General features: G+C 45.0%; 1 protein-coding gene across 4 annotated transcripts; it reads right to left on the bottom strand.

Annotated features, from left to right (window-relative positions):
- Window positions 1-12,109: 12,109 nt before the first annotated feature.
- Window positions 12,110-53,757, bottom strand: LOC148453789 (interferon alpha/beta receptor 2-like). Of its 4 annotated transcripts, XM_088461713.1 has the most exons (10): window positions 53,605-53,757; window positions 42,347-42,513; window positions 38,509-38,593; window positions 34,095-34,221; window positions 32,382-32,551; window positions 32,081-32,256; window positions 28,698-28,866; window positions 27,283-27,309; window positions 19,512-19,645; window positions 12,110-15,774 (listed from the first exon to the last, which is right to left on the bottom strand). In XM_088461713.1, exons 2-10 carry the CDS (start codon window positions 42,350-42,352, stop codon window positions 15,082-15,084), a joined length of 1,587 nt encoding a protein of 528 aa, XP_088317839.1. In that variant the 5' UTR covers window positions 42,353-42,513; window positions 53,605-53,757; the 3' UTR covers window positions 12,110-15,081. The 4 variants fall into 4 exon arrangements, with proteins under 4 accessions (XP_088317839.1, XP_088317842.1, XP_088317840.1 ...); XM_088461716.1 differs by lacking the exon at window positions 42,347-42,513 and having other exon boundaries at window positions 53,559-53,757; XM_088461714.1 differs by lacking the exon at window positions 27,283-27,309.
- Window positions 53,758-72,089: the final 18,332 nt, after the last annotated feature.

The raw sequence follows: 72,089 nt of genomic DNA, 5'->3' as shown, positions 1-72,089 counted from the left end.
CTGTCAGTCAGGCAGGGGCATCCAAGGCACACTCGCAGAATGGGTTCTGTGCACGTACAGATTCCCGTTAATCGGGAATCTGCGATCAGCAGTGCATTTGCGTGTACTCCTGAATCAGGCACAAAATACCAATAGAATAATCAAAATAGTATATTTACATTTATTTTAAAAAGCACATATAAATGTGTATTAAACAGCACAATACAATCATGAAATAACAAACGCACTCCTGGGCAGTGGTCGAAGTGGGAATTTTGAAGTAGGGGTATGGAAAATATAAGATTGTACCTATGCGCACGTCTTCGGCGTGCGGCGGGGAAAGGGGGTGGCCATTTAAAAGGGTTGTGTCCTTAAGGTGGGCACCTTAATGTAGTGCACCATGCCATAGTACCCCTTATAAAACATTATGCCACACAGTAGTAGTGCCCCTTAAACAATGCCTACAGTAGTAGTGCCCTCTATACAATACCCACAGTAGCAGTACCCCTATGCAATGCCCACAGTAGTAGTGTCCTCTATACAATGCCCACAGCAGTAGTGCCCTCTATACATTTCCCATAGTAGTGTCCTCTATACATTGCCCAAAGTAGTTGTGCACCCTTTGCAATGCCCATAGTAGTGCCCTCTATACATTGCCCACAGTAGTAGTGCCCTCTATACATTTCCCACAGTAGTAGTGCTCTCTATACATTGCCCATAGTAGTTGTGCCGACTATAGTAGTAGTGCTCCACATGAAGAATCAAGCCAGATTTGCCACCCTCCCACACACACTCCCCTTATTAAAAATAATGCAGTACACACACGTTACAAAATGAAAAATAATGCCACAAATATCCCCTAATGAAACATCTGCCTTCCCTTTTTATTAGAATGTATGGTTCATATCTATTCTCCCTCTTTCCCTCCTTGCAAATAGTGTAATAGACCTCAGATCTATGAGGCGACCCAACCATGGAACCTGCTGTACTTACCCTGCCTGCAATCTCTTGGTTTCTAGTCCTGCAGCCTTCTGAATTCTGATTGGTGGATAGCTTCAACCATCCACCAATCAGTGTGGAGAGACATCCCACCACTTTGATTGGTGGATGGGACTAGAGCCATCCACCAATCGGCATTCTGTCAGACATCGTCGGACGCTGCGGCTGCAGGACAGTTATGTGACAGGCAGCAGGGAGACAGAGAGAAGAAGCTCCCCGGCCGCTCTGACTGAACGGAACGGTAGGGGAGCGTTTTCTCTCTGTCTTCCGGCTGCAGCCCGCAGAGTATGTAATGCACTGCAGCGCGCGGCTACAGTTGCCCTTATTTTTAAAATGGGAGCGGCCAGGGGGAAGATGTCATCCTGCCCCGCCCCGCCCCGCCCACTGCCCAGCCCGGTCTTAGCAGAGGGGGGATCTGCTCATGGGGACGAGCACACTGGCGAGTGGGCGACGTCAGCGGCACTAGGGGTTTGGGTGGTCCTAGGAGCTGTCCTCCACTGACACTGAGCGGTGTCATGCAGTGTAGTGGGCGGAGTCATGTACTGTAGCTTTCTCTCTCAGCGCCTCCACCCTTCATCTGTTCCTTCCAAGCTAGTTAAAAAAAAAGTAGTGCTTGCTTGAAGTGCCGGTATGCTATACCGTTGCATACCGGCACACTTCGAGCACTGCTCCTGGGAATATATATATATATATATCTATATATATATATATAGATATATATATAATATAGTCATCACCACAATCTCGAGATAAGCCTCCTATAAACATATCAGTATGTGATACATCCTGGATAACAACCTTAATACATACCCCCCAACTTTTCTACTCCTCGAAGAGGGACAATTCGCGCGCCAGAGACGCGCGTGCCTGAAAAGGGGTTGTAGTTTTGCTAGAAGGGGTGTGGCTTATCGGAAAAGGGGTGGAGCCTTGCGGAAATCCCAGTTTGTGTCATTATAGGGGGCGTGCCCAGCACTCTCCAAAATGCTGGGCAGCCCCCAGACTCTCCCTACACAGGTGAATAGATGCCGTGCGCATGCTGAATGCGGGACAGTTGGGAGGTATGTTAATAGGTGATAATGAATGGCTAACAATAACGTGGAAAGGGAGTCTCACCTATATATCACATAAAATTAGGCCCATCAACACGACAGCATGATTACCAGCTGCCCACACATCGGCCATAAATCATAAGTATTAAAATTAGATTGAAATTTTCCTCACAAAATTATTTTTTGACTTTTACTCATTTAGATAGACATTGGGGATGATAGTGTAGGGCATGCACACACCTACATAGCACTGGCCACACCCACATAGCACTGGTCACACCTCCTCCACTTACCTTGATGATTTTCAGCCCAGGCCCATGAGACCCTTAATCCTGCCCTGGTCCCTGCCCTTTAAAATGCTGTCTCATTATACATAGGTGCCAGGAAGAGGTCATGTCCCCCTGCAGTCCTAAAGATGACATAAGAGACCCACAAGGAACTAAACTGCAGGAGCCTGGCTCAGGAATATATTTACGAACCACAATGTTTCTTAGCTGTGGAGGAGCCAATCGGAGAAAGAAGGCGGAGTTAGGGAGCTGTGCGCACTTGGCTGGACTTCAGTGGTGACTTAACAAAAACAGAACATTGCTGCATTACCATCATGCCTCTACCATCAATGGCTGAGAAACACTGCACCGTCGCCCGTCAGTGGCAAACCATCAATGGTGGCTAAGCACCAATGGTCCATGACCATCCCAAGTGTAGCTTATCCTGCTCTGTAACCTCCTGTCTTTATTCTCTCACACCAGGATAACAATTGGCAACATTGGAAATATAATTTCAGGGAGGATGTGACACCTAGGTAACGCATGAAGAGTGGTGCAGTGCAGGCCCAAAAGGTCATGTCCTGCCCCATCATCCAAGAGGGATGTCCAGCACTGCCAAAAAGCATATCCAGCAACACCAGGTGGAACATCATCTCTTACTGCCTAACACACACACACACACACACACACACATATCTCTCTCTCTCTCTCCTCCCCCCCCCCTAAAAAATGAATGTAGTCATCATTAATTGTTGATGGCTCCACCCTTCTCTTCTCCAGCCCAGCTGCAGGGAGTTTGCCAGCCTTTGTCCTGAGTCCGGGGCATTATCCGCTATTTTTGTAGTCGCTTGGGCATTGCAGGAGTACTAGTAAGCGGTGGATTGATCGCCTCACCCTCCCTCCATTCTTTTAAGTTACAGTTCTTGCAGTGCAAATATTTAAGTGAATTCTAATGCATCATTTATGCATATATGACTCCACCACTAACACCTGCTGTCTGCATATGCTGGACATACCTTACTGAACTCCCTGCTTGGGGTAACCGCATTGCTTGCTGGTATTTATGATTACTTTTATGTCCGGGATGCTGGGGCACATACCCGGTAAAGCCAGGACACAAAGCATCCCTACCATAATCCTGACCCTAACAACCCTAAGCCTCACCCTAACTATAACCCCCTAACCCAAACCGCTAAACCAACCTTAATACCCTATCTCTAATGTCCTAACCCAAACCCTTAAACTAACATTAATACCCTAACCGCAGACTGGATGGGCCATGTGGTTTTTATCTGCTGTCAAATCCTATATTTCTATGTTTAGGTGTATGATAACATACAGTATGTATGTGGTGTGTAATGAAAACTGTATCGACAGTGCAAACACATATTTCATGGGATTGTTCTAATTTTCTGCAGACTTATTATATCATGGTGGTCCTGCCCCCTGCCGTACAGTGGCAAGATTGTAAGGCGGGGGGTGGGGCCACCATGACACGATTCAAAGCACGTCATTAAGCCACCCAGAATGAAATGGGTGGCTGCAGGGGTTTTCCGGTAGATTTTACCTCTTTTCCGGGCATCCTAGATTTGGGAGTCTACCGGACATTCTGGGAGACTAAGCAAGAATGGGCCCTGAGACTTTGAGACAACTATATACACCGATCAACCATAACATTAAAATCACTGAGCCAGGGGCATCTTAAGAGAGGAGGGGGCCCGTGTGCACTTCCCGTGCGGTTCCCCATCCTCTCTCCGACTGACGCAGCTGGCCAGCCACCGGAGCATTAATAGACTCCGAGCACTAGAGTGTGCCCGGAGTCTACTGCGCATGCATAGAACACCGGAAAAATGGCTGCGGCGGCCATTTTTCGGTGGTCTGAGCAGCGCTGACACCCGCCGCGGAAACAATGACAGATAAGTTTAAAATAATGTGGGTGCAGGATGTGCGGTGCGGGGCCCCCCTGGACCCAGGGGCCCGTGTGCCCTGCACACACTGCACCCATTATAGATACGCCACTGCACCAAGCGTGAATAGCATTGAGTAACTCACTACAGTGGCACCTGTGAAGGGATGGGATAAGGCAGCTTGTGAACAGTCAGTTCAAGTTGATGTGTTGGAGGCAGGAAAATGTAGCAAGTGTAAGGATCTGTGCGACTTTGACGAGGACAAATTGTGATGGCTACACGACTGGGTCAGAGCAGCTGCAAAGCGGCCGGTCTTTTTGGGTGTTCACAAATTGCTGAAAAAGTTAATGCGGGCTATGATAGAAAGGTGAGGTAGGGTTGGGACCCGCACTAGAGAAAACAAACCTGCCTGGCCAACCAAAAGAGAGCTGGCTGTGTATACTAAACGAAAGGAGTATGGCAACAAATAATACAAAGAAGTATATGTACTGTATGTGTAAGACCAACAAAACTACATTGCGAGCAATAAAAGGGATTGCTTCTTATTTTATGGTTGGTGGGGCTCCCCTGAGTCTGAAACAAAAGATTTTCTCTCTTTTTCCTGAATCTATGATAGAAAGGTGTCAGAACATAGAGGGCCTGATTCAGAGCCGGACGCTCTGACCAGAGCGCTCGCTCTGAATCAGGGCCCTCCTCCCTAAAAATGAAGCGGCCTCCTGGCCGCTCGTATAGCTGTGGGTGACCACCCACAGCTATAGCGAGCGGCCATGATGATGGTCGCGATGGTCTTTGACCATCGGGCTTGCGACGAGACCCTGCGGTAGGGTCTCGCTGCCGCAAGCCCAGGAGTGATTTTGGCTCTATCAGAGCCAAAATCACTCCCATGGGAACACCTCCGTCTGGCAGCCATGCCCTGGCACGCCCATTAAAGGGGGCGTGCTGTCAGTCACCATCGACAGCACGCCCCCTTTGGTGCGAGACCCCGAGCGACGTATTCCTCATCGCTCGCCGGGTCTCGCGCATGCGCACGATGGAATCCCTCAGTCATGCGCATTCGGCCAACATCGACCCGCTTGCGAGCGTCCTTCGCTCGCGACCGGGTCTGAATCTGGCCCTCAGTGCATCGCAGCTTGCTGCGTATTGGGCTGCAGACTGGTCAGAGTGCCCATGCTGATCCCCGTCCAACACCAGAGAACGCCTACAATAGGCATGAGCGCGCCAGAACTGGCCCATGGAGCAATGGAAGGTGGTCTGGTCTGATTAATCACATTTTCTCTTAAATAATTTACCTGGGGAAAGATGATACCTGGATGCACCATGGGAAGAATGCAAGCCGGAGGAGGCAGGGTGGTACTCTGGGCAGTGTTCTGCTGGGAACCCCTGGGTCCAGCAATTCTTGTGGATGTTACTGTGACACGTGCCACCTACCTAAACATTGTTGCATATCGAGTACAGCCCTTCCTGGCAATGGTGTTCCCTGAAGGCTGTGGTCTCTTTCAGCAGGCTAATGCGCCCTGTCACACTGCAAATATTGTTCAGGAATGGTTTGAGGAACATGATAAAGAGTTCAAGGTGTTGACTTGGCCTCCAAATTCCCCAGATCCCCATCCCATCGAGCATCTGTGGGATGTGCTGGAAACATAAGTCCGAGCCATGGAGACCCCACCTTGCAATTTACAGGACTTAAATGATCTGCTAACCTCATGGTGCCAGATACCACAGGACACCTTTAAGAGATCTTGTGGAGTTCATGCCTCAAAGGGATAGAGCAGTTTATGGCAACACGAGGGGGACCGACACAATACTAGGCAGGTGGTTTTAATATTATGGCTGATTGGCGTAAATTGCAGTTACTGCAGTACACCTCGAAGGGCCCGAGACTCTTCAATATATGTGCACGAACTGTACCCAACAAGCTCACCCAGACCCATCCCGGAGGTTTACTTCAGTTTATTTGTTGTAGTTTTTAATCTTCTGTTAGTTAGTACATTACTGGTGTGTAATTGGAAGGAGTGCCTGCAGGGAATGCATACCAGAGAGAGTGAGTAATAGCATTACAGTGAGTTACTTTTTAACCACTTAATTGTGTGAACAAATTGTTAGCCTCGGTAGCCCATACTACCTCCTGATGGCGTCAGCCATTGTAGCTCATGGACTACTTTCTGTAAGAGCTACTGGGAGAGGGATCCGTTACTCAGCAGACCGCGCATGCGCAGTAGTGTGAGCGGCTCCAAAACAAGAAGGGATCGCTAATGCCATCGCTTAACTTCTTACATAGCACTGGGACAAGTTCCTTTTTAAGCCCATGTCCCTGCGGGTGTATTTTAATACATTGGGGCAAGCATTAATCTCTTTTTGACACAAATAGCATTGATAAAAAATAATAATCAGGACCCGATAAGTAGTAAATAGGCCCCTTACCAAGTGCTGTAACTTGTATTTCAGCAAATAATGTTTTCCAAAGAACAAATACTTTTTATCTTGTTATTGTCCTTATGAACCGGGAGAGAAGCCATAATGTCCATGTACTTCCAACTGTGTAACGTTTCCATCCCGTCCCAGCTACACACTAGGACCTGTGAGTGGCACTGACCTATGCCGGCCTTCCTCCCCGAGTCATAACTAATCTTCTGTCTCCAATGGCTTCTGTGTCATTTTCCTTGCTTTGTTACGCCAGTTACCCATTGGAGTTAAAACCATTCACATGCTAGTGTTTATCCTAAAAATACTCGTTAAAAAAACATGTAAACAGGTTTGGGGCGAAACCTGTTGCTCCCTATGACCTCACACCCATTTGCTCAGCAACGTCGATTCCTGTGTACTCGCTGTCACTGCAAGTGACCACGAGGGGGTCCGTGACATGTGCTGCATTGACCCCAGTGACGGCAAAGTGGTTACCACCCCATCAAGCGTGATCCCAGCTGACACGTGGTGTGATTGGCGCTTTCTTAATGCCTATGTATAACCAGCCTTATTTGATCTTTACTAGCTACCTCTTCTCCCACATAATTCCCTACACAGGTAAGGACAGCTCCAACTGCGAATGCAGCCCTGCGAGCGACTTATGTAGAACAAAGACTATGATTGTTTTATCTTCCAGGAAGAGCTAAAGAAAAGAAAAAACAAGCTGAAAGCAATAATAAAATAAAAATGAATACTTCAGTACAGTTCCTTGTGGTTTTCCTTCTACGACAGCGCAATCTATGGCAGCTATGTTTGTAATTGGGCTGTGGTCATAAAGGACCTCATTCACAGTTGGACGTAAACACTGAGGGACCTACTCATCAGCACTAAAATAATGGTCTTAAAGGCCATTTTCCTTAATTACCGTTATTTTAGTATTCATGAACACAATGAGCGCAGGAGATATCACTGATATCTCCTGGTTAAGTCCGCCTGCGTTAATTTCCACACTCCCCATACATTAGTACATTAGTATGGGGATGTAGAAATTAGGCTATTCATCAAATTCAGAAAATTATGTATTTTCGGAATTTGATGGTGTTACTATAAGCCACTCTCAGATGGCGTGTAGCGGGTTATACTTACCTGCTGTCAGCTGGGCAGGTCCTCCTCCGGCTCGCTCCGTTGCTCCCTCGTCCCTCCTCTGGCTCTGGCTGCTGCCTCCGACTCCCGGCAGAACACAGTAAAGTTTAAAAAAAAAATATATATATATTTTTTTTTTGTGTAACTTTACTGTTTTCTCTTCAGATGGGAGGTCGGGGTCTGCGGCTGCACCCAGGTAGGTGGGGGACAGGGAGGTGAGCGTAGGCGAGGGGATGGGGGTGCTTGGGGGGACACCGTTACCGCAGCTGTAATCAGTGCTGCGCATGCACCGATTTTGTGAATGTAACAGCGCATGTGCAGCACTGATTACAGCTGCGGTAAGGTAGTGTACAGAGGGAAAATTATCTATTTCTTGAAAAGTCATAGCAAAAATGTGTCCTTTTTGGAATAGATAGTTATGGGGAGGAGGAATGATGAATTCCTCCGGTAATTAGGTAGAACTCCATGCGAGTTCTAAACCTAATTACTTCCATCGAGTTTTTTAGTTCTGATGAATAGGCCCCTGAGGCTGTAGGATTACAGGGTACTGAATACATATATAAAAAAAGCAGATTGGGAAGGCGAAGGCTGCTGCTATGTTTATTAGTTTGGACATTAAAAAAAGATAAAATCTTTTAAGGTGCGTACACACGGTACGATATCTATGAACGATAACGTTAAAGCTTTCGCATCACTCATTTTTATACGACCAACAATGCACGTTCCCCCATGGACGATAACGATATCTATGGTCGCCCGTACACGCAGGCCAACTTGGACGATTTCAACACGATTTGCATGTCAGAGATGTGGCAGGATGACTTCACTGAAAGATATCTGTCATAGATATCGCTCAGTGTGTACATCCAATATCTATCATAGATATCGCTCAGTGTGTACACCCAATGTCTATCATAGATATCGCTCAGTGTGTACACCCAATATCTATCATAGATATCGCTCTGTGTGTACGCCCAATATCCATCATAGATATCGCTCAGTGTGTACATCCAATATCTATCATAGATATCGCTCAGTGTGTACACCCAATATATATCATAGATATCGCTCAGTGTGTACACCCAATATATATCATAGATATCGCTCAGTGTGTACACCCAATATCTATCATAGATATCGCTCAGTGTGTACACCCAATATCGTTTGTCCTGCACTACAGAAAAGCTCAAGGAAAGTCGTTCAGCGATATCGTTAGTTGTGCAGATCGTACCGTGTGTATGCAGCTTTACAGTATTTATTATCTACACTTTACCCTCCCCCCCACTTACTGCACTGTGTAGTCAACCATCTTCTGTATACACAGTGAAGCCACACCTCCTGCCGTACTCCATCCGCATTTGCTGCTGTTATTTGTAGGGGAGGGAGGCGCATTTGCTTTCTATACAAAAATGATCACTTATCACATTTCTGGCCAATTCCATAGCAAAAGGACTGTGTTCCTCTGCGTATTTCTTTTTATTTTTTTTTTAATAATTCTTTATTTTGAATGGTCAATCAAAAACAACATGAATTGATCAATGCATTTAACGGGGGCTGCAAGCTTAAATGCATTGATCAATTCATGAACCAAAACCCCACTGTTTATTATTATTATTATTGTTATTGTTAGTTGTTATGGTGAGTGCAGAGCCCCTGTGATTTCTATTTATACAATGTGGTCACATACAATGTTGCACCCCAAATCTAATACACACACACTATACATTTTCAATCTTCTATATAATGATCCTGTATTGTAAGGGTATTCTTCTTACGTTTCATTGATCCACATCACATCTATTATACAGATGTTTTTTAAAAGTACAATGGGGTCTATTCATGTAGCAGTGAAAATCCCTTTTCTCTTGAGGGGAGGAGAGCAGGGAAAACAGCTGTCTCCCGGCCTTCTCCCTGCTCTACCCGCCCACCTGCAGAAGCCAAATCAGAGGAGCCCAGGGCATGGGCATCATAGGCAAACGCAGGGGGGGGTTCCATCTGCCTGGAAACCCCCTTCCCCATCCCACACCATGGCCACAATAGAAATAATAATATAATAGAATTTTACTAGTGCTGCATTTTATTCTCAGTATCACAAATGAAATAATTAGCACCACCTATGGATCTTTTAACATGCATCAGCAAGTGATAAATAACCTGTGCACCAACTAGGAGATCTGGAAAACATGTACTGTTAGGGATGCACTGTTATAGAGCCCAATATGTACATATATGTCCAGGGCAGTGCTAGGTTCTACTGCTGCTCCCCCAGACTCCAGGACTTGCTCCAATAGTCAGGAATGGTGCTCACATCTAAAATAAAAACATTCAGCTCAGGCAGGATGGCCCTACTGACGCATCTAATGGCTTACTGTGATCGCTAGTCCTGTGTATGCTGGAATTATGACACTTTGTATGACGCATATTAAAGCTGTTTAAGCACTGATTCTGCCCTCTTCATGGACTGGCCACACTCGCTCTAAAATTAAGCATTTGGAAACCCCCCTTTAGAAATCCTGCGTTTGCCACTGGGCATATGCTGGGTCACCTCCTCGTGACTGCCCACTGTTGGCGCCGTCCCCCTTGCTCTGCACTACCCCTGCTGCCCGCGAGACCCCCCCCCATGGCTCTTTTCCTATCCCCTGCCTCCGGTCTCCTCCTCTGTCCTGACAGCCCTCCCTCATCCTTCCCCTGCACAGTCCCACACGCAGCACTGAAGTTAGAAGCTGGAGCTTGCGCAGAAGAGGAGAGCCTTACCTAAGAGGGCCGCAGGAGAAGACGGCATCGCTGGAGTTCTGGATAGCGGTTTGCATCGCAGGACAGGTAAGTGTAGATGAATTGCTACTTAGACAAGCTATATATATCACATCAAAATGATATAGCAATAAGTAATAATTCAATATTGCAGATCTACATGTATAGACTCCAATGTGCTGTTGCTTTAAAACAAATCACCTGTGCACAGTGAAGACATCCACTTTCTGAGCTAAACCAGTATGCAACTGGTGAGCCTCAGCCTAATCTTTAAGCGGCCTTACTTATAATTATGAGGTAACAGTTCCCAGTTATAGCCACTATTCACATGAGCATTAGTTCAGGCCAAAAACACATCTTCCACCAAAGGGTGTAGGCGACAGGCTGTGTCCCAGAGGACCAATGGAGAACCCACGGTCACAGACCAATGAGAATCGGCAATCACAGACACTAAGGCTTCTCATTGGTTCTTGCATTTGCATCCCCCATTCTGCAGCCATTTTTAGGAGTTGAACCAAAATGTCCCCCACTACAGCTTCGAAAAGGACAGGGACTCAGCTGTCCCATCAAACCGGGAGCTGGCTGCTGGTGTAAAGACAGTGGTCATATTCAAATCCAAGCTAATATTTACATAAGAACACAATTCTAGTTATAACTAGGATTAGCACTCACAGGGCGATGTCAGGCACTCACCAGTTATATTTCCAGAGTTTCCAGTTATTTGCATTCACATCAGGTCTTACTGTTACAATAAAGCCATGATCTGTGCACTTTCCGTTACCTTTGTGCATAAATAGCTTAGATGCATATACGGTCATTAGCTGTGGCACAAAGAGCAATACATTTGTGTAGTAACTAATCATTAGAACTTAGCATCCTTCTCTAGTGTAACCTAAATAATAATGGCTGTGAGGCCATTTCCCAACAGCGACTACTAATCCTTACAGCCACCATTGGAGTTGGTGACCTCTAGCCCCCTCTTCTTGTATAGACTGGAGATCTCGCTCAGCAAAGACTTTTATACCAAATCTTTTTCAGCATTGGAAAAAAAGTCAAATACACTTTATGCTGTGACAAAACGAGCTATACTGCATTGTTTCCAAGATTCCTACTGGTGCTCCTACCAACTTCTTTCTAACTAATCATCTGATTACCATTTAAAACTGACCACTATTTTCATACACTACTTTAGCTATATTCCCCCACCCATCGCATTGTCATCTGCTAGCTGACTCTCTCTTCCCCCCCCCCCCCAAAAAAAAGATGGATCGTGGTCTCCTGACGTTTATTTATTACTCTCTTGTGTTATTACAGTTTTCTATTTATTTTATGAATTTGTTAAAAAAAATATATTATTTTGTTACTTTCATATATACATCTCGGCTCTATTCACTATCTGGAACGGAGGCTCTGACATGCTTAGGATATAGTTACATGACAGCTTCATCCTTCTGTACTGTATAGCAATTGGCTTATTGCATTCCATTCTAAAACGTACAATTGCCTACACGGATACCTAGCTTTTAGTTTGAAATTGGAATGCATCTACAATCTCTGTCCTCTTCCTTTATGTACTGTATACTGAAAAACTCAAAAAAAATAATACAACGACTTTAGGAAAAACTGTAAAACATTTATTTACATAGCACCAGCATACTCTGCTGCTTTACAGGTGGGTTCAAACGACATAGTAAAATAAAAAAAAACAATTAAAAAAAAACTAAACAGAGACAGATGTAGGAGGGTAACTTACACTCTATAGGAAAATAGGAGTCTGACAAATACATACATAGGGCCGGATTCAGCTTTGGGAATAGAGTAAAGGTGCGTACACACTAGATGACATTTTGCACGATTTGGCCGATTCCTGCGCTTCGCAATGACAAATCGTGCATTCACCACTAACGATAACGATGCGCAGTCCGGCAGGTAGTTTGTTTTATCCTCAGTTCTTACCTACATGCAGTAAGATCTGGCAATCTCGTTATCGAGATTAAGGTCATTGGTCAGATCGTTTGTCAGATTGCACAGTTTATGCAAAATATCGTTTGTCCGGAAGTTGCTGGGGTAGTTCAAGAGAAATAGTTGGCGACATTGCATCTTTTGCGAGTCTTCTAGTGTGTACGCACCTTAAAAACCGCAAATAACTGTGCATCTTGGTAACACCAGGCTGCACTGCAGGGGGGGCAGATTTAAAATGTGCAGAAATTTAGATTTGGGAGGTGTCCAAACTGACATCTAATTTGCAATGTAACAATAAAGCTGCCCAGCATTTGTGGGCTACATGCAAAAACAGCTAGTATTTACCTTCCTTGCAAATTTTTGCTTTATGTATTTGCACCCCTTGCATTGCAACATGGTTTGTCTAAGTTCAAAGTAACTTTCTATATCGTACTCTGGGCCTGATTCAGACCCACTCGCGAGTGCACAGCGCTCGCAAGCAGGTCGATGGTCCCCCACTGCGCATGCTGGAGCCGGCTCTGCCGTGCGCATGCGCGAGACCTGGCCAGCGACGGGCGATTGTGATTGACAGCTCACCCCATTTTAGAGCCAGGCAGGGGGGGGTGGCTGGCCAAACGGAGGCGTTCCCGAAGGAACGCCTGCCGTTTGGGGGCGGCCTCAGTAGTGAGCTTCCGGCTCTATTAGAGCCGGAAACTCACTGGGGCTTGTGATGGATGATACCCTACCACAATGGTCTCGTCGCAAGCCCGATGGTCGCGACCATCACCAGGCCGCTTGCAAAAGCTGTGGGTGGTCACCCACATCTTAGCGAGCAGCCAGGATGCAGACTCTCGAAAAAAAAAAAATGCCGCTCTGAAAGAGCGCCCGACTCTGAATCAGGCCCTCTATTCCCATAGCTGAATCAGGCCTATAGTGCATATAGGTCCAGCCTGACTGTAATGGAAAAAGTGCTTGGTGAGGCTATATGATCCAGTCACACAGCAATGTTGGTTTGGAGGTTTAAGCCTTGACGTGTAGTGCAGCCCAGCAATTAATGTGGATAAAAGGCATAAATTTTTGGTAGAAAGAAGGGGAAGAGTTAAGAGCTAGTCTTAGACAAGGGAAACGATAAATGCTGGTGCCCAATGTTAGTAGAAGCATCTTATACATTCAGGCAACCAAAATAAGGGCTGGCAGACCGGATCGTAGCCAATGGATTCAGATTGTGTAAGTGATAGTCTGGATGGGGAAGACAAGTAATAAGAACATTTAATAAGACAATGCATACACATACAGTGTGTATGCTGGAAATGTTTCATACTTGTAACGGGAATGGGATACAGGACGGATATGGGGAACAATGGACAGTTCCAAGTCAAGGATGACTCCCAGTGAGATTGAGATGGTCAGGTAGGTAACATCTGTTGAGATAATTAACTTTTCCTTGAGTTGGAGGTGGTGAGAGGACATTCTAGATAAAATATTAGAAAAGATAAATCTGTATCGTGGGCTAAGGCTGGACCCCCGTGTGTTAAAATGGGCACTGCAGCCATGGAGATTGACTTGCACTGCGTAGCCACAAGGGTTAAATCGAAGTGCGATGTGCCAAGGTTGCAAATGTGTGTTTAAAATGTATTTGAATGTGTATACTATGATTGTGTAACATTAATGTGAGAGATACAGCCTGGTGTGCTCACAGAGAATTGTATAAGTATTTAAAAATATATTTAATAAATAAGTGTTCACTTATTCTAGTGCGGACACAGTTGACATGTAGAGAGGGGTTGTAACCCCTTTACCCAGCCGTGGTATTCAGCCACTGCACAGTAAGCGCCTTCTGGCGGGGACTTGTAATAGGCCTCCTGGATTCATTAGACACAATGCCCCCTAGTGGCTCCTGACTGCAAAGCACCACACAGGATTCTTGAGGGCTCAAGTTGTCGCAGCCAGTGGACTGCTGCCCTAGTATATGGTACTCGCACTCCTGGAGCAGTTCTTCCTCGGACATCGATGATCGGCGAATCATGGGAAAAAGCATGTTAACAATGACAGGCTCACTAATTTCCGGGTTAGAATCAGGGAATCAAGATTATCCAACATGTTGGATTTCCTATGTAAAGTGTGTACAGACTTGTGTTTCTCGATAAACTACCAGAAGCACAAAATGTTTTTTAGCAATTCTTCTAAAGCTGCGTACACACTACACCGACCCAGCGGCTGACTGGTGGTCGCACCGACAGAGTGGCCGATTGGGTAAGATATACACACTTACCAATCGGCCGCTCGATATGTCTGGCCAGGTATCACAACGGGACAGGAATTTAAATATGCCCATCAAGTTGTGATATCTGCATCGGCTGTGCTGATGCAGATATCACAACTGTAATAAGCCAGCTTTATGTTTGAAATGGCTCCGATTTAAAAGGACTGGAGAGAGTAACAAGTAAAACAATGTTAATATAATGGTTGTACTATCATAATTTGTGAAGTTGAACAGCAATGGTTCCATGAATAACAATGGTTGTATATAAAAAACAGTGGTTCCTTATTGACCTGATAATATAGGACGCTCCTATATTTTCTCAATTAAAAAAGAAAATAAAAAAAAGGACCAGTGTTCACAAAAACTATACAATGTACAAGTCATCTCCTCATGTAACCAGTAGCACGGTGTTCATCAGAACCCTCATTTTCATCACAGTCCTCTTCTTCTTCCTCAATGCTTCCACCCTCGAAAGTATACACCCTCAGTTCGTCAACACTTATTTCACAGGGGAAATCTTTGCAATTCTCCGAGTCCAATGTAATCCCAGCTCCGTGGGGGCTCATTAAAATCACTGGCTCCGCCTTTGTAGCCCCTTCGTGACTGAAACCTGCCCATGCATCCTCCGGATCCGCTATGGATACGGAGTTCAGATTTATGTCAAAAACCCCACTATTGTTGAACAGGGTACTTGAAGTCTTATTCAATTCATTAACTGGCACAGGTATATTGGAAGAGTCGCTGCCTTGTGATACTGCAGGTAGGTCCACGTCTGTTGGAAGCAGCGAAGAAGAAGTGTCTTCTTCAGAAGAGTCAGTAGATTGCCCACCCGATTCTTCAGATGAAGACGTAGCCGATGGCAGTTGACCACTACTGGCGGTGCCACACGTGTCACTGTGAGAATTGGTCAGGAGTTTATTTCTGCTGGCATAACCTTCTCCGCAGGATTTCACTTTATCCTGGTTGTCCTCCACCTCAATTTTTTTGTCCATGATCTCTACGGGGACAATGCACGTCGGCCAACTAAATTCATTGCTTCCACTAAATATACTTGCTGATGCCGGGATGGATTTCTTGAAGAGAAAGAAAATGGGTACGGTTAGGAAAACACCACACTATAGACATTAACGATCACATACTGCCAGGCTTGCCCACCCTCCAAGATGGTCATGGAGTCAGAAATATTAACATTGAGGGTTTGACTCGGGGTATCCAAATTATAGATCTACATTAAAAAAAGGTTGACAATGTCTAGATAGGCAGCAGACAATCGGTCGACAGGGACAAAATATCGACACAGAAAGAGCAACATTTTTTTGTTGTTCTTTAAAGGGTTAGGCACTAGAAGGGATGGTTAAGAACCAGGAGGGAGGGTTATGGTGCATACACATGGTCAGATGAATGATTGAACGATTTGACCAGTGATTTGAACGATTTCTGACTGCATTAAAATGAATGGAATCGTCCAAATCTGACTGCAAACACATCAGATGTCAGATATCGTTCATCTGACAAACATGTCAGATTTACCTTCACATATGAACGATTTTTTTAAATAGTTATTGTACAGATCTGGAGGAAAATCTGACCGTGTGTATGCACCATTAGAGTGAAGATTAGGGTTAAAAATAAATAAAATTATATATATATATATATATATATATATATATATACATACATATATACACACATATATACACACAGAGACAGGTCCATAAAACGTGAAGGGAATAGTCCACACCTGTCCATGAAATAGCTTTTGAGTTGATAGTCCCATTACTTTTGGCCCCTTAAAAAGTGGGAGGCACATGTAGAAACCGTTGTAATTCCTACACCGTTCACCTGATTTGGATGTAATTTCCCTCAAATTAAAACTGAAAGTCTGCAGTTAAAGCACATCTTGTTTCATTTCAAAGCCATTGTGGTGGTGAAGAGAGGCCAAAATATGAAAATTCTGTCAATGTCCCAATATTTATGGACCCGAGTGTGTGTGTGTGTGTGTATAATTATATATATACACACACATACACGTGTCGACACACACCTGTCAACCTTCCATGTCAACCTTTTGTTCCTATCGACCTATGGTCTGTCTAATACAGCGTTTTTCAACCACTGTGCCACGAGCGGTTGTCAAGTGTGTCGCGGTGGTCAGCTCAGCGCACTAGTACTGTAGTGTGTTTTATTCCTGTGGAGGCCAATGTGCGTGTATATTTTTATGTGGGAGCCAATGTTTGTTTTGTTTTTTTTTTGAATTGGTCACGCGCATAGCCAGATAGTGTGCACACCGCATAGCCAGATAGTGTGCACACCGCATAGCCAGATAGTGTGCACACCGCATAGCCAGTGTGCCTTGGCAATTTTAAAATCTTGTGTAGTGTGCCTCGAGTTGAAAGGGTTGAAAATCACTGGTCTAATATCTGGTGTCTATCTAGACATTGCCGACCATTTAACCATCTATTATATCACACTGCTGATTTGGAATGGGGATGCAATCAGTTGAGCGATTTAATTCTACTGCACATGCGTCTGGAGTCTGTGAGCACAGAGTGACAGTTGCGATTGGGATGCACGGCCTCAGGATTGTCTTGACAATGTATTGGGGCGTTCCTGGGCAGTGACTATTCAGACGCACAGACCTGGCCTGTGTCGCTGAACTGGCTGCGTATAATCACTCACAGTGGAAGCCATACACTGATGGAAAATCTGCACCTAGCACGGAACTTGGGCAAGTGTTGATGGAGCGACCGATGGTTGCGTCTAAAGATGCACTAAACGGTATTTCAGCGTCCAAAGAAGCTCAAAGTGGGTGTCTAGCCCTTGCACAGGCAGACGCACGGCTGTACACCAGGGAAGGGCTTGTAGCCGTTTATGCATAAAGTCGCAGAAGCGTCCGTCTGAGGATCCGGCCCTGCTTTTCCAGGAATATAGATTGTCAAGTGACTAAATCACAATAGTCCATAACGCAGCGCTCTCTGAAGTAAAATTTTAAGGGATAACGTCAGATTAAGATAAAAGTGGATTCTATAGTGTACGGAAGGTCTTACAAAGAAGCGGCTGGTGCCGGTTATTATTTTGGAAGGAAGATGTTCTTCAGTACTTTCTCTGTTACTTCCCATATAACCTATGCTTGTATGGAAAACAAAATGGCGTAAGATGCTAAAAAATGACAATGCATTCAGTGGATTTGTTCTAAAGTTTTTTTCCCCCCATTTTCATATAGGTGATCAGGAATTAAACACAATCCCTCAAACAATGAAAAAAAAACCAAAACAATAAAACCACACCACCCGCCCCCCTACCCCCAATTTTAATATACATCGTCTTGGTCATTAAAGTGGGTTAAAGCATGTCTGGGTCTGAGCACCTTATTTTATCCAGTCTTCAACTCCTGCCCACACGGGATGTCCCCAGGGGGGAGGGGAGCGAGGAGACCACAAGCTGCAGCCAAGCGGATCCTGATGAGCTAGTAGGATTAGTAGTGTAGTTGAGCTAGTGAGGACATGGCTGCATGGGCTAGGGAAGGTGCCATGTTGTAGATGGAGGCAGCTAGGACGTTACAGCGAGATAATGGGGTAATCAGGGTCCCACTGACTGTAGCTTCCACATCACTCTTATTTTTCTTTCATACATGGTGATTAAAAACTAGTAAAAGGGACGTAGCATATGCCGGGTCACCTCAGTCTGCTCCATCATCCCGCCCTCCTCTGCTCCGAGCCTTCCCCCTGCTCTGTCCCACCCCATACTTACTCCACTCATGGCGCCCAGCGGGTTCTCCTGCTCTTCTAGGTCTGTCCCATCTCCCTAGCAGTGGGATCCATTGGGGCACACGCCTCGGCTCTCACTGCGCGTGCATAATTGGAGACGGGGCAGATCTCGGAGGATTATTACATTCTCTAGATACATACAATCATTGCCACCATGTTTCTATGATTTTAACAATAATAAAAAAAAAGGACGTTAAACTTCTTTATCTCCCATAACCATGATTTAATACCTATGCTGAGTAGTTCTAAATACAAAATTTTTTAAAATCTTTTTTAAAAATAAAATATTTTAAATTTGGACATTTTAGCCACAATCTTTATCTACCACCTTTCTGGGAATTTGTAAAACGGTGACCCACGGAGTAATCACCGGTCACCTGCCTTCTATTACACTGCAGTGTTCTGTAAGGATCTGGATGCAGCTTAGTACATAGACCCTGCAGAATGCTACTAACAGATTCATAAAAGGAAGAATCCGTTCCGCACAGTGAGCTAATAGCACTGGGCCTGTCTTAGCAATCATAAATTATGTAGCAGTTCTTTATGGGGTAATATAGACCAGGCCACACTGTGCTCATCACTGTGGACAGCATAGGAGACCCGACACAGGCTCTCATGTCACAAATGTATAAATAAAAATATAATAATAATAAAAACACAAAAAAACAATTAGTGCAGTTCCTCTTTCCTGTCTGGGGTGTCGCCCTCTGCCCATGTGCTTCTAGCACACAGCAGATGCAAAAAACTTCCGAGATACAGACCAGGGTGTGCTAGAAGCACCAGAGCAGAGCGCGACACCCCAGGCAGGAAAGAGGAACTGCATGGGATGTGACAGGTGCAGCGTGCTAGAATGAAGACTACACATAGATCATATAATGAACTCAGATCTGCCATCTGTATGCATGGGAGATCTAGAGGAGTAATTGGAGGGTACATTTCTAGGCTTGGACTAAGAAAACAAAAGGGTGAAGCAAAGGTGTATTGTTGTGTAAGGACACAAAGCAGTGACAACTAAATACATGAGAAAAGCATAGGATACACACCAGGACTTTGGGAAAGTAAGTCGTCCCATAGAAGATATACCCCGCTCTGTCCAGTCCAAATAAGGTAAGCAACAAAACAACCAATAGGACGGCAGCACAGACCACAGAGACTACTATAAGGAGTGTGTTGCTTTCTGTAATGATAAACAAATTATTATTAGGTGCATGTCCTGCAAAAACAACTGCACATTATACACAACACACACACACACAGCACCTTTGGGTTATTTTACATCAGGAGGGATTTTGATCGGACATACATTTGGTCCTGCACAATTGACCTTTGTTGTGAAATGTCAGCCATCATCTTACACCAGGTACATTGTGTTGTACAAATGTTTGGAGCCCTGTGCACTAGAGAAGGAGCTGGGCAAGGATTATTTTAACACTGATGGCAGTGAACTTGGGAATATACTGGAAGCCATATGTGCCAGGGAACAGGGGGTGGCAGCTGATTCAAGCCCTCGGCGGAAATGCGCTGCAGTCTCGCGGCCGAGGGATATAGAATAAGAGCCCGCTGTACAGGTGGTGTGGACTTTGCCTCCATCTCAAACACGCCAGGAGGATAGCAGTAATCTTACATCAGCCGCGCCGGAAATAATACTGAACACTGATCCAGCGGCTTGAGAAGCCGGAGCACAGAGGTGTTTGCCGTAGAGCGGGTGCAGTAGCAGTGTCCAGTCCAGCGGAAGCCACTGAGAAGAGCAGAGGACTGACTGGAATCCCTGCACCAGTTGGAGGAGGAGAGCCGTTGCGCCCCACCAATTGCCCCAGGAACTCACCAATCGGGGCAAGTAGCTGGAGGGAAGCGGTACGTAGAGGCCTGGAACTGTACACTGCACCTCAGACAGAATAACCACCAGGAGCCTTAATATTACACCATGGCTCCTTCTACAAAGGGACACTACTTCAACTAAAACCCTGTACTGCTAAGCTACAGTACAGGAAACTACAGGCTCTAGTGCAATCCACTAAGTGAGGGAACAGCAAATACTGGCAATCAACTATTAACCCCACTTTTCACACTTATCCTTTGGATAAATGACCCCAGGAATGGGAGGACTTAAATACACTCAGCTGGCAGGCAGGAAAAGCATCCATACAGCAAACCAAACACACAGCCCTGCTGCACAGAATATACTATCTGAGATTGTGATAGTCTCAATAGCAGGATATATAAGGAAATTACATCAAATATAATACTATAAGACTGAGATTTATCAATGAGCAATATTCTTCTCACTCATTACTAATCATAAATGGTGCTTCAACCAATCAGCTCCTGTCATTTTTCAAACGCATTACAGTTAGGCACTGATTGGCTGGAGCACTGTTTAAGAGTAACAAGAATATCACTCTTGATAAATCTGGGCCAATATCTCTTAAATAACTCTGGCAGCAGCTGGGGGGGGGGGGGGGTTTCTGGAAACAGTAATTCAATTCACGAATATATATAAGGATAGCTTTTCAGGATATTACACGTGCAATTTACTTTAAAATCAGATGCAGAGCTCAAACAGGAGCATAATTTGTTAGAATTAGCTACCGATTTCAGGATGCACCCTTGACAGTGGGAACCATGAAGCTCCTTTTGGCATCCTTTAAATCGGATATATCCTTGGAATTTAAATCTGCACTCCAGACCTGTCAGCAGTCAGTGGATAGCTTGGGAGAAAGGACGGATCACTTAGAAAATAAATTAGAAGAAGTGGTCAAGTCCCACAACGATTTAATTACGCTACACGAACAACTTCAATCAGAAGTGACTACCCCGAGAGATAAAGTCGGAGACATGGAAGATAGATTCCGGCGTAACAATATCAAAATCAGGGGTATTCCAGAGTCCGTGACCAACTCAGATCTCAAAGAGTATGCCACTGATTTGTTTACGAAGCTTCTTCCTACAGTTACCACAACTGACTTTCTGATAGATAGGATTCATCGACTACCCAAATCCAGAAATGCCCCAGAGGGCTCATCCAGAGATACACTCATGAGACTCCATTACTTTCATATCAAAGAAGCAGTATTACGAGCAGCAAGATCTTCCGACATAGCAGGACCGGTTCTAGGCGACCTTCAAATCTTTGGAGACCTATCGGCTTCCACGTTAGCTAAGCGCAGATCTTTCTACTCAGTTACAAAGGCTCTACGAAAAGCTAATATACCCTATCGGTGGGGTTTCCCCACCAAACTGCTGATTGCTCGAAATGGGTCAACCACAGTAGTGTCATCGCCGGAAGATGGTGTCCAGCTGATGGCCGCTTGGAACCTAGAGAATATTTCGGCATCGTTGGTCAAAAGTCCAAGAGTCGAACGCGAATGCACTTAAGTAATATTACAGTATTTGTAATTTTCTTCATAATCGCAGGGTGTGCCATAAGTCAATCTAAGAGGCTATTGCGTTTAGTGCCTTTAGATATATAATATATCTTCTATCTCCAGTTAGTTGGCTCCAACAGTATCTGGAAAGGTTAGATAAATTGATAAGCATTTCAATGTGTTTGTTTTTTTTGTCTTCGTTGATAATAGCAGATTGATATTTCTATTTTGAGTGTTTATTATGGAGTGGTGGGGGTGGTCGCTACCCCCACTATATACCTAGTATGTGCCACCTCAGGAGGTGGTCTCAAATAGCTCCCATAAGGTGCTATATTTTTCCTCCCCTAATTTGTTTTCCCCTCCTTTTTTTGCTTTATCTATACAGCTGTTTTTCCGCCTGTCTTGGAAGCGCAATTATTTTTTTATTTAATTTTACTTTTTGCTCTAAAGGTACTATGTGTATACACCAGATGTTTTACGTGGTTAGATATGGCATAAGTTATAAATATGGTATTGTGACTCCATGGTTAAGCTATTGTCTTTAAATGTTAAAGGGCTAAACTCGCCCAACAAAAGGCGATTGGCCCTTAACTTTTTCCATAAACATAAAGCCCATATAGTTGCGATCCAAGAGACCCATTTTATTTGCTCAGCTCCCCCGAAATTTACTAATTCTTATTACCCAACAGCGTATTTGTCCAATGGTCCACAAAAAAAAGCTGGGGTGGCTATATTATTTGCAAGCTCCTGTCACTTTATACTAGAGGACCAAATTGTAGACCCTAACGGCCGCTACCTTATCTTGATGGGGAAATTAGAAAACAAGATAGTCACATTAGCCACGGTATATGCCCCAAATGCTAAACAAACTGTATTCTGCAGAAAATTCTGTGCCATTCTCCTACAACATAGCAAGGGCAAGGTTATTTTAGTGGGAGATTTTAACATGGTGCTAGATCCTTCCTTATATAAATCTTCTCCCACTAATAAGCTACAGCCACAGCAGGTTCTAAATCACTCTAAAGTGTTTAATAGAATAATATCGGAGTATGATATCTACGATATCTGGAGGGCAAAAAACCCTACGACCAGAGACTACACATTCTACTCCCATGTGCACCGATCCTATTCAAGGATTGACTTAGCGTTATCAGATAAATGGACATTATGGCAATTTAGGAAAGCTATTATATTGCCTGTTGCATGGTCAGACCACTCAGCCATTGTCTTACAATGGGATGTTGAATCATATAGGATTCCGCCTAGACCATGGCGTATGGGTGCTTACCTTCTGAATAACCCCACAGCTAGACAGACCATTATGGAATCTACTAAATTGTTCTTGGAAACAAATAAACCTGAAGACACCTCTTTGGATAATCATTGGTGCACCCTTAAGGCGGTGGTGAGAGGATCAGCCATTCAAGCAGCGGCGAGACTTAGGAAAACCTCTATTAAGAATAGAATAGATTTAGAGGTAAAGTTGGCTGACCTGGATGCCAGACATAAAATTTCACCTCTTAATGATAAAATTTATCGAGAACTTTTAAAAACTAGAGAGGAGTGGAATGTACTGGCTTTGGAAGTAGTCCATAGAAACATTTTTAAATTAAAACAGAAATACTATATCCATGGCGACAGGGCGGGAAGAATGTTGGCAAGGAAATTAAGGAGCAAAATAGCTAAGGAACGAGTTAAGATGATTTACAATTCCAAAGGAACTAAAGTAACCGACCCTTTTGAAATAGCAAACGCCTTTGCCGACTATTATTCTAAATTATATAATTTAAAAGATGATCCGTTAACTCCCCAACCGACCACGATAGATATTGATAAATTCCTGAATAGCATACGACTCCCTTCCTTAGATGACACAGCTGTCGCTTCCCTGAATGAGTCATGGTCGATCAAAGAGGTAGATGAAGTGATTAAATCGCTACCCTTAGAAAAAGCTCCGCGACCAGATGGGTTTATCAATAAATTTTATAAAGAATTCAGAGAGTTGCTGAATCCCATATTGGTAAATCTGTTTAATAAAGTTTCAGAATGCGGCTCTCTACCCAAGGAAATGTTGGAAGCCAGATTAGTGGCATTTCCAAAACCAAATAAGAACCCCTCCCTTATTTCCAATTATCGCCCGATAGCATTATTAAATACGGATATTAAGATCTACGCAAAATTGATTGCAAATAGATTGAAATTACTTTTACCATCCCTGATTCACCAAGATCAAGTGGGGTTTGTCTCGGGCCGCCAAGCCCCTGACAGCACCAGACGAGTAATAGATTTGATTGAGACCTTCTCCGATTCGGGTGAGCCATTGTTGGTGCTTTCCTTGGATGCGGAGAAGGCTTTCGATAGACTCCACTGGGGCTATTTAACGGCGGTGTTACAGCGCTTTGGAATAGGTAATAGAGCCTTGTCCTCTATAATGGCCCTGTACTCTAATCCCACAGCCAAAGTGTTTTCAAATGGTATGCTTTCCAATGGGTTTGATATAACTAACGGCACTCGCCAGGGCTGTCCATTATCCCCGCTAATATTTGCGCTAGCTATTGAACCTTTGGCAGAGTCTATCAGATCCACATCAGATATTCAAGGACCTATCGTTGCAGGAGTACACAATAAAATATGTTTATTTGCAGACGATGTGCTATTGACCCTCACTCATCCCATTTCTAGTTTGTCAAAGCTCCATGACTTACTAGTGAATTATTCGCATGTTTCATATTATAAATTGAACACATCCAAGACTGAAGCTCTCCCGATCAATATTGAACCAAATATGCTCATCTCGCTCAAGGCATCTTACTCATATGTTTGGAAAACTAGGAGCCTTAAATACTTATGGTGCATACACACGATCAGATTTTTCCTTCAGATATGAACGATAACGATTTAAAAATCGTTCAGTCGTTCATATCTGAAGGAAAATCGTTCATATCTGACATGCCTGAACGATGGACGATCAACGATGCGCGTTCCCGATGGTCAGATAACGATTTCTGATATCTGATGTGTTTGCAGTCAGACTTGGACGATTCCATTCATTTTAATGCAGTCAAAAATCGTTCAATCGTTCAAATCGTTCAAAACTTTGGTAAAATCGTTCAAATCGTTTAATCGTTCATCTGACAAATCTGACAAGTCTGACAAATCTGACCGTGTGTACGCTCCATTAGGGATCCAAATTACACCCCATATTTCTAATATAATATCCAGGAATTACCTTCCTTTATTGAACATGCTATCTTTATTACTGAAAGATTGGATGCTGCAGGAGGTTTCTTGGCGGGGATGAATTGCTGTATTAAAAATGATGCTTCTTCCCAAGCTGATGTATCTTTTTAGAACAATTCCGGTGCTGGTTCCAAGATATGTATTGGATAAATTTCATAAACTGTTTATTACATATGTCTGGAATAGTAAGAAGCCTAGAATAGCTAGGAATATTTTATCCTTACCAAAACAGAATGGGGGATTGGCATTTCCAAATTTGCAAATATATCAATTAGCATGTTTAATGAGCCAAATTGGAGATTGGTTCGAATTTGACAAGCCAAAAATATGGGTTATGTTAGAGAGGGACGCAATACTCCCACTACCTTTGACTGATATGCTATGGCTGCCTCAATCCAGTAAGATCAACAGTCCAAAGTATTTAACAGCTATCATGTCCACTAGGAAGGCTTGGCTCGAAGTAGTTTCTAGACTGAATGACTTTTCTCTTCCCACTACTAACCTCTCCCTTAGGGGAATTGCGACCCTTATTCCGAATTTGTGTTTTGATAATTGGATAGAAAGGGGGGGCACTTTCCCTTGGTGATGTAACTACTGAAGACAAGTTGAACTCCTTTGCTCAGATTTGTGAGAAGTTTTCTATTCCGACAAAAGATTTCTTTAAATTTTTACAATTACGTCACTGGTTATATAATGTAATTAATGCCCCTCACCATATTAGTAAAATACCTCAATATTTAAAGAAAAGGATGGATACAATTACATCTAAGGGTAGCATAACCTGGTGGTACTCTCTTATAACTGATTCCATAAAACCCTCTAAATTTTCCTCCCTGATTAAATGGGAATCAGATCTGTCATGCTCTTTGACTGAAGAAGATTGGCAGTTAGTTTTCCGTAACTGTTTTGCACTCTCAAAATGTGTTTCTCATGTAGAACAGTACTATAAATTGCTACATAGATGGTACCTAACCCCAGAGAAACTTCATAAGATTTGGCCTTCGGTTTCCAATCTCTGTTGGCGGCATTGTGGGATGGTGGGTACACTACCACACGTGTTCTGGACATGTCCCATGGTTCAATCACTTTGGAACCAAGTATTTAATCTCATAACCCGGGTTTTGAAGATTTCTATAGATCCGGATACTTTAATAGCTATGTTCCATATATATCGGGGACCCATCTCCAGTAGTGATCGTTATGTTTTGGGACATATATTAATCTCTACAAAATTACTAATAGCTCAGCAGTGGAAATCTAATATTATTCCCAATATACAAGCTATTGAAAATAAAATTCAGGCCCATTACGAATTCGAAACGGCAGGGGCCAAATACTCGTCATCAATCTCTAACCCCTTGGTCCGCTGGTTTGTATGGACCGAATACAGAAATCATAAAAGGTGGACAGGATGACTGTGTGAATTAAACAATATAATAATATTTTCTAGATTTTATTTGATATAATTTACAATAAGGTTATATGGTAATATTGAGTATCGAGCTGAGTATGGAAAAGTGATTGGATAAGGAAGAGGTCACGACTAAGTGAATGTATGTTCCTCATATCAGTGCTATATTTTTGGTATCTGTATTTAAGAAGCTATATGGAGTCAAAGATATAATTATACTGTATGTACCTTTCTAAGTGGAGTCAGTTGTTTATGTAATTTAATTTTTTCCCCAATTTTTACATTTATTTATTTTTTCTCTCTGTTAGTTATTATTGTTTATTTTATTTCTATTGTTATTGTGTATTTTCTGTATGTTTTTATTATATATATGTCCAAAATTTCTCTTTGAAAATCAATAAAAATTGAATATTGAAAATAAAATCCATGCGGCGTGTTAATGAATGAGAATAACAATGTTGTGTTATATAGTACATGATGTTACCACTAAAACTTCCCCGTTAGAATGTAAGCTCTCACGAGCAGGGCCCTCTCCCCTCATGTGCTTCTGCTTCCCTCACTCATATGATCATCTACTCCAAACTCCCCATAATGATGGCACCTAACACTTGGTTGCGGACGCCTTGCTGTTTGAGTATTATGATCGCTATGCAGCAATTGTCCTACATTGTTTTTTACTGTAAGTCGCAGTTTTCTTGTTTGCTCAGTTGTTTATGTACTGTGTAAGGCGCTGCAGAACCCTTGTGGCGCCATAGAAATAAGAGGAGGATAATAATAATAATAATAATAAAACCTTACCCACTGTGGGAGTCTGGGGAAATGTTCCTGAAAAATGAAAGAGAAACATTTTATTTATAATTTGCGTTTGTTATTATACATTAAATATTTAGTCTTCACTCTAGGTTCGACGCCGGGCAGGGTGCCGGACCTAGAGAAAGGGCACCCCGGTGCGCACGCTTCCGAAAAAGGGGAGTGGCCACGAGGAAAGGGCGTGTGTCTTTATGCCCCGCCCCCCTCATCACTTTTGGGGGCGTGCGGGGCTGCAGCCAAGCTCTCCCTTTTCTGTGAATAATACCGGACGCATTGGTCACCGGCGGTAATCGCTATATTGCAATGTCTCCCACTCGCGGGATACTGCGGCTTGCGGGTGGGGACGGCACCCGGCAGGCTGTTTTAGCGGGGCGGGCGCCAAGTAGAGTAGGGCACAGTCTTCCCTTTTGAAATAGGGCATGGCGCCCTGCTAAAACAGTCTAGCTGGAACTACATATTATTGTATCCAACTCAAGTAGAGAGTTCAAGGGTGGGTTACATGGATATTACACACACACTTTATTTATAGGGTGCCACACATGGTCTGCAGCGCCATACACAGGGCAACAGTACAGTACAATACAGTGGACAAGTAACAATTAGCACTACAAATCTCAACACAGCCTCCGAAACTAGGGCTGCGATGGAAATATTCAGCGTAAGCTGCAGCTGTTAGCATGGGCTTAGATAACGGGTCTAGGTAGTAGGAGTGGAGTCCAGGGAGCTAGTGTAGCTGGTGTGTAAGAGAAGTAGGGAATGAGAACAGGAGGGAGGAGGGCCCTGCTCATAGAGCTCACAGTCTAAAGGGAAGGGGGGAGACAACTGAAAAATATAAGGCGTGAGCCAGTGTATGGGGAGCTAGGGGCAGTAGTGAGTGCAAGAGGGTGCGGTAGATGGATACCGATAAATATGTACCCATCAAACTATCGATAGAGATAGATAGATAGAGATATATATATCACACACACACACACACACACACACAGCATATTTTATATTATATTACAATATTTGAGGACAACATAGACAATTATGTAAAACTATCTATTGTGCTTTGGGTGCTTTAGGTTAAATACAATGACACATTTTCCAAAATCACACGGCTGAGTTATTAATTACACCACAGTGCTGAGTTTACTTGGAACGATTGAGCGGCATAATTCGGTAGGTGGCACATTACAGGCCGGCTATGGCACTCATCCAGTCACGTGCAACTATTCATTTGACAAATGAATCTGGGGGAAGAGAAGCAGTAGGCGTACACATAGACAGGTGGGTTGGTACTTACCTGGGGAAGGACATCCCTAGGATGGGGAGTGATTATAAAAACACAGCTGTTAATACTGGTTGTCTAAATGATACAGTGCATTATGGGAGTAGTCGGTAAGTTGGGTCACACGTACCATGAGGATGGCTTGGCTCGGTGATGACACATTTTAATGCAGATGGTATAGAAGGCATGAGATTTATAGTTGTAGCCACAGTTACAGATATGCAATAATTGGTATTGGGCAGCAGATTTGAGACAAGCGTGTTGTTTTCTCTACCAAACTCTACATCAATGTCGTCAACCTGCCAGGAAAAGAATATTTGTATTATTCGTAAACAAAATGTGACTTTAAATAGGTTTTACAGTTACTGAATTAGAGCACACTTGTACATTTTATTTCTAAAGGTGCCACCAGATGTACAGGGTAAAAATACAAAACATTTCCCCTAAACAGGGTAACTAGATCTTAAAGACAACACATAAAAGGCATGACTTAGAACAGGGAACACCAGGTGCTGTGGAACTATACATCCCAGCATGCCTTGCCTGCAGTTTTGCTATTAAGTCATGCTAAAACTGTGAGCATGCTGGGACGTGTAGTGGGGGGCCGCACGTTGAACTCCCCTGCCATAGAATATGGACAGATGACTGGGACAACTCGCTGAAGATAGAGTTGAGGTTGAGAATCAAATGCAGTACTCAGTGACCTTGTACGTACGGGCGAGCAGACAGAATCGGAGCCACTGAAGGGGAGAAGGAGCGGAGCACGGGTGACAGGGCGTGTGCTGGGGAGGAACAAGAATGAGGAGGTCTATTCCCAGGGAGAGCTTACATAGTAAGGGTGTCAACTTAATAGAGAAATGCATATAGGTTATATTTATTTTGAAACCCATCCTCATTGGGATTTTTAAATGGATTCAAATACAACCTTTTAGTCTGCAGAGAGGGCTGTAACAAGGGCACAATGCCTGGGGAGCAGCTTGGTTGCTGCCCCAGCCCATAATGGCCCTGCCTATGCAGTACTGGATGATACACAAAGCCTAAAAGGAGAACGCAACATGCAAAAACACAACCAGGGAGGGAACGAAGTGTCCCCCAGTTTGGCTCAGAGAAATTGATTTATCTTCTTTTGCTCTATCTGGGGAATACTGCAGACTGTGAAACTTTCCAAAGCATCAAAAGTTTAGAGAACACTCAGCGCCCGGGTGGTGCCCAAAATCTTACGCCCAAAACTGGCAACTGGGGTTACAAACGTGTGGAACAGAGAAAAGTACATGAAGATGTGCATGAAGGACAAAGGAATCTCCCTGCACAGCTGCCCAACCAAGGCACCCAGCCGCATTCCCTAAGAGGCACTTATGGCCCGAGTAGAACATGCCTGGATAAGGTCAAGAACCGGCTGACCCAAAGACACAAAAGCCTCCAGAAGCGCCAAAGACCCAAGTGAGGTCCTAAGACAGGACTGGCAGAACAGAGGGAGGCTGTGCATACAGTACCCCCTGCACAAAAGCCGGAGACCCTGAGGGGGTTCGACCTCTAAAAAGGAAGAAGAGAAATGGGGTTTAGCAGAGATTCCCACACTGACCCATGCTGCCTTGCAATTTCAGTTTCTAGTTCAAACAGGTACAGCCCACTAAGCGAAGCAACAACCTCAGTCCCTAACAGAACTGCCTAGAGACTGGAACTAAGGAAAAGTACATAGGAAGCTTCCAGGCCCAGGAGCTAACAAAAAGCCCCAAAGAAAACCATCCTCTGAAAGCAGAGTGGAGAGAAAAAAAGGCTGGGACATCTTTGCAACTTGCAACTTGAACTCTATCCCTGGGATTGGCCATATGCTACCCCTACCTACCTACCTACTTGGCCAGGGGTGCAGGGAAAGTTCCGGGCTTAAGCCAGGCCTGGGCTTACTAGGTTAGGGTGCTAATGCTTTGGCCATTACACTAGTTTGAGCCCGGTGCTGGTTTGTTGAGGAACCCCACGCCATTTTCCCCTCCGTATTTTTAAAACCAGGACTGGCTTACAGAGCCCAGTGCTGCTTCATAAAATACAGGAGACCCCTATACATTTTGTCCCTTGTGTTTTTAGAATCAGAGCTGGCTCATAGAGCTGGTTATGCTTTCAAGGGGAAACTCCACACTATTTTTTACACAAAACACACGGATATGTTGAGGCCGCATGTTCAGGTGTACTGGCGAGCTCGGCAACACAAAATGGACGTGCACGGAAGACAACAGTGGCGGATGATCGCAGGATCCTTTCCGTGGTACAGAAAAACCCCTTCCAGACAAATGAAGAACAAGCTCCGTAGACATATCATTATTCAATTCTACCATAAAGAGAAGACTTCACAAGTGTAAATACAGATGGTTCACCACAAGGTGCAAACCAATCATAAGCCTCAAAAGATTGGACTTTGTCAAAACAAAAACAAAACAAACAAAAAAAAACAAAAAGCCGGCCCAGTTCTTGAACAGCATATTTTGGACAGAGGAAACGAAGGTCAACCTGTAGCAGGATAATAGTAAGAAAAAAGTAAGGAGAAGACTCGGAATTGCTCATGGTCTGTAGCGTTGTGGCAGTGTGATGGCATGGCTTCCAATGGGTCACTAGTGTTTATTAATGATCAGACTGAACACAGAAGCAGCCAGATGAATTCTTGAGTGTATAAGGATATATACAGATTCAGCACACAAGTGTTCCGCAGCGCCTTACAAAGTACATAACCAAAAATGTAACTTACAGTACAATACAATACAATGCAGGACAAGGACATGGATAATATACATTGATACATTGGTGGCCATAACACCCAAATAAGCAACTGAGCATAAGCAACCAAATTATAGGTGTCCTAGTGGTGGGTAAGAAGTAGATGAAAATAAAGTAAGGAGAAGCACAAGAGGGTAGAGGGCCCTGCTCGCAAGAGCTTACATTCTCAAGGGGAGGGGCAGACATACAGGGGTGACACCGATGGGGAAGACAGGGAGGAGGGAGCATGTAGCAGCAAGTTAGGATGAGTGCTGGAAAGCATTGATGAAGTAGTGAGTCTTGAGAGCCCATTTGAAGGATTGTAGAGAGGTGGAGAGACTGATGGGGAGAGGGAGAGAGTTCCAGAGGTGGGGAGCAGCACGGGCAAAGTCTTGGAGGCAGGAGTGGGAGGAGGTAATCAGTTGGCATGAGAGGCGGCATGCATTTGTTGAACGAAGAGGGCAGAGAGGAGAGTGAAGGGAGATGAGGTCAGAGATGTAAATTCGAGAGGAGTGAGTTAGGGCTTTGTAAGCGAGTGTGAGAATCCCCTTTACAGTGACCAGGAACACACTGCAAAAGAAACCCATTATGAGCAGCCTCCCTTGACTATTACCACCTGGCTTGTAATATTGTCCTAAAGTGGTTGACCAGACAATAGACAGACCTCTCGTTTAGCCGTCAGCCCATCACAAAGAGAATGATGTTTAAGATGACAGAAAATAGATTAGCGGAGCGCTTCTAAATATGATCCCACTAATCTCTCCTTACCTTCGAGTTCTGCTTCAAATGAATGGTGTACTCCAGAATTGGATAGACAAAGTAATTCAGCATGGTAACATTTCGCTGTTCTTCTTCACTCCACAGATGAGAGACCGGGGGTTGGATGGAGACTCTGATACAACGGTCACAAGGAACAACATCCACTATGGCTGGACCAAGAACAGCTGAAAAAGAGGAGTTGTACATTAGCCTGGCTGTAGTAGCACAATGTGACTGGATGCCACTAACTCCGCTCACAACTGGAGCTGGTGCAGGGAGTATACAGACAGGGCTGACTGGATATACTTACTGTTAGAGATTGGACTAAACGTTTCGGGTAGAGAGCCATTTGAAGTACGTTGATCTGCGAATATTTTGACCCGCACTGTGTAACGTCCGTTTAAGTCTCTGAAAGCCTTCGTCAGGTCACAGTGCCGAGCTGTAATATTGGCGCAACCTCCATCGGTAACAAATTTTTGGCTGACGAGCAAAGAGAGAAACACGACTGAGTACGGTACCACGGGGCATTGGCAATGTGCCAGCCACCAAAATTGTTTAGCAGAATACAGCTCATAGCACTATCACACATTTAAAGTCTGACTGACCGGGAAACCCGCATGATGGGAGCAACGGGAAATTACACGGCACACCTGGCGAACAAAAAATATGGGCAACGAGAAACGACAACTCTGGCCACCTTAGTGTCGCAGGGGGGGGGGGGGAGGGGGGGGGGTGGGGGACCCTGCAGCCAGAATCTATGCCTTAGTGCCGCCTGGAGCGTCCTTAGGATGCTTCAGACGGTCACACTGCTGTCCTTACATCTCCCCGGAGCATCATCTGGATGGTCCAGGCATTGCTGTAATCACCGGTGATTGTGGTATCATCCCCGTGTGACGTCACACGGAGGGGGCGTGGTCTGCACCGGGCCCGTGAATAATGTTCTATATATCAATATGGCCCTCGGCAGAAAAAAGGTTCCCACCCGTGCTAGATAAATAAGTAGACTCTAATTGGTTGCTATGGGCAACAAGTCCACTTCTAAAAACCTGCACTATAGTAAATATACCCCTAAGTGTTAACGGCACATAGGCCAGACTTAATTCCTGTTGACTCACACTATACACAGTGTTTATACACACTAAAATAATGCTTGACCACAGAGGCCGGTACAAAGCCAGTATTTGCATATATATATATATATATATATATATATATATATATATATATATATATATATATATATATATATATATATGACAGTGGAATACTTGGAAGTTGTAGAGCACCAGCCTAGAGCTCAGGTAACCGGGAAAGGCTTGTGTTCAAGCCACGCGTTTCATTATTAGTCCTTTTTCATCACTCCTGACCCTTGAAACGCATAGCTTAAATGCAAGTCTATCCAGTTTGCCCAAATTGTATGCACACCATACAGTTAAAAGCACAACTTTACTTGTTAATACACATTATGATAATGCACTTGATTTGTGGGCGGTTTGGACAGGCTGTGGTTATTGCCTAAACTTTCCTGATTGTCCAATCAGGTGGGAAATAAAAATAAATATATAAAAAAAAAAAAAAAAGCAGAAGAAGGAGGCTCATCAGGAGTAATGTTAGGAAGCACCTCCAATGAATATATCTGGGACGGAACTAACTCAGGCTGAGGGTGGGACAGAACTGATAAATACAGTAGACAGTCATACTTTTGTAATACATAAATGGGTAACCTACAGGGAAAAATTCAATTATCCACAATGCTGGTGAGGGGTCATCAGATTGGCATGGGAGCACTGTCAATATGGAAGGCACAACATCACTCATTTTACCCCAATAGGGGTGCACAGCAAAATGAGCACATCAGGGATAATTGAACTGTCCCCACGTACCCTATGTAAGACCGTTGCATTGCTATCTCGCTTCAACCACAAGAAATATAATAACAAACTCATGTCTATTGTAACATTCGTGAACGTATGGGTTCACATCTCATGTGCATGCAAGTTCATTGGATCCTTTGCAGACTTACTGATTTTCACTGTGCTCCACGCTGTAGTAGACGGGAGACACATTGTTGGGGTCCTCCCAGGTCAAGATATGCCTAAAATTCTCAGATAATAGTTTGATGTTCTTTGGAGGCTGCAGAACAGCTGTAACTGTGCAAAAGAGAAAGACACGAAAGTATCACAAGTCAGGTAGTAGCCCTTTCTATGGTAGTCCACGTTTACAGGTGCCGCTTGCTGTAAAGAATAAAGGGGTCAATTTACTAAGCAGTGTTAGTAGACAGAATGAAAAATGATAAGAAAGTGATAAGGTGCCAGCCAATCAGCTCCCAACTGTCATTTTTCAAACACAGCCTGTGAGATGACAGCTGGGAGCTGATTGGCTGGCACCTTATCACTTTTCACTCTGTCTCCTAACACTGCTTAGTAAATAGACCCCACAGTGAGAGAAGGATGGAACCAGTAGGACAGCAGTCTATCAATGCCATACACATTTACCTTATGCAAATATACCTTAGAAGAACGATTTTCTCGCCTGGTCAGTCAACGGATTATATGGGCTAATGCCATCTTACTTACTGTACATCATACGCAAGTCACAGGTGTAACACAACCACGTAACACACAAAGGCTGTGGCCCAAGTCTCAGAAAACACAGATAACTTCCAACATAATTTGTAGGGGTGCATTATTGCTTATAAAGCAGAGATCCCAGAGTGCCTGTATAGGGGGACATACAGACACAGCAAGCTATAGTTTTTTGTGGCATATGCGAATGGTCTCTGGTATTAGGCAGCCATTAGACTTCACAAACCTCTGTAATACAGCAAATACGTTTTTCACTGTACAGAAATAACAAAAATAGCTTAAAACACGGGTGTAAGTGTCGTGTAAGTGCTTGACGACAGATTCGGGGCTCTGCATATGGGTGGATATACGATATTTTTTGGCATACAATGCTTTCAGTCGGACATTACCCTCATTTTCCGGGCAACTCTCCCCCGAGAGTCATATTCTACTTATACAACAGAGATTATAATTATATATAAGACAAGTATAATTCGGAATACAAAATTGGTGTTTAATAACAATATTAAAGGGAATAGATACATCTTAGCTGGCCTTAGATCTTGTTAAAATAAGATACCACCATTACCTCACTCTCTACAGGGCACTTATCTGCACTTTATGGAGGCAGCCAGCAAGACAATACAGCTCACCCCTTCATTAGGGACAAGGACCGGTGACATCACTGAAGTACAAAGTGTCACTGGTTCTCTGTGGAGAATTCAGTTCCATTCTCAGAAATATTTTCTGGAGTCCTCAATATGATGGTCTCAAGTCTGTAAGGAACAACATGCCTGTGATGTATATGGCCCATAGTCCATTCACAAGCTGTGTAGTCATTAGTATTGAGTCACTCACAAAATGGCTGCCTCTGCTCTGTAGGCCTCATGGGAGCACATACACTCAGGTACAGACCTAAACCACACACTGCTGGTGATACTCTGTAGATTAAGGGATACCAGTATTTCATTGCATTCTTCCTTTTAGAAGAGAAACCGGTTGAGAATACTCATTTCTGAGGTAACACGGTCCAAATGGTAAGTATGGATCCCAAATAAGAGAAATAGCCCCCAAGGCCTTGGGCCCAGAGGACGTGTGTGACATGGCGACAGTCCATGGCCTTGTCATGTTGCCTTTAGGGTGTGAGACGCAGTCAAATGTTCACAGCAGGCCACTTCCGTGAATTCAGTCTAGAAGTCTGGATCATTTGAAAACAAATCAAAATATTTCCACCAGGACTAAGGTGGGATCCTGATGACATGTTTGAGCACATTGTGATATGTTTATTGGCCGTGTGCCTTCTACCTGGGGTTATTTTCATTTGAAATTCTTAAAATGGAACAAAGCTGGGTTTTCTGAGGCTACAGCATCCGATTACAATGGGCCAGAACACTTAAGGGAAGTATTACTTATATAATGTACAAACATTTACCCTGGTGCTCTGACACAAGAACTTCCTTCACTTTCAACTTTAGCTAAAGTGTAATGTCAAATACAGACTCACCAGGGAGGAGGGGGCATTCTGAAAAAGTCTCAAGTAGAAAGTTACTGTAATCCAGGAGGTTCCCAAACTCTCTCCACAAGTCCTAACAGTCCAGTTTCTAATGCTGAGAACAAGTTGCTTAATTAGTACCACAGTTAATTTGATTTAACCATCAGTTTCAATTTTCAAGCATGGATATGCTTAAAACCTGGACTGTTCGGGTGCCTTGAGGACTGCGTTTGGGAAATACTGCTGTAATCCATAGCAACATATAAGAAACTCACTATAGTTTTCTACTGCACCCCATCTCCACCCAAAAGATTGCACTTCGGTATATTAAGGGTGTGATGCAAAAGGTCGACAATGATTTGGTCAACACCAGAATGTTGACGTGACAAAAGGTCGACATGTAGGAAAGGATCGACACAAAAATAGTCAACATGTTTTTTTTTTCCCAACCCTAATCTTCACCCTAACCTAAACATCCCCCTTGGACCCTAAACCTAACCGTCCCTTCTGCAGCCTAACCCCCCGGGTAAGTGCCTACCTCTAACCCTGGGTACATTGGAGCGATGTTGAGCCGATTTACTGCTTCACAACCACTAATCGTCTACATTGCGCAGTTGTTACGGACGATTGCACGCTCCCGCTAGGTTTGATGTGCTGCACATAAAACCTAGCATAATCGCTAGAGACCTGTGGTATGTTAATGAAGGACGAAACAATGATCATTCCGTCATTCATTAACTCGTTTAAGTGTTTACGGGAGGGGGGGGCCAAAACGTCAATCGTGGTGGCTGTCTGAGAGCAGCCAATCTGCTAAGAGTCAGGCAGATTCTTATTGGCTGCTGCACCCAAGACCAGTGCAAGGCGCTTAGCCGGCGCCGGGCTGGAGAGGTGTCGCAGCTGCCTACTCCATTTGATGCATGCCCGCAGAGATTTTGTTACCAGCGGGGGCACGGCAGCTCTTTCCCTGCAGCAGCTGCAGGAGGCTGGAGCTCACTCCTGAGCTCCGCCTTCCGTCTCCCACAGTTGGTGAAGGGAGAGATGTCATGACGTTTCTCCTATAGTACCAAGCAAAAGGGGCAGTAGGATGGCGGCGGGCGCAGGAGTGGGGAAGTATAGTGCTGTGCGTGGGTGTGTCTTGCGCACTGCTACTGGGGGCATTGCTGTGGGCATTGTGTATAAAGGGTACTATCGTAACATGAATAAGGGCTCACTATTATGTGGTGTAATGTGAATAAGATTGTCCTACTGTGTGGCGTAATTTGAATTGGGGATACTATGTGTGATTTTAGTAGGACAGACCCCCACGCCCCTTGCTGAGAGTTTACGCCCCCTTTTTGCATGCCACACCCCTTTTTGGGCCCAGTAGATAACGAAAGGTTTTTAGCTTTAAAAAAAAAAAAGTGTTTACTATTTCCATGTTTACCTTTTGTACCTGTCGACCTTCTCTAATGTTGACCTTATGTATGTCACCCGTATATTAAAACACATTCATGTCGGATGCACCCGGTATATCAGTGTTTGCACAAGCATCTCATGGCTGTTAATTACTATGGGAAACGATAGACTATCGGTAGTAAATACTGCGTGCTGCAGAGTGACAAGACATAAACTGCTCCGACAAGGACATTTCTTACAAAAATAAACCCCAAAACAACAATAAATCTGTGCAGATGTGTTGGAATTTTGAGCAAACATGAACTATAGATATTAATGAGTAATTGATAACGGGGCAACGATAAGTCACAGATATGGAAAAAGTATTTACACTCATTGGGGCCGATTTAGAGATGGACGTAGCTGCGACTCGAGCAACAGAAGCAAGAAGCTGGTACACTCACACAAATCCATCCTTTTTACCATTTCCTGTTTTTAGGGAACTTGAGAGTTAATCAGCAAGTAAAGAAGGGTGCATTGTGGGTCACCCACCTCAGGAACAGCCCCTTCCATTGTCAAGGTGGAGTTAGACCCATCTTTAAGCATTCAAGTGATATTAATGGTTAAACACAAGGCCAATTCCGGTTACAGATAAAATATTGAAGAGTAAAAACGGAGAGCACGTTTTAAAAAACAAACAAACACAAAACCAGACGGACCTGTTATCTTTCTCCTGACACAACTGTGTAAGCGACAGATACCGCTTTAAGAGAAATTCTGTCAGACAATAGATGATTGTAGTTTTCGCTGCACAACACTGGGAAGGGATCATGAGGTTTAACCACAAAACAGTTTTAAAGGAACTTGTGAATTTTCAATCTCAGTTTCATCCCGGCTTTCTCACAGGTCAGAATACACTTACTGTATCTGCAATCCTCACCAGTTGTGTACGGAAGACTGGCAGCTAGAGGGATTATTTTAGATATGAAATATACAAATTCACATACCCAGCAAGGTGGCATGGCAGAGGCACAGGAGAGCTCGCAGCCCCGTCATGGCAGATGCTTCATTTTCCGGGTCACGCACATAAACCTGAGAATAAAAGATTACAATAAAGCAATACACCAAGATATGATCTATAAACTATGATCCATACATACAGGAGGTGTGTTTGGTATCATCGCCTGTCATGGTTTAGGAACCATAGAACGGTAAACGCCATCTTTTATTTAGTGCAAGAGCTACAGTTTCGTTAAAATGTCTTGGGATGATGACAATTTTCCAGTGGTACGTGAGGTCACTGTCCAACCACGCCAACTGTGTAGTACTGCCTACCTACCATACTTGGGCGTCACTACCCATACCAGTCAGGCATAGTAATATCACACACATACATATACACACACACAGATAGATAGATAGATAGATAGATAGATAGATAGATAGATAGATAGATAGATAGATAGAGATATATATATATCAGATTCAAAGAACCAGCACATCCAATAAGTTAATGCAAAAAAAACTGTATTCAAAAAAATATCACAATAGCAGCAGAGAGCAGCAGCATAAATGATAACAGTCACTGATAGAGTCCAACAAAGGTGAAGCATAACTTCATGATAATCTACTTAATGAAACCAGGGTGGTCACCAAACTGTCAGTGTGCATCTCACCGGACCCTAGAGCAGCAAGCCTAATCTTGACAGCTGTTTCGGCGCTGCATGCGCCTTTATCAAGAGCAGAAAAGACTAAAGCACAATGAGCCATATAAAGAGCCACACACATTAGCAAACTCACCCACAGGTGCGCGCGTCCACCCCTCTGTACACAACGGTTCCAGGAAGTGGCTGGACGCACACGTGGGGAACAACGTGTAACCGATCCACGTGACAAACCCGATCACATGATCGTGGTTGACGTGACGGTATCCTAGACAACACAAAAGCGGTAACCACGGAGCCGCATAATCATAATAAAGCCAAAAATAGGCAAGGCAATATAGCCAATGATGCGTACTAGGGGAAATATAATGACCCAAACTAGGTCATACCAATCCGCTAAATTAAGTGGCTATTAATGGCTCAGGTGCATTACAATCATATCAGGATGCCAGTAGTAAACACAATATGACACAAACGACACATAACAATAGACAACACATAGTAACGTTCCCGCAGTTCTAAAAACGGGGAATCGAAACAAAAAGAAATAGTTGTCTTTAATTTGTCTAATTATTCCCTTACTCCGCATGAGATGGCGGTTTTATCTAAGGGATTATCGTTTGTGAAAACTCACAAACAAGATGCTTTTGACTTTGAAGTGGAACTATATAGATTTCATCGATCTTTGAAATTGAAGGATTATTTTGCGAAGTCTGGCACTACTCCATCTGAGGGCAGGGGTTTTAAACCCAAGAGTACCTTCGACCTGCCAGGGACGAATGCCTCTACAGAAACCTTCGTCAACCTGGTTAAACGGGATACCCTTACTTTTATTAAAAATCAGAAATTGTCTTATACCAATCTCACCAGTGAAGAGAATTGCGCACTCAATTCCTTAAAAAATAATGTGGAGATAGTTATACGTCCCTCTGATAAGGGTGGTAACATTGTTGTATTAGATAGAGTTGATTACATCAATGAAATTATGAGGCAATTGTTTGATACCACATGCTATATGGCCCTGACCTATGACCCCACTTATGTCTATAAAAAGAGATTGATAGTATTATTAATCTTGGATTGATTAATGGTTGGATTGATGAGCCTACGGCCCATTTTCTTACACAAACACATCCTAGGGTTCCATTAATCTATATCTTGCAAAAAAAACATAAAACACTCGTTAAACCACCTGGCAGACCCATAATTTCTTCATGTGGATCATTATGCCAACCTTTGTCTCAATTCATCGACTTTTGGCTACAGCCGGTGGTTCAAAACACCAAGTATTATCTTAAGGACACCACTGACTTTCTTAATAAGCTTGATAGCTGGTAGCCTATTGGTTACACTTGACATAACGAGCTTGTATACGAATATTGATCATAAGGACGGTGTGGAATTGAATGATTTACCAGGTGCCCTGGAGGAGATGGGCCAGAGATTTGTGGACAGGGGCTACCACAACGATGAGATTGAAGAGGCTATTAATAAATGTATGCACATTAAGCGAGAGGATGCATTGGCTAACAAAGTTCCGAAGGTTGGAAACACCAGGATGATATTTTCCTCCACGTATTTGATTGCCTCTAAGCATATTCGTGAAGTGGTGCTACGACACTGGCACATTCTACAGTGTGATGATAGCATAGGGTCACTCTGCCAGGACAAACCGCTCTTTTGTTATAAAAGAAGCACTAACATCAAACAGATATTGTCTAAATCTGACATAGGACCCACTGCCAATAAAAACTGGTTACGCTCTAAAAATGGAGCATACAAATGCCACGGGTGTGTCAATTGTCAGTTTCTAATTCTAGGCACTCACTTTTTGGATCCTAAAAGAAACAAACATCAGTTATGAAATTCGACATCATCTAGACTGTAACAGTCGTTTTGTGGTTTACTTAATTAAATGCCCCTGCAACTTGCTCTATGTGGGTAAGACTATCCGTACGCTCAAGGAGAGAATTGACCTTCATCGTTCCTCAATTAAGAAAGCTTTGCATATGGTCGATACCAATACGCCACCGGTTGCGAGACATTTCGCTACAGCTAAACACCTCATTAAGGATTTCAAATGTATGCCGATTGATTGCATTCTTCCCCTAAGACGAGGGGGTGACAGGAATAAGTTCCTATTACAGAGGGAAAGCTTTTGGATTGACCGATTGAACACTGTTGTACCCAATGGGCTTAATGAGGGTCAATATTTGAGCTGTTTTCTTTGATTTTTCTAGTTGAGCTCCTGTCAATCTATATATCCTGTGCTCTCCATCATAGGTTTCTTTGTACATGTTTTTTGCTATATTTTTTTAGTTTATTATTTTTTGGGGGGTATTTTGGATATTGCTATATGTGTTGTCTATTGTTATGTGTCGTTTATGTGTCATATTGTGTTTACTACTGGCATCCTGATATGATTGTAATGCACCTGAGCCATTAATAGCCACTTAATTTAGCGGATTGGTATGACCTAGTTTGGGTCATTATATTTCCCCTAGTACGCATCATTGGCTATATTGTCTTGCCTATTTTTGGCTTTATTATGATTATGCGGCTCCGTGGTTACCGCTTTTGTGTTGTCTAGGATACCGTCACGTCATCCCCGATCATGTGATCGGGTTTGTCACGTGGATCGGTTACACGTTGTTCCCCACGTGTGCGTCCAGCCACTTCCTGGAACCGTTGTGTACAGAGGGGTGGACGCGCGCACCTGTGGGTGAGTTTACTAATGTGTGTGGCTCTTTATATGGCTCATTGTGCTTTAGTCTTTTCTGCTCTTGATAAAGGCGCATGCAGCGCCGAAACAGCTGTCGAGATTAGGCTTGCTGCTCTAGGGTCCGGTGAGATGCACACTGACAGTTTGGTGACCACCCTGGTTTCATTAAGTAGATTATCATGAAGTCATGCTTCACCTTTGTTGGACTCTATCAGTGACTGTTATCATTTATGCTGCTGCTCTCTGCTGCTATTGTGATATTTTTTTGAATACAGCCTTTTTTTGCATTAACTTATTGGATGTGCCGGTTCTTTGAATCTGCTGTTTACCATTATCATATGTACCGTGCACTCCCTCATTGACTTCTTTAATGAGTGCTACTGGGACTTGAACACACATATATATATATATATACACACACACATATATAAAAATTTTAATGAAAAAAAAAACACTTACCTTCATTAACTCTTTTTCCGAAGTCCATAGGGTCCACAGAGAGACCTTGGGGTGTAGGTGGTGGTTGAGGACCAGGCACCGGACAGTTAAAGCTTTGCTCCCAGGATACAACGGTCCTTCCCCCTATACCCCGCCCCGAGCCAGAGGCACCTCAGTTCGTGACATGCCTAAGGCCGGAGGAGAGGAGAGAATGAAGACTGGTACACACATGAATCACATTCTCACACAGAAGGAGGCAGGAAACAGGTGACCAGGAAACATAGTCCATAGAAGCCAGGTGCGTCAGGGCTGGTGGACCCTATGGACTTTGAAGAGAGAGAGTTAACGAAGTTACGTCTTACCAGAACTCTCATTTTCTTCTTCAGGGTCCATAGGGCTCCACAGGGAGACCTTGGGGGATGTCCCAAAGCAGTTACTCAAGGGTGGGGATGCTCTTGAGCTGAGAGGAAAATCCGGTGTCCAGATGAAGCATCCTGAAAGGCAAACATATCGAAGGCATAGAACCTAAGAATAGTGTGAAGAGAAGACCACGTGGCTGCCTTACAAAGCTGTTCAGCTGAAGCACCACAGCAAGCTGCCCACGAGGGACCCACAGAGCGAGTGGAATGAGCAGTGACAGTAGCCGGTACATGAAGGCCTGCCTGCGTGTAAGTCTGTGAAGCCATCTAGCCAATGTCTGTTTATTGGCTTGCCAACCCTTCTTGTGAAATCCATAGAGCACAAATAGGGAGCCTGTTTCCTCAGAGAACCAGTACAGTCCACGTAGATCCTAAGAGCACGGACCACATCCAAGGAGGCCTCACCTACCGAGAAGTCTGGTGATTGGAAGGCCGGGACTACAATTTTCTCATTAATATGGAAACGAGTAACCATTTTTGGAAGAAAACCAGGGCGAGTCAGAAGAACAGCCCTGTCCTGATGGAGGATTAGAAATGGGGAGCGACATGAGAGCACCCCTAAATCTGATACCCTTCAGGCAGACGCCATAGCCAGAAGAAAGAGTCTTCGCTGTGAGCCACTTGAGATCCACAGATTCCAAAAAGTCCAAACAGAGTGCCCTGTAAGGCCTGAAGAACCAGTGACAAATCCCACAGAGCCATAGGAGGGACAAAGGGAGGTTGTATGCGGAGGACACCTTGCAGGAAGGTGTGGACATCTGGCAGTGAAGCAATTCTACACTGGAACCAAATGGACAGAGCAGAGACGTGTACCTTCAGCGAAGTAAGGCGGAGTCCAAGATCCAATACAGCTTGGAGGAAGGCTAGGACTCTAGAGACCCGAAACACATGAAGGTCATAGCTTCTGGCATCACACCATTGGAAGTAGGTAAATCCTGGCAGAGGCCTGCTTATGTGCTCTGAGCATAGTCTGAACCACAGAGCGAAAAAACCCTTTAGACCTCCTACTCTGGGGTCCCCCAGGGAAAGGCCCGTCCCGTCGGGCTGAAGGCTTGTCCTCGGCTTTTGAAGCAGTACGTCTGGTGGTCCAGGTCTGCTTGGTCCTGGGCTTAGCCGCCCTAGTGGGAGCCGACTTCCTAGGAAAGGACTGACTCTTAGGCTTTCCTTGGGGACGATAGAACCTAAAGGATGTTGTGCTAGGTTTTTCCGGTAGCTGCTGAAGGCAGAAAGGCGGTCTTTGATGCTGCTAATGTGGCTACAATCTTGTCTAAGTCTGGGCCAAACAAGATCTCCCCATTGTAAAATAATGCTTCTAAGGCTTTCTTAGAATCTGCATCTGCCTTCCATGACCGCAGCTAGAGAAAGCCGCAGGCAGACACCGCCGTGACTGAACACAGGTTCTCAAACTTGGTCCTCAGGACCCCACACAGTGCATGTTTTCCAGATCTTCTCACAGAATCGCAGGTGAAATAATTATCTCCACCTGTGGGATCTTTTAAAATGTATCAATGAGCAATGATTACACCTGTGCATCTGCTGGGTGACCTGGAAAATGTGACCCACGTGGGGTCCTGAGGACAGAGTTTGAGAACCTCTGCTCTAGAAGCTAGGAGACTGGCATCCAAGGACGCTTCTCCAATATATGAAGCTGCATCTTTTATGTGAGATGCTTAAGACATCTGAATCCGAGAGGCGTCTGAGGGAAAAGATTCTTTAAGTGTGTCTGCCCAGCTCTCAATTTCTTTAGCCACCCATGCAATAGCCATGGTCAGGCGAGCAATGGCGCCTGAAAGAGTACACAGATTTAAGGCCAGTTTCAATCTTTCTATACGTAGGGTCCTTTAGTGAGGAAACTGTAGGGATAGGCTTTTAATCAAATGCGTAACATGGGAATCCACCGCTGGTGGAGTCTCCCATCTTGCACAATGAGCTGCAGGAAAAGGATAACAAGAGTTCCGGCATTTTTGAGGCTGAAACCTCTTACTAGGCATCTGCCAAGCCTCTGGGAAACTCTGGTGAAGCCACTTTTTGTCGTTTAAATAGTGGGTGCTTTGATTTTGGGGACGGGCTCATCATCTGCTACTTGTAAGATAGATCTAACCGCTCGCACCAAAGCAGGTACAGTATATTAATTTTAGACTGAATCTCTGCTTCTTCCCCCGAAGGGGACTCCATATTAGAGAGATCAGCATCTTCTGCCCCCTCAGATGACACCTCAGAATCCGAGAGCTGCACAGACTGTGAAGTTAACACAGGACGCTTAGTAGTCTTACTGTGTAGGGCAGGGGTCTTCAACCTTTGGCCCACCAGCTGCTGTGGAACTACACATCCCAGCATGCTCTGCCACAGTTTTGATATTACAGCATGCTAAAACTGTGGGAGGGCAGCCTGGGATCTGTAGTTCTACAGCAGCTGGAGGGCCAAAGGTTGAAGACCCATGGTGTAGGGGCTTCACAGCTTGTAACATATTTTGAAAGGCTATAGAGGTAGCCGCCAGACTTTGTACTGAGTTAGAGAGTATGTCTACTCATAGAGGGGGCATAGGAGGTCCCTTTATTGCTTCTACCTGTTGTGGCATCCCCATAGGGGGAATTACAGCCGGCTCTGCTAGGCGCTCCGCAGCACCTGAGAAAAGGAAGCCCAAGGGGGCTCCTGAGCCAGGGCTGAGGGGTCTGATGGGGAATAACACTTAGCACATATCCCATCCTGTATTAAATTCTCCTCATTTAAGCCTGCAGCACATAATTTGCCTGAGAACAGTATGGGTGCAGCTGCTTGCTTGCTACTCTGGCCTTTGCTAGACATAGCTGCAGAGTAGTATAGCATACAATATGGCATACGCAACCACTAGGTATGTGATATACAAGTGGGAATGCAATATACTGATACTGTCTTATGCTTGGGCAAGCTGCAGGGGCACACAAAATATGGCACAGTGCAGTAACTAACTGTATGTGTCAACCTTCACAAATACAAGAAATGTGAGGTACGGAAAACCCTGAATACACCTGTATGTTAGGGCAATGATGAGAAAAAAGGGAAAGATATAAGCTGACAGTACATAGAGAATATACAGACAGAGGGCCTGATTCAGACCCGGTCGCAAGTACTGAGCGCTCGCAACCGGGTCGATGGTGGCCCCGTCGTGCGCATGCGCGAGACCAGGATAGCGACAGGCAATCCGTCGCTCCGGGTCTCGTACCAAAGGGGGCGTGCTGTCGATGTTGAGTGACAGCACGCCCCCTTTGGTGGGCGGGCTGGGGGAGTGGCTGCCCAAACGGAGGCGTTCCCACATCACGAGTGATGTCAGTGGGAGAGATTTCGGCTCTGTTTGAGCCGAAATCTCTCTGGGGCTTGCAAGACCATCGCGACCATCTTCCTGGCCGCCCGCTATAGCTGTGGGTGGTCACCCACAGCTATGCGAGCGGCCAGGAGGCCGTTCTAAAAAAAAATAAAAATAAAATAGCCCGGCCTGATTCAGAGCGAGCGTTCTGTCAGAGCGTCCAGCTCTGAATCAGGGCCAGAGATAGCATAAGTCACATTCAATGCAGAGGTACATATAACTGCAAAATGGCACTACAATTAACTACTCAGGGTCTGATTCAGAGCCGCTCGTAAGCGGCCGTACGCTCGTTCCGAGCGATGTTCGCATATCTGCGCATGGTTTGTAATACGCATGCGCGAACCAGTCAGTGCGGCCGAAAATCGTTTGTTCGCTATATAGCGAATGCCTGCTATTTTGAGTGACAGGAGGAGGCGTATGTGGGTGGTAACAGGGGAAGGTGCTTGAAAACGGGGAGTGGAATTCAGAACGCAGGCGTGCTTAAAGGTCAAAACGGCCGTTTTATGGGTGTGCATAATTTATACAGCAGCGTCATTGACCACGTCACTTGGTTGTTTTATAGTCAGAACTGCTCGCAATATAGCGGTAGGAAAAAACAGCCACAAGAATAGCGAGCAGTTCATACGTTGTTCGATGTCCGCTATTTATTAGATTAATCGAGTACATGACGTATGATGCGAGCGGCCAGGGGGCGTATTTTTCAAATAAACGTCCGCATGTTTTGTTCGCTCGTTAAGACATGGAGGCGGCATCAGACCGCAAAGAGCGAATGGTTCATTTGAATAGCCACCCCCTTTTTCTGAACGAGCGTGCGCTAATAGCGTCCGGCTCTGAATCAGACTCTCAGTCCTTAAAGGCTGGTAGGTAGGCTATAATGCTACATAACCTGTCTCCAGGGAGAGGTATGTAGGGGGACAGGACCCAGCGTTTCCCTGAGAGGGCTGTGGCTGAGCCTGTAGAAGATGGCCGCCGGAGACCTCTGAGGGGGTGTGGTCGGATGAGGAGAGCAGCTCAGAGAAGCTAGACCTCAAAAGGAATAGCACCCTGAGCTGAGGGGCCGCTATAATAGGGAAAGCTGACCTTCCCTCCCCTCTTAGTGGAACACATGGTCGGACCCAGTGTTCACCCTCGGCACCTCCGGTCTGTCCCCTGAGACCGGAGGCGAGACTGCCCATCTGCAGGCCACCGCAAGCGGTGACCCGCCTTACCTGTCCTCATAGAAACCGGGCTGCAGTATGGGTTTGTCCGCGGGGCCGACTAGCAAGGTCCCAGGGATGCCCGCCGAGAGCACCAGACGGAGCTGGGGTTTCGGCGCCCGGAGGGGTGATGGAGCGGCAGCACAGGCCACTCAGAAGAATAAATGTAAAATAAACAAAATCATAATAATAAAAGCTTTTGGGCTGCTGAAGAAGCCCACTGTTATAATGGTGACCCGACTCCGGCCGGGCACCGACGAAACAAGTGCCTCTGGGGTACAGGGGGAGGGACCATTGCATCCTGGGAGCGAAGCTTTAACTGTTCGGTGCCCGGTCATCAACCACTACCTACACTCCAAGGTCTCCCTGTGGAGCCCTATTGACCCTGAAAATGAGGGGGGGGGGGGGGGTAGAGGAAAAGAGAAAGAATACATACATACATACATACATACATACACACACACGGCCTGATTCAGAGCCTGACGCTCTGACCGGAGCGCTCGCTCTAAATCAGGGCCAGCCTACTTAAAATTGGAGTAGCCTCCTGGCCGCTCGCATAGCTGTGCGTGGCCACCCACAGCTTATGCGAGCGCCCAAAAAGATGGTCGCGATGGTCAAGACCATCGCAACCATCGGGCTTGCGACGAGACCCTTGTGGTAGGGTGTCGTCTGCCGCAAGCCCGGAGTGCTTTTGGCTCTATCAGAGCCAAAAACAGTCCCACTGACATCACTAGTGATGTCAGTGGGGCCGGACCCAGACGGTAGGCGTTCCCATGGGAACGCCTCTGTCTGGGCAGCCACGCCCCCGGCACGCCCACCAAAGGGGGCGTGCTGTCACTCACCATCAACAGCACGCCCCCTTTGGTGCGAGACCCATAACGACGGCTACCCCGTCGTTATTCGGGTCTCGCGCATGCGCACGACGGAGGCGCCTCCGTCGTGCACATACGCTTTTGGGTAACATCGACCAGCTTGCGAGCGTACCGCGCTCGCGAGCGGGTCTGAATGAGACCCAGAGTCTATAATTTTTTCTAACCCTAATCTTCACCCTAACCCTCCCTCAATTTTCAGTTACAAGGAACAGAAAGAGAGACCAGCACACCAATGCAGAATTTGTAATAAAAAATTTGTTTAAAAAAAAACAAAAAACAAAAAAAACAGCCATTATGTCCATCAAAGCGTGCATGTCACAAATGAATAGAGGCAATATGTATATCTAAATAGCAGCCAAGTAGAAAGAATACTGCATAAGCAGCAATGCAAAACATTATTATGGTAAATGGCACCACATATACTCATCGGCAGCCTGGTGATAATATGCTAATGTGGTCAACAGCAACATTTGCATATTGTCACCAGGCTGCCGATGAGCATATTTATCGATCACGGGATTGCAGCACCTGAATATTGAAATTATTGATGAAGTGTGTGCTGTTCTCCACTGGACATGGACATATATACACACACATATATATACACACACACACACACATATATACTGTTCATTCTAGCACCCTGCACCTGTCACAACCAGTGCAGTTCCTCTTTCCTGCCTGGGGTGTCACTTTCTGCATTTAGCACACTCTGGTCTGTATTGTGTAAGTTTATTGCATTAGCCGAAGCACTAGACCAGTGGTTCTCAAACTCGGTCCTCGGGACCCCACACAGTTCACGTTTTCCAGGTCACCTAGCAGCTGCACATAATATAATGTATTCATTATTCACGAATACATTTTAAAAGTTCCTCTAATTAGTGGAGCTAATTATTTCACTTGTGATTCTGTGAGGAGACCTGGAAAACATGCACTGTTTGGGGTCCTGAGGACCAAGTTTGAGAACCTGTGCACTAGAGCAAAGAGCGACACACCCCAGGCAGGAAAGAGGAACTGCTACAGGTTGTGACAGGGGCAGGGTGCTAGAATGAACACACACACACATATATAGAATGTATTAGAATACCAAGCATGACCAGGACAGACAGAGCATATACAAAAAAAAAAAAAAAGTAACTCCATTTTTTGACCATTGAAATTAGCTTCATTTTATGCTAGAATTTATAAAGTTTTTTTTTTTTCTTTAAAAAAAAAAAAAAGAAAGTGTATATTATTTAATATGAACAACAATAATGACCAAACATACACAACCAATACATAACGGAGAAGTACAATGAGTAATTGTTAGGTTAAACAAAATACATTTTGGGGTCACACTGGGATAGCACTCTGTGTTAGTGGTACAGAGGAGAGGATGTGAAACTAAAGACTTGACTTCCCCTGAGAACGTCACCAAGCTAGAGAGTGGCAGGGACTATGTAGGCTGCATCATGGTGTAAAACATTACGGCCCCTGCAGCAAAAAGTCTCCTACTGTCCTGTAGCAGAGGTTATATTGCCAACCTGCACACAATGGTCCGGTCTGCTTTAAGGGACCTTTACCAGGTGTAAATAATTCAGGGACAAGAACTAATTAATGTGGCCGATTCCATGACGCCTGTAAAAGGGGCTTCAGTTGCGGGAAGCAGTGGGAGCCATATGTACTATCTTATACTAATGCAAAAATCCGTAAGACTACAGCCAGTTATCACGCTGAGCGAAGAAAAAGAAATTGTGGGTCTTAGGGACCCCTCATTTTAAAAAATGTTGGTCCTACTCCACAGATTCTGGGTCCCATTACATATTATGGGGGGTGAGGGCAGGCAGCAGTGCTGGGGGCAGAGGGGTTTAAAGGGCAAGCATCATTTGGGGTAGAGCTGGGGGTACAGACGGGGAGAATTTGGGGTAGAGGTAAGGACAGCCAGTGCCATGGGTAGGGAGGGGTAAGTGCAGACAGCAGTTGTTACAGTGCTGGGGAGCAAGAAGGGGTCGCAAGGGGCAGGCAGTGCTGGGGGGTAGGGAGGGGCAATAGCAGATAGCAGCTTGCACAGTACTGGGGGGCAAGGAGGGGGTAAGGGGCATGCAGTACTGGAGGTACGGAGGGGGATTTCGGCACTGGGATACTGACATGTGTCGGGATTCTGGCGCCGGCATTCTTATCGTCGGAATCCCATTGGATATTGACCGCATCCCATCTGGAGCAAAAAATCACTGCCGGCAGCGTCTCCTGAACCAATTGCTGCCAGGAGTGATTGATCGGGGAGACGCAGCCGGCGGTGATTGGACGCAGCACACACAGCGCTTCCTGCGGGACCCGCTCTGTTTTAAAAACCAAGTAGCAAGTAAAAACCCGCCATAGCATGTATTTTGTGATCACTGAATGTGGGGGTCCAGGAGTCTGCTAGCGGAAGGCTATGCTGCCCACCAAGGTTATGGCAGCCTCTTCCACAGTCATTGTTAATATCTGCATTTTCACCAGCCCCATGCTAGGTGCAAGAGACCAGTCAGAAACAGGCTTCCCTTCCATGTATGCATGACACAGAATTGCACGGAGTGTTACACACATGCCCATAACAAGTTCAATAAGACTCAATAGCACATATGCAAAAACACGTCAATTCGCATCTACACATGCGAAGACTCACCATCTGCGCCTATGCATCTGCCTGAATCAGGCCCTATGGCGTAAAACTTGTGGCCACCGCTTACTGCACTGAGAATATTCAACATATTTAGGGGTCTATTTAGAAAAAAGCGCAATATTGGCTACAACATTTTTAGCCAATATCATTGCGATTTGCGCATTTTAACCAACTGTTCCCGGCTATGCAGCAAAAATCTTCTCAAAGGCAGCGGTTGTGTGAACATGCAGTAACCGCGAAGTGCCTGGTGACCTTGTTTTCAGATGTCCGAAAAGAGATTCCTATTCCTTGTATAGCGCAGGATCCGACTTATCAGGCGTACGCATAATCATATGGCTCGCTGAGGACCGCACACGGGCCAGTACTATATCAGAAACGGCCCTGACAGAACTTTCCTCCCCTCATGTGCCCAGCGTCAATAGTATCATATTAAAAAGTCTCTCTATAGACATAAGGAATGTGTATACATATGAAATTTGGATATATATATATTATAGGCATTCATATTTGATATGTATGCACCGTCACTATATCCTTAGAGAGACTTTTATTATGAACAGTACATAGGACGCTGGGCGAGGGGAAGAGAGTGGGAGGAGTTCCAACAGCCTGCAGGAAATAAAGGGAAAATTTCCTTCTGTCCCTGCAGTTTTCATGCAAGAGAAGGAGTTTCTTCATATTACGCCATTCACAGATGGCGTTATACAAGATAAGCCTTTACGGGGTTTTTTTTTTTTAAAAGGATTTCTGCTACCTGAAGAGCAGAGAACGTTATACGCTGTAGAGAGCAAGTCTACAATGCGATGTAGTATCAGCTAGGCATTACTTGCATTATCTTCTCTGTTAACCCTTTCCTACATAGCGGTGATGCTTAAATCATATGTTTCCGCATGATTTAAGGGAACTTTGGCTTGCTAAACAGACTCCTTAATACCATCAAAATAGCCACTTGGGGAAGTGGGATAGAATCTTCAAGATAAATGGCAGGGTGTGGCAACTTCAATGGGTATTTTCAGATAAATTCCCACCCTGATATTACAGGGATATGGGGGGGGGGGGGGGGGAATTAAGCTGGGTACATACTAAACACTAGACGGTGTGTACCCAGCGCTGACACTATATATCGGGCGGTCCGTACACACTCCACGATCTGCCGTACAACCGCCCGATATATCGCCCCCCACCACAGATGCAATGAACGCATGGGAGCGCGCAATCACCCGTACACACTGAGCAATGTTGCCGATATATATTGTTCTGACACAAATCGGAACAATATATCACTTAGTGTGTACCCAGCTTAAGACAGGGCAAACCAAAATGAAACCCATTCCCAGTTTAGTTTATATTTCAACATCTATTACAGAATATATAGGTTTGTCTCTCTACAGGAGAATAGGTTTGTAGATTATATTAACATAAAACACATGGGGGTCTATTTGCAAAGCCTTGTTAAAATGGATGGAGATAAACTGCCAACCAATCAGCTGCTAACTGCTTTATCAAACACAGCCTGTACAGTGACACGAGCCAGTTGGTTAGTACGTTATCTCCATCCACTTTCTTTCTTTCTCCAAGGCTTAGTGAATAGACCCCACGATACTGGAGCAATGTTAAGAAGTATTGTTAAATAAACGGTCACCGACAGTCAGAATAATGTGCTCCAGAGAAATGCACAGTAACTTCTATCACAAGGGAGACTGGCAGCCGTCGGGTACCTGGCAGTAATGCCCTACAGTTGGGTGCATCACAATAAGGCATCGTTGCATAGAATTATGCCTGAGCAGAATGCAGAATGATAAAAGCAGCGGAGGTAACAGAATTTAGTTTGATATTACATTTCTCGGACATACACAAGGGCTGGGAGTTGTTTGTTCCTACAGACAGATTCTCAGAACACACACACACACACACACACACTTCTCGGAAAGTAAGTGACTTGCCTGCAGTCCTTCTATTCTCCACCTCTGAAGATTGCAGCTGGCTTTTAGTATTAATTTTAAACACAATTTTGTCTCAAATTTTTTTTTTTTCTCCAAAACTTTTTATTAAAGGACATTTTCAAAAAGGGAACATAGAAATGACCATCTCAGAAGACGACATTTGTCTATGCAATAGCCTGATATGAAAATAGCAAAGAACCGCAGATGGTACAGGGAAATGAGAAGATAACAGTCAATTACGATCAAAGAATAAAAACATTTTGCCAAGTTTGTAAATAACATACAAAAATAAGGAAAATATAAAACAAGTGGGGAGGGGGGCTGGCGAAAGACAAGGGGACACACAGAAGGAGCAGAGGAGGGAGAATAAGGTTATAATAAGGGAACTGGTTTTATATCACCACACATTAAAAGAGAACAGCATATGATATGTATAGACAATACGGAGTGGCATAATTTTATAATGCTAATTATCTAATAAGAATAACTCTGTAAATACCAATCCGTTTTCATAGCTCTATTTAAAAAAAATAAAAAAAAATCTTTTATTTAAAAAAAAAAATTAAAATTAAATTCCTGAATTTCTTTTTTAGAACGACTTCCCAGCCTGAACGGGTTCCAGTTACCATACAGGGCTGGTTTGGGACCCTCTAACTGGGATCACCACTATGTTTAGGGGACAGCAATGGGGCCCCTAGCGCCACTTCCGAATATCGAGCTTCCCTGTCATCACAAGACCAAAAGAAGACAGAGCCATGGCTTAGTATGCAGGCTGTGCATCACCAGCTGCTGCGGGAGAACTACAAGTGCCAGCATTACCTGCAGTCGCCCAGCGGTTGGAGTCACACGTGATGAAGATGATTACCTGCTCGGTGCTGCCACCCGATTAGGGAGAGACCATGATGAGACGCCCGTGCCCGGACACACCACCCGGCCTCCTGTGCTGTGCACTCCACTGCGCAGGGTGCAGCCACTCACTGCTCGTGCATCTCAGCTGTGCTGTGTGTTCTGGATGATCTCTCTCCTCTGCCATAGAGAGCAGAAAGACGTGCTCTGATTGGACGCGGAGAAATGACTGACATCAGATCGGACGAATGGCGGTGGAAGGAGGAGGACGTAGCCATATAATAATTACACACACACAATGTTATTTCCCTGGGCCCTGTCAGTGGCTGTTATATAGCAGCGTGGGATCTCTGTGTATGGTGATGTGAATGTATTCATAGGATTGTATGTAGGTAGCTAGTCCTGCAGAGGGCAAGATGAGCCTTACACAGGGTGACATAGGCAGGGTATGGTCCTGTCACCCCTCCATATTACTACAGTGGGCACAGCCAGGCTTTCCTCGGCCTATGGCCTCCTAAGTCCTGGAAGTTCCAGAATGAGTCACAGAACAGTCATGTGAGGGAGTCTCCTACAGTCGCCTGAGAGCGCACACATCCCAGGCACACACCCCAGGAACGCACCCCAGGCACGCACCCCAGGCACACATCCCAGGCACGCACCCCAGGCACAGGCTGAGGTGGTATTACTATCTGCCCCCAGAGAAAAAAAAAAATATATATATCTCCTCAGGGCCAGATTAAGGTTTCTGGGGGCCCCTGTGCACCAAACGTGTGGGGGCATATATATATATATATATATATATCTCAATACAGTGTCCATATGTAACAGGAACAGGCGGCACTCCACGGACTTGGTACATAGAAACAAATTACTTTATTGTCAACGTTTCAAGACCATTAAGGCCCTGACGACAAGGCCTTAATGGTCTTGAAACGTTGGCAATGAAGTCATTTGTTTCTATGTACCGAGTCCGTGGAGTGCCGCCTGTTCCTGTTACATACGGACACTGTATTGCTGCATTATCCTAAGGAAGGCACCCCAGCAGTACATTCTGTGGAATTGTGAGTGCCCCTCTACATGTTGTGTATGTATGTATATATATGTATATAAGGAAGGACAGTACACAGGAAGTGGAGGACTGTATATACACGGGGGACAGGGAGGGAAGGACTGTATATACACAGGGAGGGATGACTGTATATACACAGGGAGGGATGACTGTATATACACAGGGAGGGATGACTGTATATACACAGGGAGGGATGACTGTATATACACAGGGAGGGATGACTGTATATACACAGGGAGGGATGACTGTATATACACAGGGAGGGAAGGACTGTATATACACAGGGAGGGAGCAGTGTTCTCCCCAGAATTTTTTTCCAGCCGGGTGGGGGCCTTCGTAATTATGCGCACGCCGGGAAAAGGGGTATCTCCCTTACCAATCCAGCCCGACAGGTCTCAGGCTGCTTCCCCCACTGGCTCTCAGTCAAAAGTGCCCCCTGTATTTGTGCCCTTTATACAGTGCCCCCTGTAGTTTAGCTTTGCCCTTATGCAGTGCCCCCAGGCTGAAGTAGTGCCCCCAGACTGGTCTCTTATGCAGTACCCCCAGGCTTAAATGGTGTCCCTTTTGCAGTGCCCCCAGTAGCAGCTCCCTTACTACAGAGAACCCAGTAGCAGCCCCCTTTATACAGTGCCCCTATACAGTGCCCGATAGTAACATCTGCAGATCTGGTCAAAGGGTAATGCTGTACCCTCCCCGTTACTCCCATTGCTGCTATGGTTTTGTTGGTAACCTGTAAATTAAATGTAAAGTTATCACGGATCTGGTCGCCCCTGTATCTACAAGAAAAGTATGTTTAGTACCAGATATATCACCTGTCATTGTAGGTTCTTCCCTAGTATTCTCAGTTAACCTGACTGGCTGTAGACTAAAGGTATGACCTGACCCCTAGCACTGACTATCATCCTCCAGCAGAGCATTGGCTGCCACTATATGAGCGGGTAACCGCTGGAAATTCCCTGAATCTTGCGAGTGCCCTTTCTGAGTGTACCTAGGTGTTCCCTTCTTAGGTGGCCCCAACTCCTCACTTTACAGTCCCTTTTTAGGTGTCCTTCTTTATTACAATTATAACACCTTACTGTATAATTTCGTTGCTGGTATGTGTTGTAGTTATGTGACTGTGTAGGGAATCCCTCTAAAGCCTGAATGCTCACTGCCATTAACCTCTCACTCTGTGCCTCTTTCTTTTTGGAAATGTTCTTATCATGTTCTATGGCAGATTCTCTAAGTGTATCTACAGTAATTCCTCTCCAGTTAGGTAGAGAGGTTTGCACCCTGGTCTTTAGATTATCCTTGAGACCATCTATTAGTACCGTAACAGCTACTTCCCTGTTGTCTACATCATCTTTAATATCTGCTATCCCTGTGTACTGGGTTATTGCTAGCAGCGCGCTGGCAAAATAATCTGCTGCAGATTCACTATCCTTTGGTTTAATAGTGAAGATTTTACTCCAGTTCACTACCACTGGAAAATATATGGCCAATTGCGTGATTATACGTTTTATATTTACCTGGTTATCCTCATCCGTTAAGTATTCATCCTCCAGAATACAATCCACAATAAACTTTTGTACATCAGTATTGGAAGGGAGACAGGCCCTTAACACCACTCGCCAATCTTTATTAGTTGGCTCATGAGCATTACCTAAATCTTTAACAAATTTCTGGCATTTGGCTCTTTCCTAGGAACTGGGAAGTCTGACATAATTGAATGTAGTTCTGCTCTCGTCCATTGACAATGCATTGCTACATTCCTGATGGGAACTACACCATCTTTGTCTGGTTTCTAATTGGGAACTGCAATTGTACGGACAGGATGTACACCTACCAATAGGACTTATTGTTTCGGTACTATGGATGTTACCTCTCCTATTACGGTCTCCACTAGTCTCACCAATTTCAGCTGCTGCCCCTGCTGGTTGGATCGCTGCCTTTCCTCTCTGTGGAACATCTAATATATTAACAGCATGTGCAATGGCTGAAATTACAGCAGGTTCATCATCTTCTTCAATTGCATTTTCCTTAAGGTGACTTAAAACGGTACAAGTTACTTAATACGATTTTTTCATTTTTGGTATCGGCTGTACTTTCACCTGCGACCGCATATGGCGGCGGAGGTGTGCATGCGCTATCTCCTTTATGCGCGGTAACGCTACCTTGCAGCGTGAGTACGCTACCTAGCGGTGTGCTACTTTGCGGCATGAGTACGCTGCTTTGTGGCGTGCTACTTTGCCACGTGTGTACGCTGTTTTGCAGCGCGCAATTTTGCCACGTGTTCCCCTCGTGCAGCCACAACAATCATTATACTTTATTCTCCTTTTAAAAGATTTGACTAAACATATGTTATCTCTAACATTACTCAGTACCTCTGAATCGAAACTGCCAACTTTGGGAAAGGGTTTCATACATTCTTTGGTCATCTTGACCCATATGTCGCAGTACGCTGTAGCATAAGCGCCATACTTCACATTCATTATATACCTTGCCGATCCAATCGGCCCATTCATAAGCAGCACCTCATCGACCATCCCTAGCGACAGCTTAGCACCCATCTGGGACAACGCTTTGGCTACTTTCGCTAGAGATTTCGACCGGTGGACGAATTAAACAAGCTGCGTCCACTCACTTCCACCCGTTGTGCACCGCCGACCGCTAAGCGTTTTTCCGTTAGCGTGCACAACGAGGAAACAGAAAATAGCCTATGCAATTATTCTGCTCTCCGGACAAATTATACCAAGCTTTGTCTGACCGCTTCCTACTTTGAGTTACTCTCCACTGGTAGAATTTAAGTATTCCAATAACACTTACCCTTGCCAGTGATTTCCTCCCACGACCCCCAAGTCACAATCACGGTTTACACCATGCGGTCTGATCGCATTGCCCAGAGACACTAAAACTTATCAATGGACTTTGCGATTACTATTGGGGGTTCGGCCGAGAAAACAATCTGCGTTTTATCGCCCAGTTATACCTGCTATGTGTACTGCTTCGGCTGCCCAACCTGCCTCTTGGACACCTTACCGGCCCTGTCTATTTCAACAGTTCAAAAAGCAAAAACCTCCGTTTTTCTTTTTCCTTTTCACATCACAAGAACACGTTCACATTCATATACCTTTGTTTTCTGGCCAGAAAAATGCTTTCCCTCCGTGACAATATCTATTCAGAGGTTTTAACAAGTGATACAAGACTATCAAAACGATTACTTAAACATGTGGCAGTATTGTAGGGAAGACGCATACGCTATTTGCGAATCGCCTATTGCAGCACAAAAGTGACAATAAAAGAAACTGACTTTTCTCTCTTTTCCCTGGATTCTAATCAGCGTTCCTTAGATCACACAAAAATGGATATTCGGTTTCACAACACAGAGTACAAAACAGGCTTTAAACACATTGCGTTCTTACCCGTATGTGACGCGTCATCCACCTTTGTTGAGGAACCGAGACCCGGTCGTTTTGCGTAATTCCCAGTAGCGTGAACCTCAAGCACGAGCCCCCATCTATTGATTCCTATAAGTCGCTAGTCGCTATTTAGCGCTGCAAGTCGCTTAAGAAAGAATTGCTTTCCCGTCCAATCGTGTGGTTCTAAAGCACAAAAAGTAACACGATGTAAGATTTAACAATTAGAGTAAAAAGCAATGAAAATAGTACAGCCGATACATACGCTTGCGCACTGGTCCAAGTATACAGTCATCAATCCAGAAGCCTGCGGGGGCATAGAAGATGTCCCATACACTGAGGTCAGCACACAGCTTATATACCTTACAGGTTTCAGAGTTAACAAAGAGACAAATTGACAGGTTCTCATTGGTTCTTGCTTCTGGTCAATCTGGTCATTGGTCGGTTCATACGGTGTCATCAGGGGTATGGCTCAATCCTCCAACGGTCACATTGTGTAGTTTCCCGCCAAACAACTGGTTAATACTGACTATAACACTGCATGCAAGTCATAACATTTCTATCCAATAACTCCCTGTCATCCATAACTAGCGGACGCATGATGCGACTTCTTTGCCGATAGAAACGGATGTCTGCAAATAAACAGGGATTTAGTATGATACCAGACATGACATGTCCACTATATTCTGAACGCTAGATCTCATTTAAGTACATCTTACATCATAATTATTAGCTAACAAATACCTTTAATAACTCTGGTTATTATCTATAATGTGTGGGAACCATTTTATATGTATGCGTTCGCATATGTTCGTCTGTGTATTGAAATAGCAAATATGTGCATGTACGTGAATATATACAGATGAGCGTCTATGTGTAAGTATGTGCATACGCATATGAACGTCTGTATGTATATATGTATATATACATTTATATGTGTATGCGTTATGTGCATCAGCGTATGTGTGTGATGTCGCATTTGTGCGCATTGGATTGCGCGATGCAAAGTAGCGTCCTCGTAACAAGTCACCCGACCTTAGAAGACTATATCGTCAGATAACAATTGTAAGCGATCATATCCAATTATTTGACTTTGACAGAGGTGATGAAGATAAGGGCACATGAGGAGAGTGACAGACACAGGAGGTGAGCAAAGTTTATTCAACATATCCTGTTACATAGTGTTAAAAGCATCTAAAATTAAACACATCTAAATCCGTAAAAGTTTTGTGAGGGGGGGATTCCCACTTCGAGCACTGGGGTAGACAGTGATGAAGGAGCATGAGGAAGTGGGTTAGAATAGGAGCTGGAAGGCTTTGTAGGGATGGCCATTAGTAGGTTATCAATCGATGGTACAATTGGTAAATTACATCGATGTTATGAAACCATTAGCTGTGAACCATCGATGGTTTCATGTACTGTGGTAAAGGCATGCCATCACTGAGTGCCTGCCGCACATCACTGCCGAAGTTGCCATAATCGTACAGGCAGTCTTTCAGGAATCAGTATGATTTACCGCTGGCCACAAGGTAAGTATCGTTAACCTTTTTTTTACTCCCTAACCCTCCCTTAGGGGTGCCGAACCCCCCTCTAATGGTGCGTACACACTGGGCGATTAAAGTGGACGACTGAACGATAACGATATCGTTATCGTTCAATCGTCCACTTTATCGTCCATTTTTAACAGAAACGATAACGACGACGCGCGTTCCCGCGGGTCGATCATCATCATCGTTCATCGAGTTAACATGCAGGCCAACCTGACGATGTCGTCAGGTTGTTGCAAGTTATGGAATGGGGGAGAGAGCCCGGCGCTGAACGATATCGTTAATAATATCGTTCAGTGGGTGTGCTCAATGTCATGAACAACATTGAGAACACCTGCCGGGGACACACTAGACGATATCGCCCAGGGAGCATATCGTCTAGGGTGTACGCACTATTAGTGCCTAAACCTAACCCTCCCTTCGCCGCAGCCTAACCCTAAGTCTCGCGGGGGGGGTGTCTAACCCTACCTCCTTCCCCTAGCCTAACCCTAACCTCCCATGGGGATGCCTAACCCTAAGTCCCCCCCGGGAGTCCCCTAACCTAACCCACCCCCCGCGTGGCTGCCCGCTTGGCTTACCTTCGCTCGATAAGCCGGGTGTCGGGCTCCCTGCATAGGTCTAATGACAGGCATCAGGATTTCGATGCATGTCATTAGTACCTTGCCGGGATTAGACAGTCGGGAAGCCGGCGGTCGGGATTTCATCCGTTGGCTTCCCGACTGCTTCCCGTCTTTCATAAAATAGCCTGCTTTACAGAATTACTACAATATTGTATACTGTATTAAATACACTATTTACACTGTGCAGCACTGTACAGTATGTGATTGGCCCGTCTGTCAGGGCTTACTGTACTATTGTATTCTGTAGTGCCATATCCATCCACTGTATTATTCACCACTGTAGTTTTAATCAGTGGAGCACTGGCCACCCAGCGGTGAAGCTGTGTATTGCATGCCGAGGATATTGCCAAGTCTCACTGCACCTTACCGGGCCATGCTGCGCTATTCTCATGTTGTGACTTAGAAGCCTGTATGGCGCGCTATGAGCAAAGATGTATCAGGATTCAGGACACATTTGTAAGACGTGTTGAAGCCACAAAGTGCTTCTGTGCATACTTCAAATTAGCTCCTTTAGGGAGTCTTCAATCCTTAACCAAGAAGGCAACCGTCTGTACTTCTGCGCATGTGCTAAGCTATCTTGTCACTGTGTTATAGTGCCACAGTGGGAAAGGGACGTGTCCCACTTACTTCCAGAGAGACCCTGCTTTTACTGCGTGTTCCATCCTGCTACCACTGCTGAAAATGCTTGCAGCCTGCACCGCTACCCACATACAGTTACCAGCTGGTGACCTGTACACTCCGCTCAAGCTCTGCTCCATGCTGACAGTCTGTGTATGCATATATGTGAGTACGGCTGTAAAAAATCCCATTACTGCTGAATAAACCACCCCGCTGGTTAAGTACTGGGCTGTTCACTGATTCAGGGCATCTGCTGGTGTGTAACTACTCTGCCATACCACTGCCAATAGTACAGCCATGGCCAAAAGTTTTGAGAATGACACAAGTATTGGTTTTCACAAAATCTGCTGCTTCCATTTTTATGATGGCAATTTGCATATACTCCAGAATGTCATGAAGAGTGATCAGATGAATTGCAATTAACTGCAAAGTCCCTCTTTTGCCAGGACAATGAACTTAGGGCCTAATTCAGACCCTCTCGCGTCGCAAGCCCGATGGTCGCGATGGTCTTGACCATCACGACCATCTTTTCGGCCGCTCGCTATAGCTGTGGGGAGTCACCCACAGCTATGCGAGCGGCCAGGAGGCCGCTCTAAAATCAGGAAGGACGGCCCTGATTCAGAGCGAGCGCTCTCTCAGAGCGTCCGGCTCTGAATCAGGGCCTTAATCCCAAAAACAACATTTCCACTGCATTTCAGCCCTGCCACAAAAGGACCAACTGACATCATGTCAGTGATTCTCTCATTAACACAGGTGAGAGTGTTGACGAGGACAAGGCTGGAGATCACTCTGTCATGCTGGTTGAGTTAGAATAACAGACTGGAAACTTTAAAAGGAGGGTGGAGCTTGAAATCATTGTTCTTCCTCTGTTAACCATGGTTACCTGCAAGGAAACACGTGCACTCATCATTGCTTTGCACAAAAAAGGGCTTCACAGGCAAGGATATTGCTGCTAGTAAAATTGCACCTAAATCAACTATAGTTGTGAAGAAAGCTTCAGGATGCCCAAGAAGGTCCAGCAAGCGCCAGGTCCGTCTCCTATAGCTGATTCAGCTGGGGGATCGGGGCTCCACCAGTGCAGAGCTTGCTCGGGAATGGCAGCAGGCAAGTGTCAGTGCATCGATTAGGCAAGAATGGGCGGCCATCAGTGTCAGGATTGGTAGGGACGATTACCTAGGAGGCTAGCCCAGCACAGTCTTGGGGGCAGGAATGTAATAGTCCAAGACTCGTGTGGCAGCCTTGAGGGCTGGTAATCTTGGCTTGATGCGGCCTTTGGGCCGAGATGCAGCCTTTGGGCTGAGTAGCAGCCTTGAGGGCTGGTAATCTTGGCTTGATGTGGCCTTTGGGCTGAGATGCGGCCTTGAATGCTTGGCAAGATGACGCTGGGATGCGCTAAATGCTGCCGAGATGACACTAGCGGTGGAACGCAAGATTGTGTATTCTGGACGCTGAGGTGCGCCAAGTGCCGACGGGATGACACTGGCTGCAGTACACAAGGTAGCACAGTCGGACACTGAGGTGCATCTAGTGCCGCCGGGATGACACTGGCGGCAGTACACTAGAAGGCGCACACTGGACACAGGAGTGCGGCCTGTGCTGCCGGGTTGACACAAGCAGCAGCACGTGGAATAACGCACTCAGGACGCAGGTGTGCGGTCCATGCCGCCTGGATGACACAAATGGCTAGTAGCTGGTAGGCAGACTGTGCCGCCTGGATGACACAAACGGCAAGTAGCTGGTATACAGACTGTGCCGTCTGGATGACAGAAACTGCAAGTAGCTAGTATATGGACTGTGCCGCCTGGATGACACAAACGGCAAGTAGCTGGTATACTGACTGTGCCGCCTGGATGACACAAATGGCAAGTGACTGGAAAACAAACAGGAGTACTGGAGCTCGACTGGAATACTTAGGAGACTGACCACAACTGGAAACATGTGAACGCTATCACCGCCATGGAGTGAAGGGCTGGCTGCAATTTAACAGACACAGGGCCCAATCAGAGCAAGCCTCCCTAATGACAGATTAGTGCACCTGGCCACATGAGAAGAGCACAATATGATCTGCTAACTGCAGATCCTAACAGAACCCCCCCAACCCTTAGAGAGGGGTTAAGGAATCCCTAAACCTTGGCTTGTCAGGAAAGTCTTTAAAGAATTTTCTCTTCAGGATAGGAGCATGTAATGATCTTTCAGGAACCCAGGAACGCTCCTCTGGTCCATACCCCTTCCAATGTAGAAGAAACTGAAGTCCACCTCTAGAAATTCTGGAGTCCAAGATTTTTTCAAGAACAAGTTCCTAGCGCCCCTGGACAAGCATTGGTGGCGTTCTAACTGAATGCTTAGAAGAAAACCTGGTGGAGAGGAAAACCGGTTTCAGGAGAGAACAATGAAAAAAAATGATTGATTTTGAGAGTCAAACGGAAAGCCACAGGATTTACTTGAGAAATAATCCTCAATGGACCAGTGAACTTGGGTCCCAACTTTTGTGACCTCTGATGCAGGTTTATTTTTCTGGTGGACAACCAGACCAAATCCTCCACTTTGAGACCACAAGGCCTACGTTGTCTGTCTGCCCAGAACTTGGAAAGACCAGAAGCTTGAAGAAGGGACTGATGCACTTTCTACCAAACTACACGTAACCTGAACACAGATGAAGGAGAATAAGTGGTGGAAGCCGAAGTCTCAAAAAAATTATTTCTTGGATGAATCCTGAAGTTGCAGAAGAACGGAGACACTGCGGAGGTGGAGTGGCAGGAGTTGTTGTAAGCAAATTCCGCGAACGGCAACAAAGACACCCAGTTGTTTTGACACTTGAAAATAAAACAACGAAAGTACTGCTCCAGAGTTTGATTGGCCCGCTCCATCTGTCCATTGGACTGTGGGTTATACCCTGAAGACAGACTGACATTAATGCCCAGATCTGCACAGAAGCACCTCCAGAACGGAGCAACGAATTGAGTACCACGGTCAGAGACGATGTCCATGAGGTCTAAAAACATGTTGAACAAAAATAACTGCCAGTTCTTTGGCTGAGGGCAACTTGCTGAGAGGAACAAAATGTACCATCTTGGAGAAGTGGTCCACAATTATCCAAATGACCGTGCAGCGGGAAGATGATGGAAGATCCACAACGAAAGTCCATTGTGATATGTTTCCAAAGTCTGAGAAGAGTTGGTAATGGACATAACAGACCAGAAGGAGTGGTACGGAGGGTCTTGTTTCTAGAGCAGACCTCACAAGCTGCCAAAAAACTCCTGAGACATGGACTGCCACCAGACAGAGCGAGAAAGCAGTTCAAGTGTCTTGAAATGCCTGGATGTCCCAGAGCCTTGGACGAGTGGAATTCCTTAATTACTGCCTTACGAGACTTACGGAACAAAAATCAATCCTGGAGGCATCTCAGGAGGAGCTTCAAATTGGCACCGCTTGAAAGAGTCTGCCAAGGTTCTCGTCAAGGCCAAATGAAAGGAGATGATAAAGTTAAAGCATGCGAAGAACAGGGCCCATCGCGCCTGTCTAGCATTCAGTCTCCTAGCAGACTCAATATAGGCCAGATTTTTATGATCCGTCAGCACAGAAATAACATGGTTAGCTCTTTCTAACTAATGTCGCCAATCCTCAAACGCCTACTTTATGGCAAGAAGCTCTCGGTTGCCCACATCATCATTTCTCTCTGCTGACTGAAATTTCCGAGAGAAAAGGGCACATGGATGAAGTTTATTGTCCTCCAATTCCCTCTGAGAAAGAATGGCTCCTACTCCAATCTCAGAGGCGTCCACTTCCATCACAAAGGGAAGGTTGGGATTAGGATGACGGAGGACTGGAGTGGATGCAAATGCTGTCTTGAGGAAATTGAAAGCCTGAACGGCTCTGGGAGACCAATTACCGACATCTGCCCCTTTCTTGGTCAGGTCCTCGATGGGAAAAAGAATTGTGGAATAGGATCTGATGAATCGGCGGTAATAATTAGAAAATCCTAAAAACCGCTGAATGGCCTTTAACGATGTGGGTTGTTTCCAATCTAGGACAGCCTTCACCTTACTCAGATCCATGGAGAACCCATGAAAGGAGATTATGTAACCCAAGAAGGAGATCTCCTTTACCTCGAACTCGCATTTCTCCAACTTGGCATACAAGCTATTATCCAGGAGTCTTTGCAAAACCAGCCTCACGTGTTGTTGTTGTTGTTGTTCCTGGGATTTGAAAAAAATAAGGATGTCATCCAAATAGACAACAGCAAAGACACACAGAACATCTCTCAAGACCAAATTGATAATGTCCTGGAAGACAGTTGGGGCATTGGAGAGACTGAAGGGCATAACCAAATATTCTAAAGTGTTGAAAGCCGTCTTCCATTCATCTCCTTTCTGAATGCGGATAAGGTTGTAAGCACCGCTTAAGTCAATCTTTGAGAAGATCGAGGCCTCCCGTAGCTGATCAATCAAAACTGAGATGAGCGGTAAGGGGTAGGCATTCTTAATGGTGATCTAGTTCAGTCCTCTAAAATCGATGCAGGGTCAGAGAGATCCATCTTTTTTTTAACAAAAAAGAAGCCGGCACCTACCGGGGACTTGGATGGCCGAATAAATCCTTTCTTAAGAGAGTCTTGGATATATTCATGCATTGCTTTAGTCTCAGGAACTGACAAGGCATATAGTCTACCTTTGGGTAGTCTGGCATCAGGTATCAAGTCGATGGCACAATCGAAGGACCGATGTGGCGGAAGAACATTGCCCTTCTTTTTAGAAAATACCTCTGCCAGGTCACGATAAGGAGCGGGGATCATGGAAGTCTCAGACGGAATGACAGCAGCAAGACGAACTGGACGAGACAAACAATGAACGAGGCAAGAGGATCTCAATTGTAGAATCTCTCCAGTATTCCAGTGGATAATGGGACTATGCTTTTTTAGCCACGGCAAGCCCAGTACCACGGGAGCCAATGGGCATTGTAGGAGGAGAAAGGACAGTTCTTTCCGATGAAATGCTACAATGGTCAACTTATAGGAGGCATCCGGTAGGAAATAGGAACGGAAGACAGATCCTTGCCTTCTAGTCCAACTACTGCGACCGAGGTACCCAAAGGTTCTGGAGAAAGCCCCAAGGTCTCAAAAAATTATAAATCCATGAAGTTATCTGCGGCTCCGCTATCAATGAAGGCCGATACAGCGACCTGGCCAAAAGAAGACTTCAGTGTAGTGGAGAATAGGACTGAAGTTTTAGGATAGATGGATGCAAGGCCTAGATGCAACTCTCCACTAGCATCTAGACCTTGCCTTTTCTCGACTTGACAGGACAAAGTTGAGCCACATTACACTTACCCCCACAATACATGCACAGTCCCAGGGTGCATCTTCTTTGTCTCTCTTCAACAGGGAGACGGAAAGCCCCCAATTGCATGGGTTCCTCCTGTTCACCAGCAGGCTTCCAAAGGGAAGAACGAGGAGTTTATGGAGGCAGATTCTTCTCCAACCTGCACTCTCGGAGGCATCAGTCGATGCGAATTGTCAGACTCATAAGATCATCCAGGGTATCTGCAGAGGGATGTTGGACCAGGATGTCCTTTATCTGATACGATAGGCCCCATCGGTTATGACTCCGAAGAGCAGGATCGTTCCATCCCGAGTCTACAGCACACTTCCGGAACTCCGTACAATAATCCTCCACTGCCCTGTTCTCCTGTTTAAGAGACCGAAGGCTAGCCTCTGCCATGGCCGCCTTGTCTGGGTCATCATAAAGCAACCCCAGAGCAGAGAAAAAGGCATCCACAGTCTGTAGGGCAGTTGAAGAGGAAGGAAGACCGAAGGCCCAAGCTTGGGGGTCTCCCTGTAAAAGAGAGATCACTATCCCGACTCGCTGAACTTCGGAGCCTGAAGACAGGTCTGAGTTTAAAGTAAAGCTTACAGCTTTTTCGAAAGTTCAGAAAGTCCTTACCATTCCCTGTAAATCGGTCGGGCAAGTTCAATTTGGGCTCACAAATAGTGGGAAGGGCAGGTGCAGCCCGAGTCTCCTCAATGTTGAGGGAAAGTTCCTGCACTTTTTGAGTGAGCACCTGAATCTGGGCTGCCAGAATTTGTGCAGGATTCTGCCCAGGCTCCATGAAATATCAAAAGTAATTACTATTTTGGTCCGGTGATAATGTCAAGATGGGTAGGGACGATTACCTAAGAGTCTAGTCCAGCACAGTCTTGAGGGCAGGAATGTAATTGTGAGGTTCTGAATTTGTTGTGGACCCGGGGTGGTGATAGGAGCAGACACAGAAGCAGACAAATGAAAAAGTGGGGTTTTTAATAGGTGACTTAGAAGACATGGGAATGGCAAATGAAAAGTCCAGGTATAGCACTAAAGTGCACTTGATAACTGTAGTGGGGGTTAATGGGAAAATGTCCAGATAGTGACAGGCAGGAACAGTCCATTTAACAAGTATGGTGAGCTGAAACAGAATGCAGATATGATGAGCTGTAACTGAATGCAGGTATGGTGAGCTGTAACAAATGCAGGCTGAGGTAATTCAGTCCAGCTGGGAGAGAAGGGAGGCAAGGTGCAGGGAACAGCAGGTTCAGGTACTCAGGCAGGTGAAAGGTATGTGGAGGGTGCAGGGTAAATCCAGCAGGTTGGAGCAGGCAAGGTTCAGGCTAGTAGCGTAACAGACAGGCAGGCAGGTAAGGCACAGGTACTCTCAGCCGCAGCTGAGAAACATGTTGCACTGGCAAAGGAAGGAAGGCTCTGGAGCTTCCTAAATACTCAGTGTCGTGCTGTGACTGGCTGGAATGAGCACATGACCTACCAGGATTGGACAGCCGGAATCACATGGCCGCAGGCAAGATGGCGGCGCCCATGCCAACGAACGGAAACACTGACAGACCTCACCAGGCCTAGTGACAATGTGCCCGCACAGAGCCATGCGCAGCCAATGCCCCTCGCCAAACACCAGCACTGCTGCCAGAGACCCCCCGCCATAACGACCTCACAGGTAATACCCGGTGACTACCATGCCGAGAAACCCTGGCCGTGACAGTAATAGTCCAAGAGTTGTGTGGCAGCCTTGAGGGCTAGTAATCTTGGCTTGATGCGGCCTTTGGGCCGAGATGCAGACTTTGGGCTGAGTAGCAGCCTTGAGGGCTGGTAATCCTGGCTTGATGCGGCCTTTGGGCCGAGATGCGGCCTTTGGACAGAGATGCAGCCTTTGGGCTATGTAGCAGCCTTGAGGGCTGGTAATCGTGGCTTGGTGTGGCCTTTGGGCCGAGATGCAGCCTTTGGGCTGAGATGCGGCCTTTGGACAGAGATGAGACCTTTGGACAGAGATACAGCCTTTAGGCTGTGTAGCAGCCTTGAGGGCTGGAATGCTTGGCAAGATGACGCTGGGATGCGCTAAATGCCGCCGAGATGACACTAGCGGTGGAACGCAAGATTGCATATTCTGGATGCTGGGGTGCGCCAAGTGCCACCAGGATGACACTGGCAGCAGTACACAAGATAGCGCAGTCAGACAAGATAGCGCAGTCGGTCGCTGAGGTGCGCCTAGTGCCACTGGAATGACACTTGCGGCAGACACTAGAAGGTGCACACTGGACACAGGAGTGCGGCCTGTGCCGCCGGGTTGACACAAGCAACAGCATGTGGAAGAACGCCCTCAGGACGCAGGTGTGTGATCTGTGCCACCTGGATGACACAAACGGCTAGTAGCTGGTATGCGGACTGTGCCGCCTGGATGACACAAACGGCAAGTAGCTGGTGTATGGACTGTGCCGCCTAGATGATACAAACGGCAAGTAGCTGGTATACTGACTGTGCCGCCTGGATGACACAAATGGAAAGTGACTGGAATACAAACAGGAGTACTGGAGCTCGACTGGAATACTCACTGACCACAACCGGAAACATCTGAACGCTATAACCGGCATGGAGTGAAGGGCTGGCTGCAATTTAACAGATACAGGGCCCAATCAGAGCAAGCCTCCCTAATGACAGATTAGTGCACCTGGCCTGTGCACAGACAGGGCAATTAATTAGTATGCAGCTGATACTACACCCAGACAGGCAGTAATTAATGAACACATGAGAACACAATATGATCTGCTGACTGCAGATCCTAACAATCAGTCAGTATGTGGCCCAGAAGTTGATTGACAGCATGCCAGGGCGAATTGCAGAGGTCTTGAAAAAGAAGGGTCAACACTGCAAATAATGACTCTTTGCATAAACTTAATGTAATTGTCAATAAAAGCCTTTGACACTTGAAGTGCTTGTAATTTTACTTCAGTACACCATAGTAACATCTTTTTTACTTCAGTACACCATAGTAACATCTGACAAAAAAGTCTAAAAACACTGAAGCAGCAAACTTTGTGAAAACCAATGTGTGATTCTCAAATCTTTTGGCCATGGCTGTACGCACTTAATGTATGCCAACAGGTTATGGGCTCAGGCACACAAGTGCCAGTCACAAAGGCCCAAAACTTTCAGAATGCCCAGCAACAACAGACGCCAGTAGACAACTGCAAACACAGACTAAAGACAGCACAGAGTGTTTCCAGGTCAGTATGTCAGCACAGAGAGCTGTTCAAAGCACAGAAGCTGCATAATCATGTCAGTAAAATATGCACACAGGAGCTACACTCATACTGGGGCTTATCAAACTGAAAGGTGCAGATAATTACACCACATGGGTTTGCTATGGAAATGCAACTAAAGCATGAAAGGTTGTGGAAAGTTACAATTGATCCCGATGACAGTCCGAGCCCAGATGATGTAGAGAGAGCCATGAGTATGATTGGTTTGAGTGTTGAACAGCATGTGTACTCTATCACACATGGGAAAGTATCAGCAAAAAACATGTACAACACTGCAGGCAGCATATGAGGATTGGTGTCTAATAAGAAGAATGAATCTGAGGCATGTATTGTATTATACCAAGCTATGTAAATGCAGCAGCAGTATGAGTGAGTACATTGACAGATTGACATCTATATCTCAGCAACTAACGACTGTAGGAGATCAAGTAGATGATAAAACTTAACGTCTGAGTTTGACTTTCTAGTAATGGTGTTGGAAGCAAATACAGCCAAGTTAGCTACAGACCCAATGAAAGCAAATCAGCTACAGTTCCAATAACACATGCCAGTTTAATTGAATGCTGAGAGTACTGCATTACACACTAAGGGGTATATTTACTAAAGTGTCGTTTATAGAAGTGGAGATGTTGATTATAGCAACCAATCAGATTCTACTTATTTATCTAGCTAATTTTAGAAGATAAAAGCTAGAATCTAATTGGTTGCTATCTGCAACATCTCCACTTCTATAAACCCGCACTTTAGTAAATATAACCCCAAGAGTGAGAAGCTTAGAAAAAGTACAAGTGTTATATGTCACACAATAGGTCACAAGCATTTGAATGTATGCAGAAAAACATAAATGCTATGCAGAGTAAGAAGTCCAACGGCAAAGATGAGCCAGCACTGAGTGTCACAGAGAGCTGTAGAAAAGATTGTTGGTATATCAACTCAGGTGCTACCAGGTATTTCAGCTGCAATTAAGAGTGGTTCACTACTTTAGCCACATGTGATCCTATAACAATAAAAGGAATTGGGAATGAAGTGCTTACAGCTACAAAAGTTGGACCAGTTACTATCCGCTTAAAAATTAGGACTAAAACTAAAGTCACAGAAATCCAAGATGGGCAATATGTACCAGGGAAGGGAACAAATCTCATAGCCATCCGTGTCCTAGAGCAAATAGGTCACAGGGTTAATTTCACAAGAAGAAAGTGCATTGTACAGAACAGAAATACCGTAATAGCAACAGGTACCCAGTGCTGTTAATTATACGTCCTTGAAACATAGAAGTGTTATGCGATGATGATGACTGAGTCACAGTCTATGGCACTTTGGCACAGATGATTTAGTCACAGTAGATACTACAGTATTCAAAAAAGTTACTGAACGGGATGGTTACAGGAATATCAGCGACTGAAACAGAGAAACCCATATGTGAAAGTTGTATAATAGGAAAACAAAGCTATCAGCTATTTTCAAAATCAGCAAGCAGAGCTGAAGCACCACTAGAGTTAATACAAGTACATACAGATGAGTGTGGTCCAATGGAAGTCAAGTCAATAAGTGGATACAGATCCTTCATAACGTTCATCGATGACTAAGAGTAACATACATATACTTCATTAAAGAGAAATATGAAGTAGTGAAGAAAATTGTAGCCTGCAATAGATTTGTAGAAAATCAAACAGGTCACAGACTATAGACCTTAAGATCTGACAATGGTTGAGAGTATCTAAACAAAGATGTGGAATTCTTCCTAAAGAAATATGGAGATGAACATCAATTGACCATTGCGTACACTCAAACAAAACGGTGTGAGCGAGTAAACTGCACACTAGGGGGTATATTTACTAAAGTGAGACTTTTTAGAAGTGGAGATGTTGCCTTTAGCAACCAATCAGATTCTACTTAACATTTAACTAACAGCTTCTAGAAGATAATAGGTAGAATCTGAATGGTTGCTATGGGCAACATCTCTACTTCTAAAAACTCTCACTTTAGTAAATACACTCCTAGTAGAGTAAGCCAGATGCATGTTGAAGGATGCAGGCATAAATAAGCAATTTTGGGCAAAAGCCGTTTCCCCAGCAGCTTACCTAAAAAATCGTTCTCCAACAGTTAAATATGAGAAAACATCGACTTCCGGTGGATGGGACATCCAGCATGGCTGGTTTTTGTAATAGCTCCTGAACACGGTCCTGTAATCAGTCTCCATCCTTCCAATTTTCTCACCTGAACAGAGTATATCACGTCCTACCTGTCAGGACTTGGTGTGAGGCTGTGTTTGAACCTGCTATAGATCAGGAGCATTACTTCTCCACTGGAGACCGGCCATCACATTTAATGGGCTGCACGACAGCCTGAATTGTTTGTGGCGTTAACCTTCTGAAGTTGAGCAATCCTCTTTAATGTTGACCCAATGGTGCTCTGTGGCTGAAGTCTTTATTACTTACCGGTGTGGTGGACTGTCTCTCTGCAGGACCCGCTGAAGGTCTCCAATGCCATGTGTTGCTGACCACGAGGATCTCTTCACCTGCTGCTCCCCCCCCCCCAGTGCCCGGCCCCTGTCCACTCACTCCTGTGGCCACATTATTGTTTTGTGGCTGGATGTGTCTCTGCAAAGGCATTTTATATGCTGCTGCCTCTCCTGGTATCTCAGCCGCCTTTGCCGTCGCTCCGCGGCTGTACACGCTGT

Source organism: Taudactylus pleione, unplaced genomic scaffold (assembly GCF_031769625.1).
Source record: "Taudactylus pleione unplaced genomic scaffold, aTauple2 ptg001086l, whole genome shotgun sequence".
Classification (NCBI taxonomy): Eukaryota; Metazoa; Chordata; class Amphibia; order Anura; family Myobatrachidae; genus Taudactylus; species Taudactylus pleione.
Note: the sequence above shows the minus strand (reverse complement) of the source record. Positions and strands in the feature narration are given on the sequence as shown.

Coding starts and splice junctions, on each gene's coding strand:
- LOC148453789 (XM_088461713.1), bottom strand. Junction 28,867..32,080: donor ATTTGAAGCAGAACTCGAAG/GTAAGGAGAGAT, acceptor TTTTCCTGGCAG/GTTGACGACATTGATGTAGA. Junction 27,310..28,697: donor CGAGCCAAGCCATCCTCATG/GTACGTGTGACC, acceptor TTCATTTTTCAG/GAACATTTCCCCAGACTCCC.